The 72089-nt window shown below is 37.5% G+C and overlaps 1 long non-coding RNA gene across 1 annotated transcript; it reads right to left on the reverse strand.

Annotated features, from left to right (window-relative positions):
- Positions 1–14458: 14458 nt before the first annotated feature.
- On the reverse strand, positions 14459–33587 carry LOC140524119 (uncharacterized). Its single transcript, XR_011973570.1, has 3 exons — positions 33167–33587; positions 28927–28975; positions 14459–14959 (listed from the first exon to the last, which is right to left on the reverse strand). It is a non-coding gene; the product is annotated as an uncharacterized lncRNA (long non-coding RNA).
- Positions 33588–72089: the final 38502 nt, after the last annotated feature.

Consider the following 72089-nt stretch of genomic DNA (forward strand, 5'->3'; position numbering starts at 1 on the left):
CCAGACTAAGAGAAGTGTTGGCATAGTTGTAGCTCCCCGCTGCCCTTTCCAGATCCTCCTTCTGTCACCATCACTCAGCATCTTCTCCTCTTTTGAGGTACATTCCATCTGTCTACATAATTTTGCCAAAAACTTGTTACTGGCCAACTTCTCATTCACTCTCATGTTTCCCAAGGACTTCAACCCTTAGCTCATAGTCTTTTTCTCCCTCTTCACCCTTGCTTTCATCCTTGATGAATTCAGTATTCATTCAAATATCCAGGATTCCCAGTTCAACAACCTCCTTTATTGATAAAACTTACATGTCTACTCCACAATCACCTGCTATGGCTGGCTTACCTTAGTCTTCTCCGTCACCCAGAGCCACATCACCTTCTCTCCCTTTACACTGACAAAACACTACTTCTAGACTTCAACACATCTTGCCTAGATTAATGTAATTACCCCTTCTTTGGCCTGCCCTACTCCAGCCTACCCTTCACATAGCTGCTGAAATAAGCTTCCTTAGACACAAGTCTGACATGTTTATGTGGCTTCCCTGCTCATAAACATTGGGAAGTTCTTTATTACTTCCGGGGGAAAATGCAGACTCTTTGTTTTACCATTTAAGGTCCTCCCCAATTTGGATACCACCTACCTTTCCAATTTTCTGTCATAGTCTTCCTTCTATAGTTCCAGCCAACTTGGACTAGATGTTTCTTGAACTTGATATGCCATCTTCCATCTCTACCATTGGTATAACCTGTCCCCAGGCCTAGATTACATCTCTTCTCAATTCTGTCTTTCAATTACTCATCTTCCTTCAAGTCTCAGCTTAGAGACTAGCTATTCCTCAGTCACACTCTCCTGATTCTTCTTGTCATTGCTGTCTTCTCCCTCCTCAAATGTACCCAGAGGAGTTGGTCTAAATTTCTTCTTTAACACTTGCACTCCGTACCATGCATTACATTAAATGTATTATACCCCCCACTCCCATCCCAGTAGAATAAACTCCTTAAGGCAAGATAATTTTCCTTTCTCCTTTTGTCTTCATATTCCCAATGCTTTGCATAAAGAAAGAATTTAATAAATGGCTGTGAATTTGGCAAAGAAATAATAAGGAAAGTCAGTGTATCTGAGAAGAAATACCCACTAGAAGATCTAGTCATGTCTTGGCTATATTTGAAATACTTTTGCTTATAAACACTTCTATAAAAAAAATACCTGAGAACTTTCTGGTAAGTTCATTGAAAATAATTTTTAAAATATTTTTTCATGGTTTAGTATTACTTCCTTTCACCTACCTGGCTGAACTGGACAAGAATGCCTTGTACAATACTTGTGTTGCATATCATATAGAGCCGACTAGATGGCATAGATTTTATTCTATTGCCATCAGTCTTTGTTTCCTTAATGAAGAGTAGATTAACCCACATGTGGAACACTTTGTGTCCATCACTCCGTTAATCTGCAATTGGGAAATGATCACCGAGCTAGAGAAATATCTCTCTGCTTGCCCACTAGAGGCCCTAGCACTGAGAAAAAAAGCCTGAAACATAGTTGGTGCTTAATCATTGCTTACAAACATATAGCTGATTCCCAGTACCTCCAAGCAAAGGCCCACTTGATCATCACCTCTATTTGGCTGATCAATAAGCAAATATTAAGTTATTACTAAGCATCAGGCAGTGTGCTAAGTCCTAGAGATACAATGAAAGACAAAAATAGTTCCTGTCTTCAAAGAATTTACTCCCTAATGGAGAAGATAACATGAAGCAATTGGGTACATACAATATCTATTAAGAGAAGAAGGAAAGTAAACTCAGAGAAGAAGAGCCTAGCAGCAAGGGCACTGGGAAGCCTCTAGCAGAAGGTGAGGTCTCAATCTTGATTTACACTTAGCTGAGTCTTTGTATTTAGTCCTGAAAATAGGAAATTCTGGCTTCTGTTCTGAAGTGAATTCAGGCTACCATAGAGCACGTTTAGACACCACCCTCAACTTTAAGCATTTTCCAGGGTTAATAGGCCAATAGTGACTTGCTGCCTCTGGAAATAGCATCTATACATATACATATTTATATGAGCACTTTTTACAGTAGCAAAGAATTGTAAGGGAAGTGAAAGTTCATTTACTGGTAAATGACTGAAAGTGATTAAAGATCATAACTGTTGAATAGGATTTGGACCTTTGATGGGAAGTCTCAGGTAAGGAAAAACTCTCAAATCTGTTTTTTGCCTTCTCTGGAACTGAGTCTGAGGCTCGCCTAAAACACTGAGGAATTGAAACTTGCCTAAGGGAAAAAAGGCCAAGGTCCTCCACTGTATCCTGGGCCAAGGCCAGTCATCCTGACCCCATGTCTTGCCACTGAACTTTGATGACTTAAGAAATGAGTGAGGCTGATGACTTTGCACAGCTCTGTTTCACTTAAATCCAGTTCACTTGCAAGTCAAGCTATCACCCTTCTGATGTCATTGGTTCTTTACAAGAGGGAAGGATAAATAACAACAACTTGCCTAAGGTCACACAACCAACATGCATCAGGGGTGGCCTTGAATCCAGCTCTTCTCAGCTCTGAATCAAGCTCTTTATTCAGCATGACACATGGTCTCTCGGTACATCATTGCATGGAATATTATCGCACAGAAAAGAATACCAGATAAGAAGAATTCAGAAATACTTGACTGACTTGCAAGAACTGGTACAGAGGAGTAGTTTGTGATGTCATGACCCCTTTATACTCTTACTAATTTTTGAAGATCTTTGTCAAAGGGATTTTGTTTATGTGGGCTATATCTATTGATAGCTACCATCTTAGAACCTAAAATGTCTCTACATTATAAAAATTGTTTTAACTTTAGATTCCCTGAAAGAGTCTTAGGGATTCCCAAGGAATCCCTGACCACATTTTAAGAACTGTAGCTTTGTAGTAATGGAAGTAGAAACAATGATCACAATAACCTAAAGGGAAATAACATCGAAGGACTTCAGAACTCTGATAAGCACAGGGACCAATCAAATTTCAGAGGACTAAAGATGAGGCAGGCAGAGAATTAGTAGATTACAATCATAGAATGAAGATACATTTTCAGACAAAGTCAATATGTTGATTTTATTTTGCTCAGTTGTACTTATTTGTTTCAAAATAAAGATTCTTTGGCAGAGAGATTCACTGGGAAGTGAAAATGACATAGGAGGAAAAAAGAAGGGAAAAAAAAAAAACTTTGCCCAACATGATTTTCAAAGATTGTCCAGACCTGGTCCAATGTCTCTTTTTAACTAAAGAAAGAAGAGTTCATATGCCCAAAGGGCTACAAAAATGTGCATACCCTTTGACCCAGCAATATCGCTACTAGGACTATATCCCCAAGAGATCATAAAAATGGGAAAGGGTCCCACATGTACAAAAATATTTATAGCAGCACTCTATGTAGTTGCCAAAAACTGGAAGTCAGGGGGATGTCCATCAATTGGGGAATGGCTGAATAAATTATGGTATATGAATGTAATGGAGTACTATTGTGCCATAAGAAATGATGAACAAGAAGACTTCAGAGAGGCCTGGAAGGACTTATATGACCTGATGCTGAGTGAAAGGAGCAGAACCAGGAGAACTTTATGCACAGCAACAACCACAGTGTGTGAGAGTTTTTTCTGGTAGACTTAGATTTTTGTAATAACACAAGAACTTCTGAAAAAAAAAAAAAAATCCCAATGGTGGACCTCAAGGCAAAATGCCTTCCACACTCAGAGAGAGAAATATGGAAGTCACTCACATAATGTAGCAGATCATGTTTGTGTATGTGTATGTGTTTGTGTATCATGTTCTGATTTGTTATACGATTTCTTTCATTTATCTTAGTCTGACTACATAGCATGACTATAGTGAAAATATACTCAATAGGAAAGTATATGTAGAATCTATACAGAATTGTATGCAGTCGTGGGGAGGGAGGGAGGTAGTGGGGGGTGGGTGGGGAGGGATAAAATCGCAATTGTATGGCAGTGATTGTTAAACATTAAAAAAATAAAAAATAAAAAAAAAAAAAAAAGAAAGAAGAGTTCAAATTTTGTATTATCCCACTGGGAACCTTTTTTTCCCCTAGATCAAATTTGAGTGCTCCCAAAAAATCCTCAGGCCATATCTTCAAAGGGTGCCAGATGTTGAGATGGAGAAAATCGCAGATACAAAAATTCTCTTCCTCATTTGACCCTAATTATATTCCTAGAACGGACAAGAAGTGAATAGAATAACTTTTTCAGTCTAAAAACAAGAAGAAAGAAAGAAAAGCTATTTCTACTGCAATACTCCTCAATGCACTCAGCTTGGTACAAGCATCCCATAAAACCAAGAGCACCAGATATATCCAGAGCCATTCTCTTTTTCACTCAGGGTCAGAGCTCATATTCAGCCTGATGAACCATAAGAGGTTGGTGTGAATCTCAATCACGATGAGCAAATCTTACCATTTCAGAGAGGGGATGAGGGAGAAAGGGGAGAATAAGGGAGAAAGAACAACTTAACAGACATACCAGTGCTTAGAACAGATGGAAAAGAAATACAGATTAAAGAGAGAAATAGATTTGGAGTCAGCAGCCCTGGGTTCAAATTCTGACTTTGGCACTCACTAATCTATTACCTTGGGAAATTTGCTTAACCTCTCTAAGACTGTTTTCACATCTATAAAATGAAAAGGTTAGAATAGATTCCCTCTAAGGTCTCTTCTGGATCAGAAATGATGATCATATGAACTCTGGCTTTTATGGTTTCCATCATAGGTTTTCTGCATCTGGTCCCCAATAGAGTTGCTACTCCAATAAGATGGTGGCAGGTGTTTAAGGGAGCAATGCATGGGATAGGAGTAGACAGAACACCATTTTCCTAAGAATGGGGACTGCTTCATTTTTTTGTTTTGCAAACCTCAGAGCCTAACACAGTACCTATCCCTGGTTGTTGCTTGCTTGCTTGTTGATTAATTGGTTCTCTGTAGCAGGTCCTTAACTCATGTAATCCAACAGCTGACATCCTCTTCTATGATATCAAACTGTTGTTTTCCCTGCATCCCTATACATGGGTGGGCAGTGGGCAGCACAGCAACAGATAGACAGCACAAACTACCTAACTACATAAGATGGATAAATAGACCAAATGCTTCTTTAAACAAAACAAAAAATTCTCATTGCTAACATTCTTCCTTAATTAACGTGTCTATCACCTTCTCAAGTGACTTATTCTTAATGTACACTTCCTTCAAAATTTAGTTTGGGGATAAACAGGACGAAAACAACTAACCAACCATTGATTTGTGAATTCTTGTTAGAATTCACAGGGTGCAAGCTGTTATTGTGGTGGCTTTTTCCAATAATGGGACCATAGAGGTTACCATCAATAACCAACCTGAGCTCTGCAGAGAAGCTGCAGAGCTTTAATGCAGGGAAAATCTTCCAACCAATCAGCCTTGTCCAAAAGTGGAATGAGTTCTTCTGGAGGTGGTGGGTTTTCCATCTTCCTAAAGGTCTTCATACAGTTTCTATATAATCATTTGTGGGAGGAATGTAATAGAGACCATTCTTATGAAGGTATGATACTAGCTCATAAATAGCTAGCATTTACATATCACTAAAAGGTTTGCAAAGTGCTTTGCTTATGTTAACTCATTTGATCCTCTCAACAACTGTTGGAGCTAGGTTCTATTATTATTCCCATTTTAAAGATGAGGAAATGGAGGCACATAAAGGTTAAGTGATTTATCCAGGGTCATACAACTGGCATGTTTTTGAGTCAAGATTCAGACTCAGGTGTCCTTACTCCAAGTCCCTCACTCCATCCACTACACCACTTAGCTGCAGGTAAGGGTTGAACTATTTTTTCCAACTCCAAGATTCTGTGACTTCTTCCTCTAAGTTACAGATAGAGATAAAAGAAAATATTATGTGAAGCAGAATAAGGATAATTCCAAATCAACAAGGTCACAGCAATAGAGCATAGACTGAATGTCTAAGACCTGATGGGCCATGGAATAAAGTAGCAGTCAGGATGGAGGTAGGACAATTAAAGAAGGCTTATTAGAGGTATATTTTGAATTAACCCTCTTGTCACACTTTGCTGTTTCTCTAAATAGTCCACTCTAATTTTTTCCCCTGCTAGATTCAGTTTCCCCTAGAGACTCTACTAAAACAAAAATAATTCATTATCCTTTTTAAAAAATAAAGAAATAAATACTAGTTTTAGGTAAAATTTTCCCTTCCAAGAATCTGTGACATCTATAGCTCCTTAAGCCATTTCAGGGATAACTCTTCTGTCTCCCAGGTGTATGACTATGACCTAGGTTTACGATTTAAATTCTGGCTCCAGCTCTGTCTCTAATAAACCTGTAACATTTGGCAAGTGATTGTGTTCCTCTGCATCCCTGTTACCTCAGCTGTGAAATGAAGGGAGCTAGAGTGGGCAGGAGCTTTACAGATAACTTCACCCAACAGTCTTTCAATTGACTTTGGAGAGTTAGCCACTGTCATAAGGTATCCTGTGAAGTTGCTGCTTTGGGCCCTTCTCTGACATTCTCCTATGAGTAAATTCCTTTTGGGACTGGGGATGTGACTTTTGGTCTTATCATAGGAAAACATGTATAGGGGTTATTTATTGGCCTTCCTAAAGAACCAAGATACTTCTTAGTATCTTGTAGACAGTATCTATAGGCAGCTGCCCATCAACTTGAGAATGACAAGTCAATAGGTGTGGGTATTTTTCTCCCTAGGCCATTGTGCTTTATTGGACATAACAAAGTCTCTGACCAGCCGGTGTATGGTAGAAAGGTAAGTCACTCAAGAAATCCTCTGTCTTGGCCTATTATGAGTTTCTGAGAAAGGAAACTCAAGCAAAATCAATACATCCTCTGCGTAGATTTCAAATGGCTGTGACGTTGGTCCAGCAGAGCTGTTTTTAGTGAGGATATTCTAGATCTTATGGATTGGACATGAACTTGGCCTGGTGCCCTAACAGAATGCGATGTAGGCATAATTTGGTCTTCCTGTAATTGTCTATTTAACTTGGCAATCCAGACGAATTTTTTCCTGTGAAATGAGCTCAGGACGTCACTAGGACAGTGGTCAGGTTAATTAATAAGGCATAATAATGCTCATAATAAAAGCTTATGATCTGAACCCTCTTCCCTCTCCTTTCCTCTCTCCTTCCCCATGGACAGCTGGTTGCCCCACAGGAATCTGTGAGTCACATTTTGTTAAAGGAGTTTCTTCTCTCCTCGACATAAACAACACTGAAGGAAAAATAATAACTAGAGAACCATCTGTCTGATTGAGTCCTTGACTGTTTTTTTTTTTCACTTCCCCCCATTGCATGTTAAAGGAAGTAAATAGAAAAAGATGGCTAATTATACTGCTGTTTACTGATCACAGAGCCACTTTTATTGTATTTATTTTAAATGCTATTCCGTCCCACACCCAAAGTCTTAGCCATCTTTTTACTCAAAGCTCCCCACCTCCTTTGGAGGCATGTGTGCAGGCTCACTTAGATGAAAATGAACTTGTTCTTATGCTCCTCTAACTTTCATTGCCTAATGTCATCCAGGGATCATTGAATCCTTTGGAATCAATTAGCATATTAGGTAAGAGGGAATCTGTCCTGTTATACTAGTGCCAAAATAATGCCTGAATGAACACCATAATATTCAGGCTGAGTTGACTTAACCCAAATATTCAGGGCAAAATTTTGCTCTAGGTGAATATAGCTTGTTTTAAACAACCCCATCCTCTACTCTCTGTCCCTCCATTCCCCAGACAATGTCCCAGTCACTTTAGACAGCAGATATTTCTACCAATCCTAAGTATCCCTGGATTTGGGAGTTAAGGATTCCTAGAATTTACTATGTTACTGCTACCATCCAGTACATATTTTACATCAGCCTTTTGAAAACTTTGATGTTCCAAGCAGATATTCGTTCTTATCCTAGGTTTGCCATGGACTTTGGGCAAATCTGCTTCACCTATATGCCTTGGAACCTTCATTTGTATGAAGAGGGAGTTGCATGGTAATCTTAGAACTTGAAAGGTAAAAGGTTTCCCTAGAGTCATGTAATCCAACCTCTGCCTAAACAGCAGTCCTCTCTACAACACCACTGACAGGTTGTCATCTAACGAACAATAAATTTCCAGAAATAGGCAACTTACTACCTCCCGAAGCCATGCATTCCACTGTTAGTTCAAATTTATTAGGAAAATGTTCTCCATATGGAGCCAAAATTTTCATCTCCCACTCACTGCCTCTAGTTTTAACCACCAAGGCCAAACTGAACAAATAGAATGCCTCTTTTACATGAAAGGCTTTCATGTATCAGAAGACAGTTATGATGTGTCCCTATATTTCCTAGTGTCTATTCCAGCTCTGAGATACTATGATTCTCTAAAGGGACATAGTGGCCTGTATTAGAAGGCTTGAATGTTCAAAATTCTGTGTAACAAGTGCACTCAGTACTATGATTACCCTGGCAAAAATTGTAATGGGTCAATCTTTGGCTCACACCACTGCCAAGTGTTTGGAAGTTGAGTGGAACAAAAGATTTGGACCGAGATGGTAGATTCCATGTGAGTCACAGGCAGTGAAGTAATATAGCAAGACTTGACTGACTAACAACTTAAGAATTATACATATCAGGAAACACAGTGTCCTATAATATAGGGACGGTTGTGCCTTTCCTGAATTTTGAAACCCCCTTCCCCAGTCTTTTCAATCACACTCATATGCATGGATGGAAGCACTATGGACTCTGCCATCTTTGAAATAATTGATTCTCAATATTCTTGGAGTTGTGATACTCTATTTGTGTCTGTGTGACTACATTATATACTGCCCCCATCAAGGTACAGGATGTAACATGTCATTTTAATTAAAATTAATTGAGAGGAAGCATGGAACAGTGGAAAAAGCAATGGATTTGGTATCAGAGGACCTATGTTCAAATTTTAGCTCTGCCACCTACTACTTTTGTCCTCTTGGGCAAGGTAATACTTTCTCTCCCCCTCTGGGTCTCAGTTTTCTAATGTATAAAAGGAAATGCTTGGATTCAATGACCCCTGAAGTCTCTTTCAGCTCTAGGACTATGTTACTACATCTATGATTGTGCTTCCCTGTGCTTCGATTTCCTCAAATGTGAAATGATGGGATTGAAATAGATGATTTCTGAGGTTTCTTCTAGGTCTAAATCTCTGATCCTGTGATCTCACTTCAAAGGAATTATCTTTCAAGAATCTGTCTGGGAAATGGGGCTATTGACCATACTACTAGCTGTGGAAGACACAACGTTATAAGGTAGGAACTATAACCTAACAATTAGGGCTCAATGGAATGGGCTGCTTTGATAAGTGATAAGTTCTTTCCCCCCACCCTTGGGAGCAAAGTCCTCCCAGAAGTATCTAGAATCAGGGGTGAGGAACCTGCAGCTTCAAAGTCACATGTCGCCTTCCAGGTCTTTGAGTGCAGCCTTTTGACTGAGTCCAAGTTTTAGAGAAGAAATTCTTTTATGGAATGAATTTGTTTTGTGAAGTTTGTATTCAACCAAAGGTTCACACTTGAGGACCTAGAGGGTCATATATGGCCTCTGGTTCCCCACCTCTCACCTAGATGACCACTGATCAAATATATAAGGGCTCTTTGGGGCTATGACTATATTAACTAGCCACTGAAATCCCTTCTAACTTTTAATTCTCTTATTTTGCAAGCCAGAGGTTAAGAATAATTGTTCAAAAAATTAGGATTAATAGATATAAATGCACTAGATATAATCTCACCTTTTTTAGGAACTTAAGTTATTAAACAAAACAAGTATCAGTGTCTTAGCCCAATATTTAGAAGTAACCAACAGGTATGCAAACACTAAAAACACGTGCAGAATTAGTATTGATTTGTGTACAATTGGGGAATTTTCATTTTCAGGAGTCAGGAAGAAATTACTTAGAGGGTCTGGAAATCTCAAGGGGCTGAGAAACCCTTAAGACAGAAGGCCTAGATAGCCCTAGATGTCCCTAACTTTGGCTATCATAGCTCTCACTCAAATGTTCAGACACACTGGTTTGGGAGTAGTAGGTAGCATGTCCAAAGGACACATGAAGTGCCTCAGGGGAAAAAAATGAGCCATTTATCTATGAAATGCCACACATGAAAGATATACTTTGTGGTACCAAATGCTAGAACTGTGTGGTATAGTCATTCCCACAAACTTTATTGGCACCTCCCTCAATGTATCTTCAATAGCTCTCACTGTAGCTAATAGAATATCATAGCCATGTATCTTGAATTCCTTATGGTATGATTACCAGTCTAAAAGTAGAGTTAGTCAGTAATGGAGACCTTCTCAGGGGAGTATCTCTTACTCCCCTTTACTCCCTCACCTCCTTCCCCAGTGGGTGTTCTTCATAACACTAGCATGGGGAAAGCATCCCAAAGTAATCTCCAGTCTGGTGCTACATACAGTCCCACCTGTTCTCTCTTCCATTTTTATATTCTGCTGCTATTTTCATTTTCCCCTAATACAATGACAATGTAGTCATCAATTCATTTATTAATTCCATAAACATATAATGGAGCACCTAAGATATGATAGATGGTACAGGGATAAAAATATAGGGTATTTTGTTGCTCATGCTACATTATTTTGTCTAAATGTGGCTCATGGAGAGCTATGAATAAATATCTCTAGAGTCTCCTCCCCTTTGCTTTGATGCCTACCACTGTAGGAGCAGGACGGTGGGGTCACAAGACAGACCACTCTCCTCTATTCAGAAAGGGGGTACTCATCTAGAATTATATCTGTCTGCCCACTTCTCAAATATTGTTAGTCTAGGGGAAATACTGTTTAGGTTCGAGTCATTCTCCTTTAGGTTAAGCCACTGTCCCTTAAAAGAAAAGGAGTCTCCCAAGCTATATCTGAAAACTTAACTCCCTTCCTACCAAATGCCAGTTACACAAAGACTATCACACATAATGAACAGTAAATACATACACTTGTGCAAGATGATGACAAAAAGAAATAAGAGTAATTAAGCAGATGAGAATATGCTAGACAATATATAGAGAGACTGAGCTTTCCCACCCAGAGCTAGATATTTCAGTGGAGAGTTTCTGATTTCAACTGAGGAGAAATTCCCCAAAGTCTTTGTGTAGCAACTTCTTCCTGGAGTATTTTTCTCCTTCCACAGATTTCTTCTAAAGAAAGACTGGAGCTGTAGATTTTCTCTCCTAAAACCAGAAGATAGAAGACCAGAATCTGTCTTCCTCAAGCTCTTGCTAATTCTACCCATCAGACAGATATGGGGCATTGAGGCATCAAGCACTCACTCTCTCCCTCAATGAGGAGAGTCATGCAAATGTCGGGCTTGAGGCACAGGTTATAGAAAGAAAATATATTGTCCACTCTCTAAAAACATATTCTCTACTCGAACAAATAAGACAAGTATACAAATGATTCTGGGCACTGATAGTGATGTATTAATACATCCATACAAAATGATAAAGAAGAGCAAAGTTGATTCAGGCTGCCCAACAAAGATGTTGTATGTGACGCAAAACTGTGTAGAATGCTTTAACAAAAACCACTGAAGAAGAGGGAGGTACCACGCTTACTTAGGAATGATGAGAATTGTAAAGAGAACAGAGTGATACAGAAAAGAAAATAGAGGATTTCTAGAGAATCCTCTTCAAAATTTTCTACCAGGTCATCACTGATGTGTTTTTTAAAAAAGAGTTCATTTTATGGGCTTTGAGGAAAGCAAGTGGAAAAATGATTAACTAATAGTAAACATGAAGACCTTAAAAAACCAGTAGAGGAGTCAAGAGGAAATTGACCCCTAATTGTTAAAGAAGCTGAAATAATCCAAGAAATATAATGGAGAGGAGAGAGTGTGCAACAGATGGCCAAAACTATCTGCCTTAAAACAGTTACCATTTTTTCAGCTTTTCCCCCAAATAACTTGTTTTTCCCCCAGGATGTTTTGACTCATTCCTTCAAGTTTTCTTCAGCTGTTTTCCATCTCTACACCCTTTTATAAATGTGCATCCACTCTGAGCCCTGAGTGAAGAGGGAGCAGTGATTAGCCAGTAGGGTTAAGGATTACCTCGGAATTGGGGTCTTTTATGACTTTTAGAGTTATTCTTTGTTGTACTAATGCCCCACAGGTCCACATAGGAGCCAGAAGGCTTGAAACCCAGGCCTCTCTCCTCTCCCAGGGCTATCTCCTCTGATGCTGGTCTGTTTTTGTTCTTGACAAAAACAAAGCTTTACTTAATATGGTCATTACTTATTATACATGTCCAGTTGTAGACAGCCACCTGAGAATGTCCTTTTTGTTTGATGTCTGAATAAGCAAAGAGAAAAAGAGGCTTTTCTCAAGCAAAGTCAAACAAGGAAAGGGGGTGGGGGGGAACCTACTGGGAAACAATAAGGTTGTGGATGAGTCAAATTAAAACCATCCCATTGTCCTCGTAACTGATTTAGAAAATGAAATGAAATCGTTACTGCTGCCTTGAACCATGACATGTTCATGCAAAAATTCCGAAGAATAAATGCCAGAACCATAATCAGTCACTGAGGATGAAGAGAGGACATGGAGACTAAGAATCAACTGACTCTGAAAAGAAGCATGGTGTCAGAGAGCCAGTAAGAAGACAGTGAGAGTTCTTCTGGTTTGCCTTGATGCCTCTAAGCCACATGAAGGCTACAAAAGAAAATATCTCTAGTTTGTTATTAGGAAAATATAGAGATATTATTTTCCAATCCAAGGTCTCTGTGGGGAGAAAGTAGGTTGTTGATAGGGAGCTAGAAGACAAGCCAGTATTACAGCTTTAGGCAGTGGTACTAAATAGATTCCATGAGCATATCCCTACCTGAAAGTGGAACCATAACTATGCCTATTTTCATTTGGTGAGGATAAGGTTAAAAGGGATTAGCAGCAGTGCTGAAGACAGTCTGACCAGCGGTCATGCCAGTGTGGTACTGGGGAAAGGAATGATTTGATCTTTGTTATCTTTGGAGATGGTGATGGGTTGGAGTGAGCCCTGTGAGACAGACATCATGTCGGTATGATCCCTGCAGGGAGTGACCTGGGGTGGTTGCGCTACAAGGTAGGATGGGGTGACAGAGGACTTTGAAGGAAGGTACAAAGATGGAAGTCACCAGAGGGAGGAGTATATCTCTGGTTGAAAATCATCTTTCTCATGCTATTAATGGGTCTCTCTTAGTTAAAGACTTATTCACCCCTTGCTAGTTATGCATGTCTCTGACTAGAGAGAGCGTCAACAGAGAAGTTGGAAATGATTGACATGAGAGGAGAAAAAAGGGTTTTTCTAAGAGTCTCATGGGACTCAAAGGATGAGAATCATGTAAAAGAACAAGGGAAAAAAAAGAAAATAAGGGCTATTCTTAAGTTATTTGTCATCATTTTGTTTTCTGTACTTTTTCCTGCTTGTTAGGTCTTAAACAGAGATAATCAGAAGAAATGTGATAAGCAATTTATTCATTGATTCAGAAGTAGCAATAAATCTGATGAAATATCTTTTTATTATTGAGTACAAAGTTAAAGATAATTTCTTCCTTGATTATTTTTGTATTTGTCTTTTTAATTATAAACTCTAAAATGTATACATTACAGAAGCTTAGTTTTGTACACAATCTTTTTTGCTGTTTTCATATATTGAAATGTTCATGTTCGTTTATGTATAGATTGAATTCAAGACAATAGTGACAGAACTATCCTACTTGCCTGACAGAAAATAGTCCCTGATCTCAAGGAGCTCACAGTCAAATTTCACTTCACAATAATCTATGAGGTAGGTACTGCAAGTGTTAACATAACTAGTTTGCAGAAAAGGAATCTAAGACTTGAGAGGTAAAGTGACCTGTCAAACACCTAGTAAGTGTTAGAAGCAAAATGTGACCTGAACCGTATCTGCTCTGTCATTTCTCCTCTTACACACTAGATTCTTCTTCTCCTCTCAAAAAGTAGAATAAATTAGTTTTGCTTGACTCCTGAGGACAGAATAAGGGCTAAAGTCGCAGAGAAGCAGATATCTAGTGATAGTAAAATGCAACTTTTTGCATTCTTCTAGCTACATGTGTGACATATATATGTATGTACAATATATGTTATATGCATATATATGTATATGTGTGTATAAAATATCTGCAGGAATACAGTGTTTGAAGGAACACACCTTCTGATGACATTTTGAGGAGTCAAAAGGGTTCACACGTTGGTCAGAGAAGTCCCACATGTGTTTTGATGACTTGTGTTTACAAAGTGCTATAAAGTATTTTAGGAGGATAACATTAGAACATTAACTAAGGGCTTTTCTTCAGGCCACATGACGAATTAATAGGGAGCTATATTTCTTATAAAGTTACTCAGTAGGATTATACAGTTTGAAATAAAGGATAAAAACTCTTCCCTTTTTCTTATCAGGAAAAAAGCAAGCACTTTCCTCAGGACTTTTTATTCATGTTTGAGAAAACTATACAAAAAAGAAGTGAATATATGTACACTGTCACACATACATGCACATGTATTTATAAATACAAATATTTCAGTTAAAGACTAACAAAAGAATAATCACAGATATTAACTGCAGGATTAGTTACATTTTTAATAAAAATTTTAAAATTCGCTTAGGCTTTAAACACACCTTTAAATTTCTTATGGTAGTTTCCTAATGGATTTTGTAAATTAAGCTGTTCACACCTCAAAGGAAGTAATTTTCTAGTTTTAAGTTTACATGTAATATTACACAGACCATGAGCTAATGTCTGACTTAACTAGATTGTTGAGCGATGATGATGATGATGATGACTTTACTGGTTCTTTGATGTTATCAATATATGCACTTTCCCCACAGGTACAGGTGATTCTAACTCATTCATCTTTCTTATCTTGTGTAATGCATGTCCATATTCTTGCATCCATCATTCACAGAAGCTCTAGCTGGTATCAGATAGATAAAAATAAGGTAATATGAGAAAGAATATATCATTAAGAGATAGAGGAATCAGGGAAAGTATACATATATAAACAAACACAAAATGTAGTGTGATTTTGGGGAGCTGTTAACAATTAAAGAGTTTTGGAAAGACTTTATGAAGCAGATGGCCCTGGAGTTTAGTACTGAATGGAGCTAGGGATTCTAAGAGTTAGAGATAAGGAAGGAAAATGTTCCATGCAAGGAGAATCCAATATTCAAAGGCACAGGGGATAGAGATGGAATATTGTATATGAAAAACAGCAAGTAGACCAGTAATATCAGCCTTACCCCAAAACTAAAGCATGGCTACCACTTAAAGTTGTCACCTACTGTCCCTGGAACAATCCAGTTAGTATGATAGTTTAATCTCAGAATCCCCACACCACTGCTCCTCCAAGTCTAACAAGGATCTCAGAAATAATATATTTTCTTCCCCAAAATAACTTTTTTATTGTCTCCAAAGACTGATTTTTTGAATGGGAAATGGAGATCAGTATTGGGATCATCACTTACATGCATATCCCTCATGGCCTTCTCATTTACAGAGGAAGTAACATCTGAGAGGAGCCTTAGTTTCTAAGAGGCAGAGGTGAGATGGGAGCTCATTATAAGCATTGAAAATATCTGGTGGCAGAAGCTTCAGTTCTGAATTGAGAGACCAGATAGACCATTGGTATGAAGGGAAGTATGGTAAGACTTGAATGGAAGGTGTGCGTGTTCATCCTTTGTTGCTGAAGAAGACCATGCCATCAGAGAAACAATGACATGACTTGCACTTGACTTTGTTTTGGGTGAGGGAGGGCTATGCAGGTTACCATCCTCACTGCTCCTCCAGAGTCATCTGAATCCGGTGACCAGATATTCATCAGGATGACTGGAGATGACCCAGGATGAGGCAATTGGGGTTAAGTGATTTGCCCAAGGTCACACAGCTAGTGGGTGTCAAGTGCCTGAGGTGAAATTTGAACTCAGGTCCTCCTGATTCCTGCACTGGTGCTTTGCACCATCTAGCTGCCCAAGACTTGAATAGGATTTTAAGAAATACTCTATTTTGTCTTAAAAGCAATAAGGGACTACTAAAGGCTTTCAAACAAGGAAATAGAAAGATTATACCTATATCTTAGAAAATTATTTTGGTAGCTCTACAGGAGATGGATTGGATAGGGGAGAACTATGTAAATAAAAAGATCAATTAGTAGGTTATTCTAATAGTCCAGGTGAGAGGGGCTAATGGCCTGACTGTTAACGTAGCTATGTGAATGGAAAGAAAGATAAAGAGTGGAAGATATGATGTGAATAAATACCACAGATTTATAAACAGCTTAAAATATGGCAAGGAAAGAGAAAGAAGAATTAAGAATGATTTATAAGATATGAACCTTGGTACTTGGGAAGAGGTAGTAGCCTCAATATAAATAGGGATGTCCATTTGGACGTAATGAATTTGAGATGCCAATGGGATATGACATCTATTTAAACTGCTCAGAAGGCAGTTGGAGATGTATAACTGGGAGTCAGAGGAGGTTTTAGGGACAGATATTTAGGTTTTAAAATCATCTATGTGGAAATGATAAATGAATCACTGGGAACAAAAGAGACTCAAAAGGCAATGGCTAGAAAAGTATAAAGAAGATCAAGGAGAGAGTAGAGACAAAGAAGCCAAGGTTGGAGAGAGTATCTAGAAAAGGTGATTGTCAACAGTGAATAAAACTACAGAAATGCCAAGGAGCAGCAGAAGTGAGAAAAGGTATTGGATTTCATAAGAAAGTTTTTAGAAGACTGGTAGGTTTGGAAGCCTGATTTCAAGGGGTTACAAACTGAGTAGTTATACTGTAATATTGTATAAATATTATATATTTTAAAAGAATAGTAAGGTATGCATGAAAGATTTGCAGTTTCAAGTACAATCATATTTTTCTATTCTTTTATGGTATGGAATTTCTTGTTTTATTTCTTAAGTTTAGAATAAAATAAGTAAAAAATTTTTAAAAGAAGTAAATAAGTAGAAAGGGAGTAAAAGCAAGGGTTGGTAGATAGCTCATTCTTGAAGCCTGGAAATGAAAGAGTGGAGAGTTTTAGGTCAACAGATTGAGGAAGTGACAGTCAACTGAAGGGTTTTTTAAAGGATTTAAAAAATGATTTTATCATATTTTGGGCAGTAGTGCAAAAGCCAGTAGATAGGGAGAGATTGAAATGAACCAGAGGGAATGGATATTTACTAAGGAAAGCTCCCAGAGGAGTCAAGAAGGGATGAAGTAAAATATATCTTAGCAAAAGGAAAGGCCACTTCTTTCTTAGAAACAAAAGGAAATTAAGACACCACCCTCATAATGTCATTGGTCCTCTTTGAGAACGAGTGATGAACAACAAAGTTGATGTACAAACTTTCGAATGAGAAGTGGTAAGAGACAAAGGTATTTGTAAGTGATGGTTTCATGTTGTCAGAAAAGCAGAAGTCTTCAATTGAGACATTTAATTCAATGCCTTCTAAGTGACTCTAGATTATGTTGAGGAAGTCCTTTTTTGTGTTCTGAAGCTTGATGTAATTAACACAATCATCATAATTCTAACTTAATATAATGAGATGAGAAGATTGAGATAATTTCATATGTATGTAGCTAAGGTTATGGATGCTTTCCTTATAATAACCATGTAAAGTGGGTAGCACAAGCATTACTATCCCATTTTATAGATAAGTAACTTGAGTCTGAGGTTCAGTGACTTGGCCAAGAATACACCTTTCCAGACAGATCTGGAACTGAAACCTCAGTTTTTTGATGCCAAGTCCAGTGTCACAACTTTCATTTTTTTCCCAAAGCACTTCCACATATACTGGCTCATTTGATCCTCACAATAATCCTGTGAAATATGCACAGAAGTACTATTGTCTCCATTTTATAGATGACAAAAAGGAGGTTAAGTGATTTGCCCAAGATCACACAAGTAACTAATGGAAAAACTGGAACTCTCACCTATCTCTTCTCACTCCAAATCCAGAGTTCTTTCCACCATGCAACATTGAATTCTCTGTCAACATGGTCCCCCCTGTCCCTGCATAGCATATAAGTCACCAAGAATCCATAGATAATAACTGGACAGCCACAAGGGACTATTATATGGCTGGTGAAACCCATTGAAAGTCCTACTAAGAAACATCCCCCTTTTCCATTGTATTGATTGACCTTGACTCCCTCAATTCTTCCCACTCCATTCTCCTCTTCCTGTCCCAAATGCAGCAGGTACAAATGTTTTATCCTCTGGCTTTTCACTGAGTCAGGACTTACAAGAAATAGCCTGTGCATTGGTTGTTGGAGTCTAAGCAAGCTGTCTTCCTGATTTAGAAGGCTCAAGGGGGAAACAAAACCATCTATAAAGATCTTTTTAATTTCTAACATAAGCTTGAGCTTTCATTGTAAAATGTATCTCATTTGGTCATCTTGGATCCAAACTCTGGCCATTCCCTAAATTCATCACCGTGTTACTGCTGCAGCTGCTGAGCATTTGGCACCTGTAGGGTACCCCAGAGAGGGCCCAGACTAACAGAGGATTTTATAGGCGGTGAGGCTAATGGCAAAACTTTCAAGATTTGTTTTTCAAATAAATGCATTTAAAGAAAAAAAACTTTACAATTTCAATGAGCCACGAGAAAGGTACATTGGTTAAAAAGACTCTTCTGAGAAATCCACCATAAGGCCTTCTAATTAAGAAATGTAAAGAGAAACAGATTGACCTGAATTTACAAAGGATAAGGAGGGGAAAAGCAAAGAAAAGACCAAAATCTTTAACGAGCGTCATACCTGTTTTCACATCAAGGATTCTTTGTAGCTGCAAATGTTTGTTTCTAATGAAGGAACATTTCTTTTTTTAGAGAATAATCCCCTGACCTGTTTTAGATGCCAGAAAAACTACTTGGTTCTGGGTATTCTTTCAGTTCAAGTAAATTTTTTATTTCAGACAGCAATTAAATTTAGAAAAGGTTGGTCTGGAATACACTAGAGTAGAAAAATCAGTAGAGCTGGATTCTGGTTATGGCTATACAATGACTTACTTTAGGATCCTAAAAAATGTCCTGGGATCTCTGCTGTTGACTCATTTGTCATCACACCATCATGCGTCCCATTTTACAGATGGGCACATGGACATGAAGAGTCAGAGAAGCTGTCCACAAGCAGATGGACTAAATCTCTGTATTTCATTACTGCTTTCTGAGTTCTATGGAAGAAAGGGTATCCACATAAGTCTGGTTGGCTTCCAGCACAGTGGGGAAAGCAGGGGAGGTAAAAGCCTGAAACTTATAAGTATTTATGCATGTGAAGGTATCTACGGAAGCCACTGAAAAGTGAGGTTATTAGGGATCGACCACCTTCTCAGAGCAGTCAGCCAAAAGCCAAAACTAGGATGAAGGATGTAGAAGAGGAAAGGAAGGCAATGTTGGGAATAGTGGGTCACCACTGCTTTTTCCCTTTACCCAGCTATAAGTGTAGAAGTAGGAATCACTCCACATCAGTCAAGTACTTAATTATCTCACTCTAGATATGGTAAGGATTTCCAAGGTCAATCATTTCTGTATCCACTCCTGAAAAGGCATCTTACAATCTTTGAATTACATACAGTGTATGGGAGTTTTTTCCACCAATGTTGACCTGTGACCTTGTCTAAACTATAGCCTTAGCATTGCCAGAGGTTCAGGGGTCAATTGACTGAGAGATCTGACTTATCTTGACTACATTCAGCCTTATCCTGAGTCTGAGCCTAGAACTCTGTCCACTGAGCTAACCATGTCAATTAAATCAGTAGTTTTATAGATTTAAAACTTAAAGGGTCCTTGTGGTTCATCTAGTCCTACTCCCATATTTTTAAGATGAGAAAATTGAGGTCAAGAGACCATGACCACTAAGGCCATACTTTTGAGTTTAAGTGGCAGAAGTGGCATCTGAAGACATCTCTCAGTGTAACTGATTCTACCTTTATAAACTTGGAAACATGAACCTAGAAGGAATTTTAGATATTATCTAGCTCCATTTTTCATTTTATAGGTGAAGAAATCAAAGCCCAGAAGGATGCAATCACACCCCCTGCCTCAAGGCTGGAACCACCTTCTCTCTTGTTGTAGAAGGTAGAGGAAGGACATCAGACTAGAGTTTCTGCTTAATGAGAGTACCCAGGGCAGCCACCTGATCACTTTCCATGATCTCCATTTCTTTGCAATCTTAGAAACTCATCATGTTGTAGGATGACATCATCTGAAACTCATATCTTCTCTGTACCCCTTACCTCACTGGAGAAAACAGAAGTTGACCTTGGAGAATTCCTCTCTGATCCCCCATTTAAGGGCAGCCATCTCATCATTTACCACCTGTGTGCAGAACTTCATCATACCCTCATGCCATGCATTCTTCCCAACACCTCCCTCCACTTTCTTTTAAGCTTCTTTTTATGTGTTACCTTCTCCCATTAAATTGTGAGCTCCTTGAGGGCAAAGTCTATCTTTTGCCTGTATTCCCTGGACTTAGCACAGTATCTAGCACATAGTAGGTGCTTTAAAAATATTTTTTGACTGTCTGACAACAACCATAGCTGGGATTCAAATTTTGTATTTAATCTGTGTTGCCATGCTTAATACTACCCCATAGATTATCGAATCATAGGTTTAGAAGTAGGAGAAATCTGAGAAAGATTATATTATATTTTAGTTTACTCAAATTATAATAAAAATCATTAATAAAATACTTTAAATCATAAAGGAAAACAAAAAAGTAGAGAAAGACATGAAAAAGATTTTAAAAATTTGCTACTACCTTGTTAAATTGTATGTAATGTGTATCTGTAGAGGGAGGATGATAGATTTCTTAAACCATATGCAACTGGTTGACAATTTCTTATACAATTTTCTTTGCTATTTGCATATTGGAATTTTGTTTATTGATGATTATTAAATTCACAATAAGAATTTTAAAATTGAAAGGAAAGGCAAAGAGATAGAAGGAGGGGAGAAGAAAAGGGAAAGGGTGGAAAAGGGGGAGGTAGAGATTACAGTCCAGAAACTATAAATCCGTGAAATTACCCCCATATTCTCTGGATACTTTTATAGTGAACCTTTTTTTTAGACAGGCAAAAAGGTATATTTTATTTGTTTCTGAATTTTATTTCAGTCAAATTCCTATCTTTGATTGTCTCTCTCCCCTACCTCTCTTTCTTCTTAGCTGTAGGCTATTTCTTCAGTTTCCACTATTTCTTTTTCCCCAAAGCACTTCCATGTACGCTGCCCCATTTGACCTTCACAACAAGCCCTCCCTGACTCCAAACAAAGTTGAGCGCAAGTCATGTCATCATTTTTCCAATGGCATGGTCTTCTTCAGCAATGGACAAACATAATCCTGTGAGTAGATGCAGCTGGCTGAATGGGGTTCCAACTAGTTGGGTAACTCAACTCCTCCTCTCCTGTCTGCCTCCCCCTCCCCTTCCTTCTCCTCTCCAAAGGATGGTAAATTTGGATGGACAAAATATGCCCAGTTGACCTGGGTCTTACTGGCTCCTTTCCTTTTCCTTTTCCTTTACCCTGTCCTGTCCTCTCCCCAAACCTTAAACCTACTGCAACTCTGAAACTGGAATACCAATACGCCCCTGCCTAAGCGTTCCTCTGGACCCTCCTAGGTTTAGAGTAATTATCAATAGTAACTGTTGCTGTTTCCCACCCAACCTGATGTCTTTCTTTTTCTTGGCCCTATTAAAAGGGCCATGCCCTGTCTACTTCTTAAACAGCCTGTTTAATGTTTAAACAGCCTACACCCTAAGTGAGTACCTGCAAAGACCTTGGTCTAAAGGGCCCATCTCCCAGTGCATCCTGGGTCATCTCCAGTCATCCTGATGAATATCTATCTGGTCACTGGATTCAGATGGCTCTGGAGGAGAAGCGAGGCTGGTGACCTGCATAGCCCTCCCTCACTCAAAACAAAGTCAAGTGCAAGTCATGTCACCATTTCTTTTATGGCATGGTCTTTAGCAATGAAGAACGAACACAAATCCCCAACCTCAATCTTGGATTCCTTCTTATAAGTCTCTAATGACCAGGAGAGGTCAGAGGAGGGGACACCAGCAGATATTGTTCCCATTCTACCTAACAGAAAGAGGAAAATGGATGAAGTGGGAGCATTTGAGGTCATCTTCCCCCTAGAGTTACAACTGCATACAGAACTCCAGTTTTTATATATCTGGACTGATAGGATATGCAGTATTATATATCCACAGTCCTTCACCCCTCTGTAGGATATGCAGTATTATATATCCACAGTCCTTCACCCCTCTGCAAAGAAAGAAAGTACATTGGTCATCATAATTACAGTCAATCCTCAACTAATTCTTGTTAAAGCAAACTTATAAAGAAGGTGTAAATTGATAGTTTATGAAAGAGCACCTCTATGGCATTCTCATTTTAAAATCTGGGTCTATGGGGCTAGAAATACAGAGAGAGAGGTAGAAATTATGTTTTGAAGGGAAAGTTCATTTCCTCTTTCTCCCGGGACACTTCTGAAAGTCTCAGCTGAAGTACTTTACCTAACATAGAGTCATCTGTAGACAATTGCCATTCTGACCTTCGGTTTATAGAGAGTGAATAAATGAAGCCTATGTTCATTTGTGCTTAGAATCAGCCTCTATGGTTGCAAAGGATGGTGGTGATAGCAGGAGCTGTCCAGCTGAGGGACAGAAGCACACAGTGACCCCACAGATCCTTAATTGAGGCATATTGAGAGGACTGACAAGCTCAGTCTCTTGTTGTTCCCTTAATGCCAGTCCTCACCTCTGTCACCCCCCTCAAACTTGGTTTTGATCCAATTTCAGTTTTGATTCCACTTTTTAATTTTAACATTACATATTATTCTTTTCCATTAACAAAAATCTATTTTCCCTCCTCCAACTCCCACCCTCTACCACTGGACAAAGAAAGTACTTGTGACAAATATTCAGTCAAGCAAAATGAACTCCCACATTGGCCATCTCTCTGTTTCCATCTGTCTTTGTGTCTTTCTGTGTGTCTGTCTCTTCTCTCTCTGTCTCTCTGTTTCTCACTGTCTCTCCATGTATATGTATATGTATATGTATATGTATATGTGTGTGTATGGATGGATGTATATAAATACATGTGTGTATGTATGTTTGTGTATGTATGCACATATATGTATGTATATATAAATGGATATATCTTTATATACATGTACACATACATATATACACATACATTAACATACTTCTGCACCTTGAGTCCATCGCTCATCACTTCTCTGTTAGAAGGGTAGAAGATAAATAACATATCTCATCATTAGTTCTCCAGAACTGTGGCTGGTCATTGTGCTGGTGAGAATTTTTAGTTTTTCCAAAGTTGTTTGCTTCTCTTCTAAATATTGCTTCTGTTCTATAATCTATATGCTAGTTACTGACACTGACTTTTCACAGGATGTCTGACCTATACCTTGGCAATAACTTCCTAGCAGTGACTTCTTCTGCTCCCCAAATGGAGAAAGCATCCATTCATACCATAGAACTCTCTCAGACTTGAGTGAGACAGTACAATCATGGCCCATTTCTTTTGAAAAGCTGTCAACCCCTAAGTTGGAAGACTCTAAGGAATCTAAGAAATGGTCTAGTCCAGCTTTTCAATCAATACGAGAATCTCACTCTACAAAATTTTTGGCTAGTTAGTGAAGCCAAGCTCAGAGGCTAAATCCTCCCATGAGCCAATTAGCTTTGTACAAGAGAAAAAAACTGTTTTCTAGCAGTGAACTACATCCCCTCACTTCTGCCAATCATTTCACACATGTGCTTTGTTGTTCAGAAGGGAACACTTGGTTAAAAATCAGGAATAACTAAACACAATTCATTCAACCATTAGTAAAGAAAAGAGTCTGCAGTACAGGTACTACCAACAGTGGATTATCAGTATCTTCTTCATGAACAAAACACAGCATATGTTCACTGTAAAGGTAAAGGCTCCCTTTTCCATTGAATATATTCCAGAGCAGAGCCTGCCTGCACAATCCATCTCCAGAGAATCAGGGGGTTTACGTGAAGTATAAAGAGTAACAGCTGAAAGACAGAGTCACAATTGCAAATGGCTCTTAACCAACACCAGGCCTCGTTCATCCTCTGGTCCTGTTTGATGTCTGTAGACAGTGTTCTGTGCTATTCTCCCCCCTAATTTGGCTTCCTGGAGCTCATCAGCAAGGGAATGAAGAGAGACTAAGTCTCTGGCAAAGGAGCTTACAGAAATTAACCAAAGCCAGGTCAATGGGATGGGGTGAAGGTATGTGCTACATGGTGACCCCAACTCTCTACCACATGCTGACAGAGATTAGGCCTAAAGTGTCTATAGGATATCATGCCAGGAAAAAGAAGGCTTAAACCTGCCTCTTTTTAAATGGGTCATGATTGGCCCATTGGCAGGATTTAGACATAGGGGGATGTGGGCTGGGAGGTCTAATGAGGAAACCATCCAGCAGGAATTGGGAAATAATCACAGACCTGTGGAAGATGGACAACTAGTGTCTATGAGCTCTTCATGCTTGTACATGTTCATCATTGCAGAGATAAAGGAACCACTGAAATTAACATTCTGAGTCACTAGAAATACTGGAAAGTCACAAGAACATTTTCTTTCCAAATGAGGCTACATTCCTTGCTTTTTGTCCCTGAGAAGGAGCTCTTTGGTAAGACAAAGACAAACCTATCCCTGCCCAGGCCCATCTGCTGCCCTTTCCTACAACACTGAATTAGGACTGAGCCACTGGCTGTTCTGATTTTGTAGTGGGACCTAGCACTAATTCTAGCAAACCTGATGTTACTGGTAATGAAAATGAACTTTCCTTAGTTCTTCTACAGGAAGGCAACATAGTGTAGCAAGATAAAATGATAGATTTAAAGTCAGGAAAATTTGGGTTCATATTTTACCTCAGACTACTGGGGAAATCACAGTCTTTGAACCTGTGGGGTTTTTTTTGTATTTAAAATGATAATGATAATGGTACTTACCCCATAGGGCTGTTGCAAGTCAATCAAGCAATAAAGATTTATTAAGGGTCTACTATGTGCCAGGCACATGCTAATCACTGAATATGTGAAGTAAGTTGAAAACCTTAATACAGGGAAGGAGTTTTAAAATGCAAACTATGGAGACAAGGAGAGGATTGATAATTGGGGTCTCTGAGAACATATTTGGGCCACAGGGATAAAACATTTTTCCAGGAAACTCCCCCTAGAAAGTGCAGAAAAGAGGTGGCAGAAGAGGAGAGGAGGAGAAGGAAGAGTAGGGAATCAGAGGGGAAGAGACAGAGGAGCAATAGGATTGAGAAGGGATCACCATGGAATGGACTAAAATAGTTATGGTTTTTGTATCAAAATGAAAAGCTAATAAACAATATACATATGTATATGTGTTATATACATATATTACATATATATATACATATACATGTCCTTTCCAGTAGGCAAATGAGAGAACACTTTGACAAAACTTTATTTAAAAACTAAGAGAATGGATATATTTTGAAAATAATTTCTATTTCTTTGTAAAGTGTATAGGACATTTAATCTTTCATGATGAATAAATAACAAAAATGTAATATAAATGCTTTATCATAATAAAATGTTTTATCTCAAATTCCCAAATTTCAATTTATTTATAAAAGTTTCAATTATAAAATACTTGTGATCACACATAGTAAGATGAGACTGCCTTACTATACTGTCAAGGCACAAAAGTGAATGTTAATAAGGAGTTGGCAATACATGGAAATATCTGACTCATAGTACAAGCTCGGAAGTCATTATTCAGAATAATGTATTCATTGAACATTATAAATATATATAATATGTGTTCCGCCTTATTCTCCTAGAATGAGGCTGGCTACATCTTTTCTCAGGGTTCTACAAATAATCTGAGGGATATTGGATGTCTCTTTCTAATACTATTTTGTTTCCTTGATTGTTCTCTGCCATTAGATGCCAGTGACCAGAACCCCAATTCCAATTAACCACTTAACATCAGTTAACTTTTACAAAGGGGTATCTACTTCCAAGATAAGATAATAACAAAAGTACAAACAGTTCCCTTTCAACAACTGAAGGTCATACTCTCATTTACTACATTGGTCTCCGAGCATAATGGGCTCACTCTTAACACAGTTTGGTCCCACCAAGGTAAGGTTCACATATGGCATTGCTGTCTGATGAGTCTTAGTCTCAGTGATCACTGGGTTGCATACCTAAGGCCCTTACTCCTCAGGGGCAATTAATGATTGATTGACTACTAAATATGGCATGGAGTCTGATTTCTGGACTCTTGCACTTCAGGAGGACTCCTAGAGGCCCTCTCTCCTGACCTTTTGAAACTCATAAGGTTGGAATCTTCATATTAATCTCCTTCATCTAAAAGAAAAAAAACAGATGATGACTCCATTTTCATGGGGCCATATGTTAGCCTCTGAAGCCTTCCCCCTTACTACATTCTCACTGAACACCATCAGTGAGGGAATCAAAGCAAAAACAGAAATCTACAGAGGCAACAACTGGAGAGAAGGTTAGTGTCTTTTGAAAGCACTCCCATTTTCAGCTACATAGGCAATTATAAAGGTTTCTCCTACTAGAGTTGTGTTGGAGCCAGATATAAATGACACAGAAAAGCAAATTATTAAATTACTCCTTGGAAATCCACGAGTGCTACAAATCAGGGCTTGATTTATTGTTTTGCTGATTGTCTAAACTTAAGAGTGATGAAAAAATGTTAATCGTACAGATGAGATTTGAAAGTGTGCCATGCATACTCTCCCCAACCTCCCTCCCAGAGAATGAGTTCTTTAACATTTATCAACACAACCTTATTCCTCATCATATGGTTAGCAACTGGAACCAGTTACTGAATATCTATGGATGTTCCAAAGTCTCTTCAAGGCACTTCCACTGGATGTCATGACAACTGTTCCAGAATTCTCCACATTGAGAATAGCATCAGAAATGCTATGGTAATGTTCCAACCTTCCCCCCACCCCCATTTTATGTGTAAATACAGATATACCTCTTGACATATATTAAACTGTGTATAACCCATGCAGGGATAGAGCTATCCTGAGACCCTGATAAAGAAGAAAAAGCTTGTCCAATACACACAATGTCATTTCATATTTAGTGGTAGTCATTGCATGTTTCTTCTAACCTGGTAGCTAGAGATTATGAAAGTATGTTCCATATTTACATACAGTAGGAAAATCAGAGTTTCAAAATTGGAAGGGATCTTACTGTCCATTCTTGATATATGGTCATCTGATTTCTGCTTAACCTCTTCCAATGAGATATAGCCCTCTAATAAATTTGACAGGAGAGCTTATTTATTTGAAAACTAAGAGAAAGTATGGTGAGAAATATTATAAATGATTTCTATCAATGAATCACTAATTCCAAATAATTAATTCTTAATCAATAATGTCTAAATATTTTCTTGTCTTTCATCCTTTTTTTTTTTGAAGACCAACAGCATCACAGGTGATGTTTTAGTTTGAGTGTGAATTGGATTTAAGGCAGAGTTCTGCAAATTTGTCAACTTTATTCCTTCTTCCTAAGTCATCTAAGTCTAAGTAATTTATTTTGCAAAGCAAGACCATTCCTTTTTTGGCTGGCACTTAGTATATTTTCTTCTATTGAACAGGCAGTTCTACCACTGGTCATATTTCTGCCACCTGTGGCCAAACAAAATAAGTGTAGGGACAGCATAGCACAGATAAGGAACTGGACTTGGCAAGATTTGAACCCAGTCTTCCTGCCTCTGATACTTGAAAGTTTTGTGACCCTGAGAAAAGTACAATCTCTTTGTACTTTAATTTCCTCACTTGTGAAATGAAGTGATTGAGTTTTATAGCTTCTAAGGTCCCTTCCAGCTCTAAGTTCAAGATTCTATCATCCTATCATTGGAACATTAGCTACTTGTGGGTAAATCTTAAAGTGCTACAGAAACACAATCTATTACTAGTATTGGCCCATTGGAAATGCTCAGTTCTGATGATAGTACATTCGTATTTGTATCCTTAGCACTTAACATAATGTATAACACATAGTAAACACTAAACATAATTGTTTTTCATTTATTCATTCATTTCCCTGACAATAGTGTGTTGGCTTTTTTATAGCAGACATTTCCTAGATGATTAATGGACTACCACAAATTACTCACCTTTCAAGAGAAATTTATCATGCAAATAACCAGTAAGTACATGCTGCCTGTAAAATGAAGCGAACTCATCCATCAGCTTGGTTAAGATGAGAGAAAAGGAAAATGAGAAATGCTGGAGAGGATGTAGAAAAATAGGTACAGCAATGTACTATTGGTAAAGTTGTGAACTGGCCCATCCTCTGTGGAGAACAATTTGGAACTAAGACCAAATGACCATATATCCTTTGATCTATCACTACTAGGTCTATACCCCCAACAAGACTTAAAAAAGGGAAAAGACCTATATATACAAAAATATTAATAGTGGTGGCAAAGAATTTGAAACTGAGGGTATGCCCATCAACTGGGGAATGGCAGAACAAATTATGGTATATTAATTTTAAGGCATACTATTGTGCTGTAAGAAATGATAAATATGATGGTTTCAGAAAAACCTAGGAATACTTATGTGAATTAATGCAACATGAAGAGCAGAACCAGGGCAATAATTTAAACAGTTAACAATCATATTGTAAAGATGATAAACTGTGAAAGACAATAACTCTAATCAATACAATGATCTACCATAATTCCAAAGGCTATTTACTTCCAGATAGAGAACTGATTGGCTCAGATTGAAGCATATTCTTCTCTCTTTCTTGTTTTTTTTTAAATATAGCTAATGCAGAAATATGTTTTGTATGATTTCTTGTGTGTAATGGGCATTGTATTTCTTACCTTCTCAATGGACAGGACAGCAGGGTGGAAGGAAGGAGTAATTTTGGAACTAGAAAGGAAATAAAATTGAATGTTTTTTTTAAATGAAATGAATTACCATCAAGAAAACAGAGCTCAGTGGCTCCATTCCTTGGAACTGTCTCCCTAAACCATACAATGAGAACGACACAAGAAGCCCATCAGTATCTTTGCTACAGATTACCATTATCATGTTTTATATAGACCTAAACAGGAAGTATACATACATGGTTCCTCTTGTTCATTTGTTTCAGTCATGTCCAACTCTTCATGACCCCTTTTGGGGTTTTCTTGGCAAAGATACTAGAGTGGTTTTCTACTTCCTTCTTCAGTTAATTTTACAGATGAGTAAACTGAGGCAAAAAGGGTTAAAGGACTTGCCCAAAGTCACACAACTAGTTAGTGTCTGGAGCCGGATTTCAATTCAGGAAGATAAGTCTTTTGATTCCAGGCCCAGAACTATACACTGCACCACCTAGCTTCCCTAATGGAGAGACAACTGGCCTTTGAGTTAGGAAGACCTATACTTTCAAGTCCTATCTCTAACACATACTGGCTATGGAATCCTGGATAAGTCATGTAAACTTCAGTGCCACCCAGGAAATTCTCTAAGCTTGTAGAGCTCTCTAAGTTACAACAGATTTCTATTAGTAGAATGAGTTTCCTCACCAGAACTTCCTCCACAGTAAAGAAATGATAGGCCTAGATTTTTAATAATTGAAGAAACAAATAGATGATAGATACTATGAAATTTGAGTTAATATCTCATAGAAAGAAGTCTTTAAGGTGAGAGCATTTTAGGTCTACAACTGTGATTTAAGAGTGAACAACAAAATTTATGTGTGTATTTATGGATCTATGGGAAGATGGAAGTTAGGTTTGGATGTTAGTTGAGATGTTAGTTTTGGGGGCAGAGATTATAGGAGATATTTATAAAGGTAAGGAACCCAACAGAGGAGTGGTGTGTGCATATGAGGGGGTATTGTGACAAACATATATAGGATATATACAAAATAAGTGCATAGTTATTGGGAGAAGGGACTTAACAGCTGTTGATATAAGGACATGCTTTTTGAACAAGGTGTCAATTAAACTGAGCCTTGAATGGAGATAAGTGTTCTAAAAGGTAGAAGTAAAGAAGATACATTCTAGACATATTCTCAATAGCTCTTCTTGTTAAGTAGTGCAAGTATGAGTATCTCTATTTTACAAGTAAGGAGACTGAGGCTCAGAGTATGTCAATTTCCTGATTCTAGCACACAATACCTCTGACTGTATTGCCTTCATTCATTTTTAGCCTTTTGTCATTTATTACAATTCTTTTTTAGATGTCCTTGTTTTATCATCAAAATCTCTTTTGAGTCTTAAAAAAGTGTAATGTATTCCTATGAAAAAGGATGTAGGATAAGTTGAAGGATAAATATTAGGGGTTCTAGGATAGAGGGAAGGCTTATTAGCAAGAAATCTAAAATGGTGGGGGGAACTGCCTTAATTCAAGACTGCCTTGCACTTAGTCTGTCCCTCCTTTTCCAATCTCAAATAGCTCAGTGCCAATGTAGAGAATGACATCAGACTGTGACCTGCTCTCTGCCTGGGTCTCCTCTAGCTGGTCATAGGTAGAACTAGCTGAATGTGATAGGATAGCTTTGCTCCTCGCTAAGAAAAAGGCAGTCGAAGGGACTTTGAACAGAGCCTGCTGTTAGAATAGGCCAGTAGTGAAAATGATTACCCAGTCACCAAACACTAATCCAGGAGGAATTAAAAGCAGATTCAACTGTGACAATTTACAAGTGGAATCAAGAAACCCTGACATTATGGGTTGTTAAAATACACACACGTCCACACACACATTCACATCCACACACGGAACTCTTCAGAGGAACATGAGGAATTGATTTCTTTTTATGAAAACAAAGGGATAAAATTTTATATCCACTGCATTGTGAAAGAGATCTCACCACAGGAGTCATGTGGGCTCTGTACCTCGTGCCAAATGTTAACCCTTAACCACATTCTCTATGAACTGAATCCTATTTTTTTTAATTTTCTGAGGTAGGAAAGGCACTGTGGGTGGAACCCAGGCAAGGTACAGTTCTTTAGGAACTGTGTTCTCCTTTTTTAAAAATCATAAGCTAGAAAACAAGAAAAGCATAATACAATGGGAGAAGATTTTACAAGCAAACTTCTAACAGAACCACATCCTTTAATCAGAAAGTCAAGTTTTCCATTGCACACCACAATCATTCCTTACAAGCAATAGCATGTTCTGGGCCAGCCCTGTATAAACCTCTGAAGAAGGCAAAAACTTCCCTCCCATCTATCTTTGTAGTACTACTGCCATGATACCAATAGAAATATAGAATTACATAGCACTTTAAGGTTGGCAAATTTTCTCACAACCCAGACAAAGTAGGGAACATGAGGGTTAAGATCCCCATTTTTAAAAAGGTGCAAACTGAGGATGGTTCCATTTAAGAAAAATCTCTTCCTAATAGTTAGAGCAATCCCCAAATAAATGGGCTGCCTAGGGGGGGCAGTAGGTTTCCCCTCATTGTAGAGGTCATCAAGCGAATACTGCATGAACACATAGTAGATGTTGTAGAGGAAAACCTTTTTCAGATACAGGCTGGACAAGTTGGCCACTAAGGTCCTTTCCAACTCTGATATTCTGTGTTTCTGAGAGGCTACAAGACTTATCCATAGTCCAGAAGTATCTGAGCAAGTCCTCAAAACCCACATCTTCTGAGGGAAATTAGGACTCTTTCTTTAGGCATCTCTTCTTGATTTATTTTATAATGAGAAAATCAAGGACACTATGAAAACCTAACAACCACTAAGATATTAGGAACTTAATGTAGAATCTTTCTGAGGAATATTGGTATTTTAAAAGTGGATGTCTAGAGAACATAACACTTTTACCCAAAGGAATAAGTCTTTAATAATGGAATGGTGGGCACCTGAGTGAGGAGATAGTTTTTGGGTAAGAAGTCTCTACATGAAAATGTGTAGGCAACCACTCACTTGAGTTATTTCAATCATGTCTAACTCTTCATGACCCCATTTTGAGTTTTCTTGGCAAAGATACTGGAGTGGCTTGACATTTCCTTCCTCAGCTTATTTTACAGATGAGGAAACTGAGGAAAACAGGGGTAAGTGACTTGCCCAGGGTCACACCACTAGTAAGTGTCTGAAGCCAGATTTGAACTCAGGAAGATGAGGCTTTTCCACTCCAGGACCAGCACTCTATCCACTGAACCACGTAGTTGCATCTAACTACTCATTTTCCTTAAGTATGACATAGAGTGGTTGAGGTATAGTGCTATCCGGGGGCAGGAAACAGTACTCCATGATCCTTTTAGAGTCTTTCTAGGTCTACAAGATCACTTTTCATTATAAGTCAATGGCTAACAATGATGGTGTTCTTACGTTGCAGTCTCTGTATCTGAGAGACAGTCAAAGGTTTATTGAAATGCAAGGTCTTTTGATCAGAAAGCCTTCCTCTCCATAAAACCATTCCTCTCTATCTTTCATTACAGAGTCTGCCATCCATCACTTTTTATATTATGATCTTTATTCTTTTCTTCTTGGGAGAGAGGTAAAGGAAGAAGAGGAGGGCTGAGTTTCAGCTAAAGGGAATATTATTATATTCTTTGTAACTGTATCCCCAGTGCCCTGGACAGTGCGTGACACATAATAGGTATTTAATGAATGCTTGTTGATTGATCAATTGATATTTTAGCTTGTCACTTGCACTGAGTATGGATGAAATACTGATGACCTATTAACATTAGATACTTGATACCCATGTACAGACAGGGCTTAACTCATAATACACTATAAAATGGGGATCAAATAGCCCCTACTTCACAGTTGTTATGAGGATCAAATGTAATATTTGTAACATGCTTATTACGGCTCCTGGCCCATAGTGGGTGCTTAATACTTATTGCCCTCTCTTCCCTCTTTCCCCTTGTTCCCCATGATAGCCAACATAAACCTTTCTCTCCATGACTGAATCATGCCAGTCTATCTATAGTTCCATAGAAATGACATTTGGTGTAATACTATGTATCCCAGGCTCTGTTAAATATATTTCAAAAGCTAAAGGAATCCAGTTTCAATAGCAACATGGAAATGGAACTGGAAATTATTGTTTTGGTGTTTGGAACTCACTACACACCCTGCAACACTTGAGTCAATTTACTCCCCTTCAATTACTTACTTGAAAATGACAAAATTGATGGTAGGGAAGGCCTCCAAATTAGATCCGAGTCCCCAAAGGATTTTTGGATGACAAATTGAGGTTGAAACACCATATTTTGGTGATTTAAGTGTAAATGAGCAGAAACATGTGGATTGCATTTCCTTCCAATTACATACAGGTTTAACAATTAAGCACAAGATGGTGCTTGAGGAAAAATATTGGAGCATGAGTTTGAGAGTGTCTGAATTTGAGGGACATTCGATTGCTGTCCTTAGCATCTGAAATGGAACTTTGCCCCTTATTCTTCATGGTTCTTTCTCTAGATCTATTTTTGTGTTGCATCTAGAATCAGGGTCCTCCCTGCCATCTTGAGAACAGATTTGCCAGCTATCCTAAAAAGTAATAGCCATCTTCTGCTGCTTAGAGAATTCCACTCAGCATTTCCAATTTGAGGGGAGGTGAGGGGGTAGGGGAGGAAGGGAATCAGCAACAGGTGTGGTACCTCTTGAGGGAAAGAGTGTTGTTTATTATGGGTATTCTCTAAAGAAATCTTGGAAAGTTTACACCACATTGGATAATATATTGCTTAATATAGTTTCCCCTCTCAGCCCCTCCTTTTCCTTCTCACTTCCCCCAACCCTCACCCTTCACCCCAACTCCCCACTTAGAACCTGATTGGGTAAGCATGATATGAAAGAATTAAAGCTATTTTCCATTTGTTGCTAAGCATGACTGAGGAATGTGCTCATAATTCAGTAAAAATGTTGCCTGATGACAGATATTACATAATACGACAAGTCTAATGATCTCCGAGTGAAGAAGAATAAGCTGCAGGCGTAGTGGAATGCATGTGTTCCAAAGGATTGAATTAAAGCAAGGGGTTGCTGGGGGGAGAGAAAGGGAGACAAAGGAAAGAGTAAAGCAACAAGAGATGGAAATAGCAATGCTTGATGCCATACTCCTTTGGAAATGGAGAGGGGGACGGGACAGATGCTGACAAATATAGAGCAATGGATTAGTGTCTCTTTCCTTTGAACTCTTTAAAAAGTAGGAACAGCACAATGTTACCACCAAGGTTGAGTGTACCTCATTTTCTCAATTTAAATCATTCCCAACTTGATCCAAGAAATTCTAAGGGAATGTTGGTATGCTCTAGCTATACCATTTGGGATCTATTTGGGGCTTCCATGAATGGATGCTTTTGATTAACAAGACTGTAGTCTTGGTATAATATCACTAGCATTGGCTTTGTTGCTAGTAGACCTGCTCTGACCCCCTACTAGCTGTGTGATCATAAGCAAACCACTTCATCACTCTATGACATGCCTCCTTGCTAATAAAATGGAAGTAAGGATACTGCAACCACTTTCTAGCTCTGTGTACCTAGGAAAGTCCATGTTTGCGTCAGTTTCCTTACCTGTAAAATGGGAATAACTCAGGTTTATCGTGAAGGTGAATTGTGCAAAGCAAACTGCTCTGAAAATATGAGCTATCATTATAAGTTAGGTGCAACTATGTCTAGAATTGAGTGGGCTAGGAGAGAGACAAGATTGGACTCTGTAATAAGGTGGAAGTTCTTACCCAGTCCTTGGACATTATTTTTGACTCAATAGAATAGGTGAGTTTAATAACAAGACTATCATCATAGTCTAATACTGTAAGGGCTATCCTAGATGTCAAAAACCTATTCTGACCTGTTACTAGTTGTATGATCATGGGGAAATCAAATTCATCATTCCATGTCATGTTTCCTCTCTTACATAATGGGGTTAATAATATTCAGTAATAATATTTGAGATTTGTTCTGTGTGATCAACTAACCTGTTGATTTTATGCAACTAAGCAAAGTGTTCATTATTCACAGAGGCATAGTAAGTAAAGCTTTGGACTTGAAGTCAAGTAGGCCTGGGTTCAAATCCAGTTTCTAACACTTAGTAGTTTTATGACCCTGGACAATTTCTATAACCTTTGTCTCAGTTTTTTCCTCTGTAAGATGAGAATGATAGCCCCAAATTTCCAAGGTTACATCCAGGATAAAAGTGCTTTGTAAATGCTAGCTATTTTAATCTGCTTTTTAAAAAGCTGACTTGATACATCCTCTGCAAGAGGCTTTCTCCCCTACCTGGAATGCACTGCTTTCTCACCTTCACCTGTTAGAACCTTTGACTTCCTTCAAGGATTAGTTCAACTTCCACCTTCTGCAGACCTTACCTGATTTGTGTAGTTGCTAGTGGTTGCCCTAGCCCAAATTGATTTGTATTCACTTTTATATATTTTGCGTCTGCTTTTTTGTATACATGCTATTTCCTCCTAAGAGACTGCTTGAGGCCAGGCAGGCAGGATTTAATTTTGATCCTTATACCCGTGTATACCTGTATTTAGCACAGTGACTAGAACTTAGTAGATACTTAGTATTTGTTGAATGAGTGGTTGTATATCATGTTTTTTTTCTATATTTAATCTCATTATTATTGATGATTTGAATCTATATTTTCTGAACTTATTTATTCATTGTAATTGCTTCCAAGCTATTCATATAGTCCTCTGTACTCTTAGAGAAGCCAAGGTGCTCTTATTTATAAGGTTGACCTATGTTAACATTTTGTATGGAGAGACTATGGAGAAGCCAATTGTATTTTCATAGTACAGCTGGTCTGCAATTTCAGGGCATAACCCAGGCAAAGTAAATAAACCCCAAATACTTCTCCATAAATAGTCATCCATGCCAGTGAAGTTGGTGATGACCTACATGGTCTGACTCAAGCATCACTGAGAAGACCTCCACTGGCCCCATCCAATACCATCTTTTCCTTGGGCATGAGTCTCTACCTGATATGAAAAATTTCATTATTACAGCTTCATTGTATTGACTATTTTAACAAGGGGCTATCCTGTGTTGAAATGTAAACACTCATAATGCATTAAACTGTTGTAAGTCATCAACAACTTCCTGATAATGAGTTATATTATTTCCAGCCTACTCCTAGCTGATTATGAGTTTTAGAATAAAGAAGGAAAGAATTACAGCACAAATTAGACAGGCACAATAGGAATGTATGGGACATCTAAGTGAGGAGTTCTTGGAGGTCAGGAGACTAAAAGACTGAAGAGAAGGTATTGTTCATCTTTCATACTCAAAGAGAACCAATGGTAATCATGATGCTGGGGTCAAAATACAGTGTGTTTGACTGTGGCTGATCAGTTCAACATAAGCTCAGAAGACTCTACTACAGATTGGGCACAAATAATCCATTTGAACATCTGGGATGGAGAGGTCTCTAGATTTTCACACCTCATATTTCCTTTGTGGTTCTGCTTTTTTCATAGAGCAAAATACCTTCTTTGATGCCAGGACACCACATTGGGCTGCCCTGTGCCAGCATTTCCCATGTCTCACAATTGATACTAAAGTTTTTCAAAGATACCTTGAGAGTGTCCTTGTACCACTTCTTCTGACTTTGATGTGAGCTGTTGCTTTATATGTCTGAGTATATAATAGTCTTTTAGGTAAAAGTGCATTTGGCATTAGGGCCACACGGCTAGTCCATCAGAGTTGCTCTCTCTGCAGTAGAGAGTAAATGTGTGGAAGTTTAGCTTGGGAGGACTTCAGGTTCTGGTACCTAATTTTGGCAGATAATCTTCAGAATCTTCCTGAGATAATTCAAAGGAAAGTGCTTCGATTTTCTGGCATGACACTGGCAGACTGTCCAAGTTTCACAGGCATACAACAATAAAGTCAGCACAATGGCTCTGTAGACCTTTAATTGAGTATGAAGCCCAATGCCTCTTCTCTTCCACACTTTCTTTCGGAGCCTCCCAAATGCTGAGCTACTTCTGACAATGTATGTGTCATCCTCATCATCTTTGTGGACTAACCAGTGGTATGATGGTGAATATAGCCTCCTATGTGAGAGAAAAAAATATGCCTCCTTGGCACACTTTTAATATGCATTTTTAGCATTTGCTCTACCACTTCTCAATTCTAAGCAATTTTATAGCAATAAAATCCAAGGACCATCCCATCTCTGCTCTGTGGTACCTACTACCACAAATAACAAACAACAATCAAGTTCTTTTTTATAATGCTTACCAATTTCTGACATGCAAATACTCAGATGAAAAGGATATGCTGGTTCTTCTAAGAAGAGAGCTTCTCAAAGGCTATGTGAAGGATGCTAAATACATGTGTGTATGTATATGTGTATTTATATGTATATATATGGGTGTGTATGCATATATAAACACACATATGTATATATATTTAACATTTTAATTGTAACAATATATGTGTAATTTTATTTTATTATATAAGTACATAACATGATACCTTGAACTTAATAAGTACTTAATAGATACATAAGCTGGTTTTTTTTAACGTGTCAGAAACAGTCAAGTATTGGTTCCCCAAATAGATTATCAACTCCTCCAGGACAGAGACAACACCTTAATTTATATACATCATCTCTCCCTGCCTGTCTCCTTTTTGGTCTTTTTTTTTTTTTTTATTTTGTAATGTTTAACAATCACTGCCATACAATTGCGATTTTATCCCTCCCCACCTACTCCCCACTACCCCCCTCCCTCCCCACGACTGCATACAATTCTGTATAGATTCTACATATACTTTCCTATTGAGTATATTTTCACTATAGTCATGCTATGTAGTCAGACTAAGATAAATGAAAGAAATCGTATAACAAATCAGAACATGATACACAAACACATACACATACACAAACATGATCTGCTACAATATGTGAGTGACTTCCATATTTCTCTCTCTGAGTGTGGCAGGCATTTTGCCTTGAGATCCTCCATTGGGATTTTTTTTTTTTTTTTTTGGTAAGAAGTTCTTGTGTTATTACAAAAATCTAAGTCTACCAGAAAAAACTCTCACACACTGTGGTTGTTGCTGTGCATAAAGTTCTCCTGGTTCTGCTCCTTTCACTCAGCATCAGGTCATATAAGTCCTTCCAGGCCTCTCCTTTTTGGTCTTAATGGAGCTTTGTGAACTCAGTAGCTCAGGGGTGGCCAAGCCACATTAGGTCCTAAAGCCACATCTGGCTTCTTCTGAGTTTTACATGCAAACAGGATGAAAAAAAAGGATGCCAATAAGATAAAAGTATTATTCACAAACAAAACCAGATTTCACCTACAATTTAACAAATGCATGAATAATGTAAACATATGTCTGTTGTATTCAACATAATAAAGAAATTAAGTACCAGTGTCCTTTTTTTTAAAGGTAGGATAATCCTTGGCTGATAAAGGGGTAAATAATGGTTCCTCCCTATGACCACCCATCATTTTACAGTACAATTTGTAAAATTTGGATTCAATCAAAAGGTTGAATTTAAGGACATAGAAGGCCACATGTGATTTGAAGGCGGCAGGTTCCCCACCCCTGATCTAACCCATCTTGATCTAGTGTTGGTGAATTGACTCTCTCCTGGGTCAGACCGTTCCATTTTGACATCTCTGTTTGCTATAAGAATCATAACAATGAGCATAGCTTATATTTTCACAGCATTTAATGCTTGTAAAGTGCTAAAATTACATATATTCTCTCATTTGAGCCTCACAGCAACCCCTGAAATAGATTGTAGGAAATTCTCTCTTACATTGAGTCTTTGAGTGAAGCAACAAGCATTTGATAAGCAGCCATTCGATTTAATTCACTTTCTGATATCTATCCTGGTCCTGATTCCAAACGTTAAGATGGAATTTGTGGCTTGAATCTATACCTATTTATCTACACATTGTCTTGTCATTAGTAGTAAGCTTCTTGAAAGCAGGGACCGATTTATATATACATATACATATATATATACACACATACATATATATACACATAATACACATATACATATATATATATACACATACATATATATATATACACATATATTTGTATCCCTAATAATTAGCATAATGACACATAGTAAGTACTTAATGAATGCTTGTAGATTGGTCGATTCTAACCTTTCACTGTTAAATAATATTACAAACTCCTTGAGAGCAGAGACGATGTGTTATTCCTTAAGATTATACAATGATCTGTTACTGTTCTCTGTAAAGAGAGATAAGACTGACAATGCAGGGAGGCAGAGTAGAATAGTGGCTAGAGTACAGACTTGGAGTTGGAAAAACCTGAGTTCAAATCCAGACCAGCTGTGTGACCCTAAATAATAAACTTAAACTCTCAGTAGGCCTCCAAATTTAGGGTTAATTAATAAATATTTATTAAGCAGCTACTGCATGCCAGCAACTGTGCTAAACACTGGAAAAACAAAGAAAGACGAAAATCAATTGCCCTCAAAGAACTTATGTCTAATGAGAAAGACAACCTTCAAAGAACAGTGTACAAACAAGATATAGATAGATGATAAATACCTACACATCTATGTGTATATATATATATATATATATATATTCTGAGATAAAAGGAACAAGGGCAGGGGAAGAGGGAAGAAAAATTTACATGAAAATTTTGTTGTATATTTTAAAGGAATAGCAAGGTAGGCATAGTAGATTTGCAGTTTAATGTATCTTTTTATTATACTAATGGAAATGCTTATATTATTCCATAAATTAAAAATAAAAATTTTTAGAAAGCCCTATGGTAGATTGGGAAAGGATTTTTGCAGAAAGTGGAGTTTTTAGCTGTGATAGAAATGAAGTGAATGGAATCCAAGTCATGAAGATGAGGAGGAAGAGAATTTTAATCATAGGGAACAGCTAGAGAAAAAGCCCAGAGTCAAGAGATACAGTGTTTATGTAAGAAAAAGGAATCAGGCCAATGTCTCTGGATAAATGAATATGAAGTGGGGAAGAAGGAGTAAAATGACTGGAAAATTAGAAAAGGGCAGGTTGTGAAGTACTTTGAAAGTCAAACAGAGACTTGACTTGCTAGAGCAAAGATAAAAATTAATACAAAGTCGAAGGGGTAAAAATGAAGATAAATGACATGTTATACAATTAAAACAATTCTAAATTTAATCAAGTTCCTGATTCAAAAAAATGGGAAATTGGTGGAAAAAAAAACATCAACACTTATTACAACAATTTCTTACAGAATCATAGCTTCCATAAATCAACCACAGTAACAAGGAGATCAAAAGAGGCAAAAGCCTTCTTAATCAGCAAACATTTGGTATACTTGTCAAGAGGACAGATGAAGATAAGCAAGGGCAATACCATTTAGAACACAATCTTGATTTTAAAATCTTATGGAGAAAGATGGCAGGTTATTATAAGCGGTATCACCTCATAAAAGAGAGAGAAACAGGACAGAAAGAGCAAATTTAAAGAAAGCTTCTCAAGACACTCAACTAAACAAAATCATCTGAGTAGGATTGGATGAGATTAGATGAAAGACAACAGATAGGGGGAAAATGGTAGTGAAAGGCATGGTGCCAGATGGCAAAGTGAAAATAGAAACAATCCATTAATCACAGTCTGAAAGAAACTCACTCTATCAGCTACTTTTGTAGTGCCAAAAAAATGGAAATGAACGTGGTGCCTATCAATTAGGGAATGGATGAACAAATTATAGTACATAAATTTATGGAAGATTATTGTGAAGCAAAACATAAGGAAAGAAATGGTTTCAGAAAAAACCAGGAAGACTTGCATGAAATAAAGCAGGGTGAAATAAACAGAACTTGAAGAATCATTTATGTAACAACATTATAAAGACAAACTACTTTGAAAAACTAAGAACTATGATTTTAATTTAACAAACATTTATTTTCTCTTCCACAATCCTACCCCTACCTCTTAATGAAACATATATATGTAAATATATGCAAAGTATGTAAAATATATGGAAACGTAATTATATGCATAGTCAGCCAAAACAAATTCAGTTATTAACTGTAATTCTAAAGAACTATAAAGAATTTCTACCCATTTCCTGAGTAGTAATAAACAATAATGATGACAATAACAATAATACCAAGTATTTATATATAGTGTTTCAAGGTTTGCAAAGTATAAAAATATCTCCTGTGATTCTCACAACATGTCTGTGAGGAAGACACAGTTATCAACCCCATTTTTTCAGAAAGGGAAACTGAAGCTTTAGGAAATTAAATGACTTGTTTTGGGTCACCCAGCTAGTTGAGTGTCTGAGGCAAAATTAGAACTCAAGTCTTTCTGACTCCATATCAGCAACTCTGACTAGTAAACTACCTACATGCCACTAGGAGACTGAGTCAAAATGAAGAATGTTTGGATATGACCAATGTCAGAATCCATTTTGTTTCACTATAGATATTTTTACAGCAGTTTTATTTTTTGTTATGTTTGTTTTTCTATTGAGGGTAGGAAGGGAAAAGGGGAAGGAAGGGAAAATAAATATTTGTTAATTTTTTAAAAGTGATACCTCTACTTCTTGACCTCCCAAAACACTATACCCATCAATAAGTTAATGATTAAAGTCATTGAAATTTGTTGCACATTCTCTGAAGTGAATTCACAATCTTGAGATGTTTCTTAAATTCATATTGCATGATTACTGTTAAGAATTAAGAAAAATTATTCAGGAATTAACTTAAATCTGGACACAAGAATGAATCAATGGACAGGATGATAGAACTGTTCCTGAGTGAACAAGAGGATAGCAGGATTCAGATGCCAAACTGTATTCAAAAAAATTCAGGAGACAATATTTGAAGAAAAGTAAGTATTAATAAGTAGGTCTATAATTTAAAAGATGGAAAGAGTTGAAAACAAAAACTCAGACTCATAAAATCAGGCAGCATTAGTGGAGTCAATAAGTGACTTGGGATCCTCACTAAAATGAATTTCAAAATAATGTTTATAAAAATAAAATGTTAGTCCATCCACCTTGAGAAAGAATTCATGGATTTGATTTTGTCCTATGTGTAGAGTGATAAAAGTTCACTAGTGGACTCAGTCAAAGTAATAGGTATAGAGTACCCTTTACTTAGAATCCTTTCTTTTCTTTAAAGTAGTCAGGTTTGGGGAGGAATTCTAATACCTAGGAAGGCTACTTGCTTTGGGATAGTAAATTAAATTTCAGTAAGTCAGTCAATAAAGACACAAAAGATTGAAGAGATAATGGATGGTTTCAGAGATGGAAGGGTCAAGTGAAGGTTTTTAAAGGATTTGAGAAGGGTTAAGTCTATCAGAAACAGTTGTCACATACTTTGGTTGTTACTGTGTACAATGTTCTCCTGGTTCTGCTCATTTCACTCAGCATCAGTTCATGTAAGTCCTTCCAGGCCTCTCTAAAGTCCTCCTGTTCATCATTTCTTATAGCACAATAGTATTCCATTACATTCATAAACTATATCTTATTCAGCCTTTCCCCAATTGAAGGGCATCCCCTCGATTTCCAGTTCTTGGCCACCACAAATAAATATTTTTGTACATGTGAGAACTTTCCCCATTTTTATGATCTCTTTGGGACACAGTCCTAGAAGCAATATTGCTGGGTCAAAGGGAATGCACATTTTTGTAGCCCTTTGGGCATAGTTTCAAATTGCTGTGCAGAATGGTTGGATCAGCTCATAGCTCCACCAACAATGAATTAGTGTTCCAACTCTCTTACATCTTCTCCACCATGTATCATCTTCCTGTTTTGTCATGTTAGCCAATCTGATAGGTGTGATATGGTACCTCAGAATTGTTTTGATTTGCATCTCTCTAATCAGTAGTGATTTAGAGCATTTTTTCATATGATTATAGATAACTAATTTCTTCCTCTGAAAACTGACTGTTCATATCCTTTGACCATTTATCAGCTGGGAAATGACTTGTATTCTTGTAAATTTGACTCAGTTCTCTATATCTTTTAGGACCTAAATGCAAGGACCTAAAACATTTCCAAAGCACTCTTGAGGCAAAATACCATCCATACCCAGAGAAAGAGCTATGGAATCGGAACACAGAATGAATCAGACTATTTTCTCTTGTGTTATGTTTTGGTTTGGCTTGGTTTTTCTCATCGTTTCTACCATTCATTTTTTCTATGCAAGATGAAAATGTGTTTAATAAGAATGTATGTGTACAACCCATATAAGATTGCAGGCTGTCTCAGGGAGGGGGGGGGGGGGAAGGGAGGGGGAAAAATGTAAGACTTATAGAAGTAATTGTTAAAAATTGAAAACAAATAAATTAATTTAAAAAATAAAATAAAATAAAAAGGATGTGAGAGAAACAGCCATGTCTATAGATTGTAGGAAGGACCCAATTCTGGGGGAGATTGAAAATAAATGGTAAAGTGGAGATGGCAGAAGAGAAAATTTATTGAAGGAAGCTGGGAGGAAAAGGCATCACTTGAGCAGCTACAGGGTTAGCTTTGGTAAGGAATAAAACCACCTCATTATGTGAGACAGGGGAGAAAAGAGAGAGAGCAGCAGGAGACATTTGAGTAATATGAAATATTATCAGTAAAATATAATAGGATTGTCAAGTAATGAACTTTTAACTCCTTAGAAAACCTTTCATTTTTAAATGAAGAAACTAACTCTGCTGGCTCTAACTTGACAAGTGAGTGCAAATCAGAGATCATGGGAAAGAACAAAGTATTCCTTATCTCAGGATAAAGAAAACAAGATATGGGCAACTAAACTCAGGTATACTTGAGGCACACATTCCAATTTGGGTTCAGAAAAATGATGGGCACTCCAATAGGATGGTGGTAACCTTCATTTAGGAAGCATCTCCAGGGCAGTTTTTGAAAGAGGCTGCATTTGGATAATTAGACATTCAATTTAACTGAACATCAAGTCAGGTCAGCAAGTCTCAGACTCTAGAGAAGCACCTGAAGATATTCTATATTTGGATACATGGTAGGCCTTAGTATAAGACATGGGATGAATGCCTGTGCCCTAATGTCCACCTTGTGATAGGGAGGGGTGAGGGCCAGATGGTGTTCTTCTAAACAAAAGCTAGGGAACCAGAAGGCCAGCCTCGAGGAAGGTGAACATATCCCTTAGGCTATCAGAAGGTGCAGGTTCCAAGGCCCTTGTTCAGATTCATGAGGTCAATATCTGGGCTTGATTTGGGAATAATCTTGACCATTTTAGAGGACTATTGAGGTGTCATTAGCAGTCTGCATTCTGGTCATCAAGCAAGCTTTTATATAGGATGAAAGACTCTCAAAGAAGGAAATCCCAGTGGAGTTGAGACTGAGGAGATTGATTTTTATTTTCTCTTTGCCCTTCTCTTAGCCACAACTAGCTGCCATTTTTAATCACCTTTATTGACATATTTGTTTTTACATCAACTTCATTTTCAAATATATTCCTTCCTTCCCTCCTATTCAGAATGCCTTTATTTATAACATGGAGAGAAAGAGAGAGAGAGAGAGAGAGATAGAGAGAGAGAGAGAGAGAGAGAGAGAGAGAGAGAGAGAGAGAGAGAGGAGTTGCACATTTGCAAAATTCTGCAAAAAAAAAGGAGAGCATTTTCTCTTTTCTTTGTTATCCAACTTGATCATTAAAATCACATTCAGTTTCACTGTGCCATTGTTCTTCCCATTTCCATTGTCACTGTCACTGTGAATTTTGTTTTTGTGGTTCTGCTTCACTTTGTATCTGTTCATAAAGTATGTCTTTCCATGATTCTTTGTATTCTTGACATTCATTATTTCATAAGACAGAGTAATATTTCAATGTATTAATATAACCCAACTTATTTAGGTGTACCCCAGTCCATTTTGGTATCAGCTTTTGCTTCCGGCTTTTTGCTTTCTAACTCTGATCTTATTGGGTTATATATCTAGCAGTAAAAACTCTATTACCAGCTGCTATTTCTGAATATGAGGGAGGACAGCCCTAAAATGAACTTTCTAATCTATGGAGCTCTTACAGGACAGTAAACCTGGACAACACATACGGAAAGGACGAGGGAGTTGGAGATCGGGAAAATAACACAACAGCCTGTAAGTTATAAGAGACAGGAAAAAATGAAGCTCTTTTTGACAAAAGGACAAATCAAAGAGGCAGTCATATAGAATGATGGTGACTAAAGCTACAAATCAAAGACACACATTCATCCCTCAACTGTGTGAGAAGGGTTATTGACTATACGTTCATCTCACCCTGCACTCTTGAACCTACCTAGCAATTATCACTTATAATTCTAAAGGACAAAAGGACAAACTGGAACAAATCCAAAGGTGAACAAGTTGAATGAAAAAGATCAGAGAGAATATACAGAAATCATATGAAGGAATTGAAAATGTTTAGTCTAGATATAAGAAGACTAAGGAGGTACATACCACATTCTCCAGGTACTAGAAGGTCTCTCATCTAGAAGAGGGATTAAATATATTCATCATGACCCAAATCAACAGAACTAGAATCCATGGATGAAAGTGTAAGAAAATATAATTTGGGTCTAATGGAAGGATGAACTTCCAAACAATTAGCCCTTTCACAAAATTGAATGAGAAGTAATGACTTAGCCTTCATTGGACATCTTCAAACATAAATTGGATAACTTTAGATGGAATTCTTCATTAGACAAGGTTGGATGAAAAAGGTTTAGAAGTGCTGTGATTCTATATTTCATGTGAGGCTTGAGGAGACAAAATGTTGGGCACAAGAGATCAGGAGCAGCACCTGAGGAGTCTAGAGGTTAAGTTGCATGGAAAGAAACTATCAAAAATCATTGCAAAATACCAGTTCCTATCAAGCCATGAAGGATCTCAGAATTACTAGTCATCTATTTCCAGGTGTCTTGGATTTCTCCACAAATTTGGAAAAATAATTAAAGCAATGATGCTATTGTTGCTGCTGCTGAAAATATACTGGCTGACTTAAAAGATTTCCTTGAAATTTGCCTTTATTAAATTCACATGGGCAACAAAGCAATGAGATCCCCTCCCCCTATCAGTTACAACATGTGGATTTAGGAAAGTGGTAGTATTACCAAAAAAATGTCTTTAATTGTAAATATGCTTTAAAAACAGCCCTGAATTGTCAAGGGGGAACCCTTTACCCACAATCCACAATCAAAACTTTGGCAATTTCTTCTTAAAGGGAAAGGATCAAAGACATTTAGGGGAGGGGTGGGTCATTTCAAAGAGGGTCCCTCATCCCCCCAAAGCATGATCAGCTAGCAAAATGAAAATAGCATGACTTTTCCCAAATACATCATTACCTTTCATGATGCACTGTTTACTTTCAAATTGTCATCAGAAACGTCATTTTGCTGTCATTGATTCCACTTTGACTTCCCGCTCATGTTTTTGTTTGTTTTGTACCAGATAGATATCTGTGAGCAATGATATTTTAAATGTGGTTAGCATTGTTCATTGGTAGTACTGAAAAGAGAAGGTAGCTTAAATCCAATATTTTAATAAGATATGGATTTGAGTGATTTCTAGCATGGTACTTCTAAGAGCAAAGAATTTTTTTCCTTTAAGTAGTATTTTGGTGTTGAGGTTCTGGCAGAAGTCACCTACGGAGCTAAGAGAGAGGCAAGGGTAGAATTTCACTTTTAGCCATGACTAAAAAACCCACACTCTCCCCTATTCCCTAAGAATAAATGTCCATTCCTCATTAGGCTCGAATGCCTTTAATTTTCCTCATCATACTTGAAAGCTGCAACATTTAGTCAACCTCCATAAAACACTAAATATAATCCTATTCACTCTAGACAGTTCTGCAAAAGCAAAGTCTGAGCAAGTAGCAAAGTTAAAATAGAATTTTCTCCAAGAAATCAAAAGATTCAATAAATCTTATTCCTTAACTCCAGAAAGTAAAATTTTCCTAATGCAATATCTCATTGATATTGACTGATCTTGTGAGGGGAAGTGAGGGGAGAGGAGCCAAAGTGGCAGAGTAAAATGAATATTTTCCCTAGTTCTCTCAACATTCTTCTCTAAATAACTTGTTAAAAATCCTGTCAATTTGAATTCTAAGTGGCACAACCAACAAAAAGCCAAATTAATCACTTTTTCCAGCCTAGGACCACTTAAAAAGACACCGAGGGCTGTAAATACTAGGGTAGGGGCTGGCCAGTAATGCAGTGAAACAGAAGTGGCATGATCTGTAGGTCTTGGAGGAAGCAGGAGCACTCAGTACCCAGAGAGAGTAAGGGGATGGAACACTTGGTCAAAAGGAGAATATAGGGTTTTCCTGTGCTAGTATTACATACAAAACCAGGCATTATTTGAGTGGATAATTGCCCATTATCCAGTTGCAGATTACAATCCAAAGGCAGGGAATTCTTGGTCTACTGGGATAAGACTAAAATGTCAACCAGGAAAGCAATGACCATACTTCTCTCCAGATCACACCATGTTGGAAGCACCAAAAATTTACAGGCCCTCAAAACTAGCTGTGAAGAGTAGCAGGGCATAAAAGTCTGAAGAATCATCACCAAAAGTAACATTTTCAAGAGGTGTAGCTAAGGTCCTATCATAGATTTAGAATGGGAAGTTTTAGAAGTCATCTAGTATAACCACCAATCATTTTACAGGTAAAGAACTGAGGCCCACAGAGATTGACTTGCACTTAAACTTACAGTAATAACCAATGGAGTCAAGATTCAGAGATCCTTGAATTCCAAATTCAATACTTTTTCCACTGTACCATACTGCCTCTGCTGTGACTATGGACAAGATGACTCTAAATGGCTCAAACAAGCAGAACCTTCCATTTGACCCTTGGCAGCATCTATAGGTAGGACTGATATGACCTAGTTATAGGTGAGGAAGGAGAGACATGGGGTATCAAGTAGTGATAGTATTGACTGCTTGTCAAATAACTGACTGATTTTTATTGTGCTTTAAGATTTACAAAGCCCTTTGCCCGTAATTCCCCCAAACAGGTAGCTCAGGTATTATTACTCCCTTTTTATAAATGAAGAGACAGAGACTTGGTTAGATTAAATGACCTGCTCAAGGTCACAGCTGGCATAAGAGAGATGATAATGGATAACACTTATATAGCACTTATGTGCTAAGGACTTTGTATTATTTTATTTCATCTTCATAGCAACACTGTGTACTAGATGCAATCATTCTCCTCATTTTACAGATGAGGAAACAGACAAAAAGAAGTTAAATGATTTGCCTAAGGACACACAACTAATATCAGTTAAATTTGAACTCAGGTCTTCCTGACTTCAGAACCCATACTTTATCCACTGATGCACTTAGTTGCCCATAAATGGACTCGGATCCACATCTAATTCCACCACTATATCATACTGTGGCTCTCTGTTGTACACTGAGTTGGGGTTGCTCCTAAAATAACCCCCAGGCCTCCTAACTCCCCACAGATTAGGTAACTTTAGTCTGCTCCTCTAAGACACAAGTCAGTTCTAAAAATAAAGGGAAGAATACTTGAAGGGAAACATATTTGGTGTTTTAAAATAGTTTCAGATGTTAACTGGACTCAGATCTGGAGTGGGGGATAGGGAAGCATGGTGATAAGTTCTGCCATCCTGACATGGTCTTCTGGCATCAAGTATGTCTGGTACCAGACCTTAGTTTACTTCTGATTTTAATCATGGGGGCTGGGTGGGAGCATTGGTAAGCAACAGGAAAAAAGGGGCAGTTAAATGGTGGGGAGGGAGAAGGGTCATAGAACCCTAAGGCTAGAAAAAGACCCTCGAGACCTTCTGGTTCAACTTCCTTATGTCACAAATGAGAAAACAGAGAGAGAGAGGTTATCTGAATTATCCCAAATTACATGGCTATCTATCTATTGGTTTTAACTAAAGCTAAAACTAAACTGAAACCTAGGTCTCCTGATTCCCAGTGCAAAGCTCTTTCTGCCACTCCATACTACCCCAGAGGACCTGTCATTAGGGAAGAAAAGCCAAAAAAGATTTATACATACATTCTTCTCAATAAGTGATATAAAGTGCACTCTCAGAGCGCTGGAGCCAATGCCCACAGACATGTACTTGGCATGAAGCATTTATTTCTATCCACAGCAGAATACACCAACAGGTGGGGACCTCTGAGCCTGAAATTTGAGCGTTTCCTGGGCTGCCAAAAATCTAACCTATTCTGCAAGGGTAGGACTGGTCAAAAATGAGAATTTATGCCACTTAGCTTTAAGGAATAGAATTTCCCCCATTAAACAGGGTAGGGGGCAAACCCTCTTAGGTTTTCCTTGATTAGATTAAGGTTTATCAGTTATATTTTAAAGATAGTACCATAGTCCTTGGTGAAGGTTGTTGCTGTCCAGTCATTTCAGTCATGTCTGACTCTTCATTAGACCATTTGGGGTTCTTAGCAAAGATACTGTTGCCATTTTCTTCTCCAGCTCATTTTATAGATAAGGAAAGTAAGACAAAAGGGTTAAGTGACTTGTCCAGGGTCACATAGTAAGTGACTGAGACCATATTTGAATTCACGAGATGAGTCTTCCTGACTCCAGGTTTGGCTTTCTATCTACTGGGTCATCTAGCTGCCCTGCTTAAGAGGTTGATCCCCTGCCTAGTTAAAATTCTTTCTAACCTCAGCTAAGAGAGTGATCGCCAAGACAGCCAGAATCACAATGGGGGCCAAGTTTGTTCTTTATAATTTCTCAGCTTTCAGTTTTGATTGTTTTGTGGTGGGTGTTCTGTTTACATTTTTGTACATATTTTGTACAAATAAGTTTGTATTGCTTCCCTGATTCTCCTTACTTTACCTTACAGGGTTGATCAGAATCTAGGCCACGTTCAGGAGGCATTTCTCTAGACCTCCAAAGGAAAGCTCATCCATTTCTGTACTAGATGAAGAATGATGAAAGTCTGACTGACATTTTTACCAGCCTCTATGATGTGCAAAACCATATATAACACATTGACTTCCCCTACTCTCTGTGACATTTAAAATTTCCCCATTTCACCAAGCTGATTTTCAGTGGCCTGGAGGCTGGGTGCTTCTACTGTGCATCCCTCTCTACCAATCCCGAGAGTTACTATCTTGCTTGGAACATGGTCTGCTGTAAAAAGAAGGAACAAGGAAACCAAATAGATGGCTGTTTATAAGTTGATAGGGAAGGCCCACAGAAGATAAGACTAGACTTCTATTTTAAGACTTTATTTTTGCAACTTCCTTATAAACAAGAATCTTGGAACCAAAATACATAACCCAGAGACTGTCCTTTATTGTTCCAGTATCTAGGGTGAAAGTTGGGATAGGTCATTCACTGGAGTATATTTCAGTAAAGGAATGAAGACTGATAGATAAATTGATTTCACGAAGGCATTTGACTATGACTGTCTTTGTAGCCTTATGGACAAAGTCAGAAATGTGACCTGACTGTATAATTTAGGTAGTTTCAAAGTTGACTGAAGATTTTTATCTAAAGAGTGTTGATTAATGCATTGTTAGCCACTCAAAGGTTTGGCCTCTAGTGGTAACACAAAGAACTGTTCTCCGTCCTTTTCTGTTTCTCATTTTTATCAATGAATTGCATGATAACACATTTGGCCTCCTTATTAAACTCATGATTGAACAAATCTGGAAAGGATAGTTAATGTGTTGAATGACAGAATCAAGATTAGAAAAAGACCTTGAAGGTTTAGAATAACTGAGCAAATCTAATGCTACAGAAATGCTTGTCAAGACCTGATCAACTACAAAATGATAAGATGGGGGAGACCTGGCTTAATAGCAGTCAATGTGACAAAGAGTGGCTTTAAAACTAACTAAAAACTGACTAAAAACAGAATGAATCAGAGGTGTGATGCATCTGGTTGTAGTCTTAAGTTGCATTAATAAAGCTAGCATGTTGAAGACCATTGTAACTGCTCTGGTTAGATCACATCTGGAGTGTTGTGTTTCCTTATTTTAAGTGGGACATTGACAAACTGGAGCTTATCTTTGAAGATGTCAACCAGGATGGTGAGAGAATTTGAAACCATGCCATGTGAGAAATAGTTGAAAGAGCTGAAAGCATTTAACCTTAAAAAAGATAAAATGGTAGACGTGAGAGGGGGGAGGTTGATAAATGTCTTCAAATATAAAAGGCTGCCATAGAGTAACAGAAAATGACTAGATGAATTCTACTGGATTTTGGAGGAAAAAACTAACAGATGTGGGGGTGTTATAATTTTTGTATAAAGTGATAAATTATAAGATTAGAGCTGCCCCAAAGTGGAATTGATCATCTCCTTAGGTAGTTAGATCCCCATCACTGAGTAATTACGAGGAGATGTTCGATAACCACTTGTCAGATAGCTGTGGTTCAGACATTTTAATTGTGTCTGACTCTTTGGGACCCATTTGGGGCTTTTTTGGCAAAGATATTGGAATAGTTTGACTTTCCTTCTCCGGATCATTCACAGATGAGAAAACTGAGGCAACAGGGTAAAGTGACTTACCCAGGGTCATATAGCTAATAAGTGTCAGAGGCCAGATTTTAACTCAGATCTTCTTGATTCCAGGCCCAGCACTCTACATACTACCTAGCTGCCCCACTTGTCACAAAGGAGCTTCATGCACTGAATAGGTGATTGGGTTAGATGAGTAAATTCACTCCCAATTTTTATAATCTTTTGCTTTTGTGCTCTAGAAACAAAGAAAAACAAAAAAACAAAGAACTCCTTACAATTGTCCACTCTCAAGCCAAGATTCTTCACTTGAAGAGTGAATATCATTTCTTCTTCCTACTTGATTGGGTGAACTGAGTTGCTTCCTAAGCCTGTCTTCCTCATTAGACCTTTAGTCCTGAAGGTTGCTCTGTAGTGACACAGGAAAGTCACAGCAAAGCTAGGTAATTGTTTCTTCTTTGTGGGAATCTATCTTGAAATCATAGCTGGGTACCTCTAGGAAGGTTTGTGTAGGGAGGAAAATGTCTCTGTTGCTATTTTTAATCTTATTCCTCTGAAAACATACACACACACACACACACACACACACACACACACACACACACACACTCTCTTGAAGATCTCCATAAAATATGTAGCTAAATTCCCATGATGCTGAGCAGATTTTTTTGTAGAGCAGATTTTTATTAAAGAATGAGGTTAACAAAATGGTTTCTGAGGTTCCTTCCTACCCTGAAATTTTGGAATTCTGTGTGAAACTCCAGCGGCACCCTTATCTGTTCCTTTATTTTTGCAGCTCCTTGGATTTCCTTCACTAGTCTCCCTTTCCTCCCAACACCACCCACATTTCAAAGCACTCAAAACCATAGCTCACAAGTCCCCACAGATCTATTTCTTTTACTATCCAACCAGGGGGCACATTAATTCAAACCAAAAGGCATTTAAACAGCATAGCAGAGTAAATGATAAGAGGATTCCTCATATACCCATGGGTATGTCTAACCTCCTACAGATTACCATGTCAGTGGGGGCGAGAACCTGGGTAGAGAACATATGTGGCCAGAGAATATACATGAAAGGACATATCTATAAAGTATACACGTGACTACAGCAACTCATACATCTGATACTGCAAAGCCACTCAGCCTTCTGCTGAGTTATGGTCTTTTGCCACTCCTCTCCATGCTCAATTTATCCCCTGCTGCACATATCGGATGCTCTCTGCTACTATCTCCTCATCATTAGCTAATAGGCAGCATTTTCTCCCATAAAAAAGAGGTATCTTCAATCTTTTCAGCCTGATAGTTCAAGGAACCATTTTTAGTTTTTTGTTTTTTTTTCATGATGTAAATCTCATCCAGCTACATCCAGTCAAGCAAGCCAATATAACCCTTGGCATTTTAAAGTTTTTCTTTTGACCTTCTTTTTTCCTTCTGGAGCAGGGAGTGTCCTTAAATTTAAACCCTCAATTGAATTGTGTCTTGAAATTCCTTTTAACTGCTGACCTATTTCTGGCCAATAGTCTGCATTCTATTAATCATTACAAGGGCTCTTTTTAGCAAATCCCCAAAGGAATTATGTGGGGGTGAGGTCGTCCTTTCCAATCTCCTATCGTTCCCTAGTTGCCAAGTGAATTAACTTGGGGAATAACTAGGGTAAAAATGGCACCTATAAACCCTGTGACTTGAGCCTTAGATCCCTGTGTTGTAGATCTCTGTATATGTTAGGAATTTCTGACAGCAACAAAATCAATGGTTTCTCTACATTGCTTTTACATGCCTCACTCTTTCACTCCACCACCCCCACCTGGCTTCCTTGGTATCCTGGAACCACAGTGGTTAAATTCTAGACTTCGTTAAGTAGGTGACATGGACATGGAAGGCACATCCAATTTGTTTTGCCCCTTCTCCTTGGAAAGAAAGTTAATAGGGCTGAGACAAGACATAGGTTAGTCATTAGTGATTTTGTTACAAAAGGGGCTTGAATCAATGGAAAGGCCTTGGTGGCTTAAATATTCCTGGCTCAATAGAAGCCCAGTGAAGGTTCAGATTACTTAGGCTGAGGTCAAGCTGGCATGTGAAGTTGGAGATAATTCTGCAGTTGGGGTTTAACAGTTGATTTGGAAATATTTGTGCTTTAAGTCATATTCTTTCTTTTAATTGTTCCATTTTCCAGATGTTTATACTCAGATGACATTTCACAGAAGACTGACAGTAACAACCAACCTTTGAAGGCCTGGACAGCTCAGACCTACTGGGCCAGAAGTTTCGGAGAGAACTAAGTAAAAACAGGAGAGGGAAAGAAAGGTGCTCCCAGCATGTTAGAAGATTTTCAAGAAATCCTCTGCACCAAAACAACAAAGGAGGGGACCAGGAAACAAAGTATTAATGTCATGTTTCACCATTAGCTTACCACCTGTTCTCCACCATCATTACTCAGCATCGAGGGGCGAAAGGCTAATCTGTAGCACATTTATATCAACAAACTTGAACAAAACCCTGCCTAATTATCCCATTGAACCTGAGTCCGCTTGAAATCCAGTGTAGTTTCCCAGCCTGGCTGGGCGCCAGCTTCAGCAAGCTGGTGTCCATAAGTACTGGTTAATGACAATGTCCTTTCATTCCAGGGGTAACATAATTGCCAAAAACAGTTTACAGGTTCATTATTTTTATGACCATACTTCAGAAAGAGGTTGGCAGAGAGGGATTCCTGGTTCATTTGAGAGTAGAGATCGCATCCTGGTGATAACATGATTAGGCTTCTACCCTCTAAAAATAGCTCCTTTTTAATTTAAAAAAAAATTTTCTAGTTCTTGCCAAAATGAAAAGGCTAGCACAATGCAATACAGGGAAAATAGGGCCTCTGTGCTGGGTTCTACATGCCGGAGACCTGGGTTCTGGTCCTTCCACCCTTCATTGGCTGATTTACCTATCAATTCAACAACCATTTATTTCTTAAATTTTTATTGCCTGCTTAATGCTGGGGGAGCTACAAATACGGTACATAAAGATCCATGAGAGTCCTTGCCTTCATAGAATTGATGATCTGGTCGCATGACATTAGGAAAAATCACTTCATCTAGTTAATCCTAGTTTATGCAAATAATGACCATATCATCGCCTGATTCACAGGGTTATTATAATAATCATAATAGTAAATGAAATATGGAATAGTTTATATGAGATATTAATAGTATATATATAGCATATATAATAGTAAATAGTAATATATGTAATAGTATGTAACATATAATAGTAAATGAGATATAAAGATATAAATGAGATATAGATATAAAGGCATTTTTTTCAATGGTAGCACACTATATAAAGGCAAAGGATGATTATTAAGGCATTCTTGATGTTTTTTCTGTAATAATCTCATACCAATCAGAGTCGCTATGAGCACTAAAACCTGATTGCTGTCTCTACACAAAGCTGAAGTATCCCAGTATAGACCTATCCCCTACATGGTTTTCTTGCACATAGTTAGCAAAACTTCCAGGAAGGTGAAGAAGGAAAGAAGTTATAGCTACGATGATGTTCTTGGCTACCTAGAACTGGGAATTAGACAGATGTGGAAACTTCTTACTAACTGATTAAAAGAAGATTTATTACTAACTGGGGCATATTTAAAGGAGGGTCTGCTCTGTGTACAATGGCATAGCTATGTGCTGGAGTAGGCCATTGGCAAAGTTCTCTCATTCCAGGGGCATTATTTTTATGACTATATTTCAGATGCTAGTTGGCTAAGAGTAATTCCTGGTTCATTTTAAGGGGAACTGGCAGAGTAAATCAAGGAGCTTACAATCTATTAGGTAAATACGTACAACCAGAAATGGTGGGTTGTGGTGAGGGAGTCCAAGAAGAACCATTAACTGTTGATATGGAAAGAAAGGGAAAGATGGGAGAAATGTTGTAGAAAGACCATCAACAAAGCTTGGCCACTGATTAGATATAAGAGAGGAGGGAGTGTCAATGAAAATGGAACAGTCAAGGGTGACTGGAACTATGATCATTCCTTCAACAGAAGTGGGAAATTTGGCGAAGGGATTGATTTAAGGTGAAATATGCTGAATTCCACTTTCAGCACATTGAGTTCAAGAAGTCTAGGGAGTAGAAATTGTCTTTCTGGATCATCCCTCTGCACTTTTGTTTACCTTTCCCCATTGGTGAGTTCCTTCTGAGTTTTCCCTTTCAGGGAGAGGCTCACACTAGCCATCCCATCTCTGTTTCTGACTCTCTGGACTTTGCTGCCATGAACCGACTGGAGCTTCACCCAATACCCATAGTCTTTTCATTCTGGGTGATCCCTCCACCTCTTTGGCTCTCTTGTTACTGTTCTCCTCCCTAGGGCCTCCATTTCAGGGAAAGGCCCCAGGCTGGCCCTCCTTTACCATAGTGTTCCCACACAGATACCTTCCTCCTGGCTCTCTTTATGTGTTGTCTTCGTCCATTAAAATGTAGGCTCGTTGAGGCCAAGGACTATCTTGCTTTTTCCTTTGTGCCTAACACAGTGCCTGACATTAATAAATCTTTGTTTACTGACTAACTTCCTGGAGAGAAATGAATGATTGCACTATAGGCATTATAGAGAGGTTGAGTCCAGAATGATATTAGTTATAGCTGCCCTCTAAGAGAAGAGCTGATGCCTCCTAGAATGTCTACTATTATACCTGTATCTGTGCATGTGTATATTATGTGTATTATGTATCATGTGTTTTATGTGTATGTGTTATGTGAAAAATACCAAAAAGAGGATGGAAGAAGCAGTAGAGATAGGAAAATACACATATGTTTCACATTCATGGAATCACATTGTAGAGTTTGAAGTGATCTAAGAGGCTCTGTTTTTCACCCCATAGCTGAACAATTATCCTCTCTGCCATGTAGCTGACAAATGATCATCCTGGACATAGAACTGGAGCTGGAAAAAACTTGTTCTTTGCTCCAGGGTGGGCAGCTGCCTACATTCAAGAATTTTGCCCAGGGAGACAAGTATATAGAGGGGCTGTTGATTAGGGCAGCCTCTGACCAATGGGACGAATTTCTTAGTCAGCCTAAAGATATTACCCTGGCACGTTGCTGAGGAGAAGCAGGAAACTATACTGATTGGTTTTTAGTGACTAAGGTTGTCTGTAATGACAGACTAAAGAAGGCTGTTCTCATTGGATTTTCCTCCCTGGCTTATAAAATCAGGCTGGTTGTGCTTTTTCTTTTCCCAATGGAACTCAGCAGAGTATACCTTTATTCTGGGGGAAAGGAGATGGGGAAGAAGACTGGGCTCATGGGGAAGATTTCTTTTTTTTTGTCTCCTCTTTTCCAGTAATTATTAGAAACTTGCTGCAGTAACATATACTGAATGCTATGTGGCATAAGACTTTGAGTCTTTAAAAGCTTCCAGAGTCATCTGCCTTAGTATTTCCTTTTCTGAGCACAGGTCAAAGAGAAGAGCTCCAAAGAATGAATCTTCCTTGTATGAGCAGCTAAGGAATTGTTAGAACTCCTAAAAAGTATGATATTACAGAGAGGAAGGATTCTGACAGAGGGTTTTCTCAGCCTTGGGGATTAGCTTGTGGGGGTAATCTTAAGTTTGAGAGTACTTGAGTCCAAGTATTTAAATACCAGACTGAACTGGTAGGGGGAGAAAATCTTCTCATCAGCATGCTTAATCCAAAAGGAAGACATTCTCCAAAAATAGATTTCTTCTCTACCTGAAGCATTAAAACTACACCTTGCAAGGTTAGGAAGTCTGGACCCTGCCAGTCTTCCTAACCTTGCAAGGTGTAGTTTTAATGCTGTAGTTTTAATGCTTTTTGCTTTTATGCTTTAAGGCTTTAATGTTTTTAATGTTTTTTGAGAGTGAAGATCCAAGATGAAGGGTAGAACCTCTCGCTCAACAAAATATGTTTACCTTCCAGAAAAAAAGCAACGGTCTAATGGGTTATGTGACTGTATCTGTTCATGGGCTTTGGTGATTTTTTAAACGTCATATGAATTTTCTGTGGAGGTGAAGTCTGCTCCATGCCACATATACCATATTGTACAGATTGAGTAACTTGGGTTAAAACTAGATGTTTTAAAATATAAAAAGCATATTTTAAGATTTTTTTGGAGTATTCTGATTGGGGAGGGGAAGGAGAATGGGATGAATGAAAGAGACAAGACAACCCTCTGGAGGCAAGCTCCAATAGACTCAATGCCTGTGAACCCAGATTTCTTGGGAAGGAGGTCACCCTTGACCACTGATTATATAATCATTACCTACCTATAGAAGATGTTACTTTTGACCTCTGAATCCCCAGCATTTTATTTCCCTTGGCTGGTGACAGCTTGATTATCCTCTATACCCACTCCAGTAGGTTAAGGTACTTCTCTAGAGGGTCAGCCATGTGGATAAAATTCATTCTAAAGATCCTAAGGGTAATCATTGTATGGAAGGAAACTTGTGTCTACTACTAACTGTGATTCCTGAACTCCCACTGGTATGGGTCTAATTTAAACAAATTATCCATTATGACACTACTAACTCTTAAATATGAAACATTTACTAAATAAGAAGGCAAAAAGCCCAACCCAATCATAATCATAGCTGTGTTGTAACTCTTCCACAAATGCACATGGTGTCTTTGAGGGAGAATGGGCACAAACTTACAGAAGCCCAACAGTAAGCCAAATGAGCAGGGAAACTCAGGGGCAGCTTAAACGTCTAAACCATGTGCCTTGATGTCCTTGGCCTTTTTTGGGAATAGTCTACACTATAAATCACCTCCTAGGTGGAACCATTTAACTTCTAGGCCTTCAACTCTCCTGCTGAACAAAACTACTTTCCTGTTACTATTGGCCCATTAAAAGTGTTAAGCTTTTTAAACTCAGTCTTAAGCCTGGTATTTGCAAAACTTCCCAGATTGGCTCCCTTGGCCGAATAATTAATGAGGCAGTTTTCTCTCTTTTAATGAAAAACAGTTGGTTCCCTTAAGCCTTGCATCTACAAACCTATTCAGGTGTGCACTCTGGTTTTGAGTGATAAACCCCTCACTGGCTATAGAGGGCAGTAAAGGGCAGCGTAGGCAAGGCTTTGAGGCATTTCCAGCTCTCTCAAGCTGTAGACGGCACTAGAGAGCAAGACACAACCTTACCCCAGTCAACTCTTCACATAGAGGATTCTGGTTTTGCCAATCAGCTCCCAACCTCAGAGATTCCCTCTAATTAGATCAGGTCCCTGCAATTTTTTTCCTTTCTTAGCTCCTTTATTGTATGTGTTCTGTGTTTTGGTTTCTGGCTTCTAACATCTCAGTTCCCTAAGCAGCTTCTCTGATTGACTTCTTTGCCTTCTCTTTTCTATTTCTCAGTTGGCTTCTGTTGTGAATTCTCATTGACCTGAAATCAGGGTTTCCTCATGTGTGGAGAAAGCTATCTACATTTCTGTCAGATGACACAAATACCCATATATAATCATCCTGAAGTCCCCAAACCATCCTTTGATTCAGTTTCCCAATACTTAACTTCAATAAACTTTGGGGGAAAAAAAGCGTACTAAAATTAGCCACTGGGAAACAATGCATGGTAACTCTCTTTACATCAGTCAGTACAGCTGCATCTGAGAAGCTGCTGTTTTTCTCAGGATCCCTTTTATCTTAGAGGTTGCTGTTTCACAGTTCCTCAGAATTGTCTTTATTTCTCCTCCAGCTGTCTTTCTCCATATTTCTCATTGAAATGTCTTTCTTTCTGTACGATATAATAAATAAAATATCCACATAAGAAAGGGACATTATGTAATCATTCCTTTTAATCCAATAACTCCATTGTTGGGAACATAAATTATGTTTTATATATGTATGTATGTATATAAATATATACATATGTATATATAAACATATACATATGTATATAAATATATACATACATACACATGTATATACATACGTGTGTATATACATATATATCCTTTAAAAGGAGCTAATTTTCAAAGATGTTTATAGCAGCAATATAGGTAATTGCAAATAATAGTAATCAGAAGCTATCTAAATGTTCAATAATAAAGGAATGATTAGATTATGGTATATTGCTACGTTACTCTAATGGAAACACTTTAATGCAGTTAAGACTGACTAACATGAAGAATTCAAGGAAATCTGGAAAGTTCATTATGAAATAACAAGAAGTGAAAAATAAATAAAGAAAAATCAAATATATTCAAAGTATTAGGGGATCTGGGTTCAAATTCTGACTCCACTACTTACTGCCTACCTCCTGGCAAACCACACGAACTCTGTGGGTCTCAATTTCTTTAGCTATAAAATGAGCTTAGACTAAATGATATCTGAGGTCTCTTTCAACTCTAACTGGGCATCCTCTAATTTTATGTGCCTCTCTGAAATATGCAAATGTCTGGGCCCATCAGCCTATTGGGTTACAAAGTGGTGTTAATGAAGCCCGAATCAGGGGTCAATCCCTGTATTAACCAGTGAGTTTTTCTTTTAAAAGAGAAGAGAATAACTGTGCCAGATAGGGCTTATGCTCTGTCAACTAACCCTTTGCATTCTTTCCCTGCCCTCTCCCATATCAGATCTTTGTTCATTTTGTCCCTTATGAATGAAATTTAGAATAAGTTCTAATGCCCCCCTCTTCTGGACAGTGACAGCTTCTAGAAGCAATAACCAGAAGAAATGGCTTCTTGTGCTGAGGGATGAATTACTGACAACAAGATCCTTTTCTCTTGGGATCAAGAGATACTGCTCAGATGTTGAAAAGATCTGCTTCCCTCCCCCATTCTTAATTTTTTTTTTCTAATTAAATCACATTTCTCCAAGTGTCATTATTCTTTAGCATTTATTAGAAGGAATTCAGCTGCAGGGGGTTATTCTAGTGATACAGGCCATGAGGAAAAGCTTCCAGTTGGGGAGGGTGACATCTGTTTTCTCCTTTTTGCTTTCTTCTCCCATTCCTTCTATATTCTCAGAAAAATGGGAAAGGAAAAATGTAAGTAAAACCAACAGATTTGTCACTGGGCAAATGTTCAGTGGGAGTTTGACCTTTTAAAGAGGCAGCCCTCAAAAGACTCTGTCAACCCCACTAGGGACAGTCAGTCAACAAAATATTCATTGGACACATAATGAATACATATTCTTGTGCAAAGTGCTGTGAATGGAAAAAATGAAGTAATAGTAATTACATTAGCTATCTCTCAGAGCTATTGTAGGGAAAGCATTTTGGAAACATTAAGACAATTAAATTTATATAACATAGGGAGGACATACCTCACTTATTCTGTGGTTGCAGACAAGAGAGCCCCATGTGACAAAGGTACGCGCGCGCGCACACACACACACACACACACACACACCTATCCATTATCTGTATCTCCTGACTTCTGGCATCATATGAATTTTTATGCAACTTTCAAACTAAAAATGAGTAATATCCTTAGTACTTAGTTGTAATATTTGTACAAAGTCCACTTTAATGAGGAGACACTAGCCATGAGCCAAACCCAAGCTTTGTTTTTAGGCATTTCCTCCCAGAGTTCCATTATGAAGTGGTATAATGAATCAAAAAGTACAAGAAAAGCTTAGTAATATCCTCTTATTAGGAGTCAGTTTCTGCCAGAACTGAACCCACGTTCAGGGCATGAGCATAGACTTGGGGCACCTTGATGATATTTTCCCTGTGTCAGATAGTGTGTACCTATAAGCTTACATATGCAGGAGTCTCCTTTCTTATTAGGTAAGCTTCTTGATAACAGGTTTGTTGCTGGCATTGTATCTTCATTGGTTGATATATATTAATAACATTGATTGTTTCTGCCTCTTCTATAAACACAACTGGAATGGTGATGTTAGAGTCCAGGTACCATTATCCTAGGTGGTAAAAAGATTTTGTTATGAAGATCTTTGCAGATTTTATTCATGTTTTACCTTCTTGTTGTCCTCTTCCAGCTTCATTCTAAAATATACCTGTGTTGGTTTTACTCATTCAAGTCTCTTTTTTTAAGTTCTTTTAAACTGCTTTTCCCCTCCACTGCTTTTCTCTGCTTTATAAGGTGATACTGTTCATTATCTTTCTCCCGTTTTCTCCGAAAGATTTCACAAATTTATATTCTAAAATGGAACTGCTCTTGGCTGTTGTATCTTTCTTCTTGGAAAATCATGTGTTTTCTGATTGGAGGCAGGGTGGCTTAGATTCCTTTCATTTCAGTGATTTCCTATTAGTTTATGTAGGTTAAACTTTTACATAAAATTGTTACAATATGTCAATGTCTTCTGTCCACCTATATTGACTTTTTCAGACCAATAACTTCCCTAAGCAGAAGGTTCGAGTTGTTTTCATTGCATGCATATATATTTTCTCAGTTTCATTCTTTTCTATGACTTTGAAATTTTATTTTTGTTCAAAACAAATTGGTAGTCTGGTTACATACAGATAGTTGATTCAGAGAGGACTCCAATACTAATTACAAGTCATTCTTGTCTTTTAAAATATAATCAACTTAATTTTTTTCTAATGTTATTTTGTGCTTGACATAGTCAGCTCCTCCCAATTCCTTTTCTGAAGACGACATTTGTGATCTCTAGGCATGAATCTTCTGTATTATCTACAGTCTCTGGCCCCTTTCATTTCCTAAGGCTGGTCCATTTATCATCATCATCATCATCATCATCATCATCATCATCATCATCAATGCCTTGCTTTGAAGTCATCTAATATTAAAATTTATGTCTTCCAAATTTGGAAGGTCTTATGATCTTGGTATACTAGCTCTACTTCTTTATCCCCGGTAACAGATTGTGCAACTTGAAGAATTTGCAAATATTTTCATGACAGCTTTTTTTTGTGAAGCTTACTATGAGTATTATTATATGGGATACTCAAATGTTCCATGAAATGGTTTGTCTGACTGCCTTTGCACCAGTGATAAAAACCAGGTTTAACAATTCTTTTATTCATTTTTCCAACCTGTAAACCACCTTTCTATTTCAATGCACTTTTCTTCAGGCATCCCTTTTCATTGCTATTATTACAGAGTTTATTAATATATTAAATTTAATGTATCAGTTTCAATAATGCTCTGCTTCACAGTATCCCCTTCAGAATTTCCTTTTCCTTCCTTCTGTGTATTTTTAATGGTTCATTTATGCTATTCTTTGGGTCCCCTTATTTTTTGCATTATTATTACTAATTCTCCAATCTCCCTCCCCGCCCCCCCCCCCTTTCTTAAAGTCTGCCTTTATAACAAATATCTAATAGTCACGCAAAGGAAATTCAAATATTGGTTTTGTCTGAAAATTCAGGCTTCCTTCTTTGCCTTTTAGTTCATCATTTCCCATCAAGAGATGGGAAGCATGACTCATCATCAGTATTCTGGGGCCATATTGACTGCCTTCATTGATGTGAGTTTTTAAGTGATTCAAAGTTAATTTTTTCACATTATGGTAGTGATTGTATAAATCATTGTACTCCTCCCTTTGCTCTGCATTAATTCATACAGGTCCTTCCAAGGTTTCTCCAAAGCTCTTCTTTTTGTCATTTCTTATGGCTCAGTGATGATCTATTACATTTGCATGCTTTAATTTGTTCAGTCATTACCCAACTAATGAGCCGTTCATTGTGAAATGTGCTGGGGAAACAAAGTCAAAAATAAAACAAGTAGTTCCTTTCTTCAAAGACTTTAATCTAAGAAGGGGTGACAACATGTGTACATCTAAGTATACATTTTTTAAAAAGTCATTTTAGGGCAGAATGCACTAGCAGGTGGGGTTATCAGGTAAAGCTTTATATAGAACATGCTGCATAGATATAAAAGTGCTACATATGGGAGACAGTAAGAAGGCCAGTTTGACTGGATAAAGGAAGAAAATCAGCATTTGTTAAATTAAGCTGATTTGTTAATCAGCATTTGTACTATGTACAAAACACTATGCTAAGCACTTTACCAATATTATCACATTTGCTTCTTACAACAATTCTGCTATTATTGTTCTCATTTTACGTTTGAGGAAACTGAGGCAGACAGCATTTAAGTGACTTGTGCAAAGTTGGACAGCTAGTGATTATCTGAGGCTGGATTTGAACTCAAGTCTTCTTGACTCTAGATGCAGAACTCTATCTATGTACCACCTAAAAGGTCATTTAAACCAGTGGCATCAAACTCAGATTAAAACCAGATCCCTGCAGGCCACATATTGATGAGCTTGGAACCAATGAGCCATGAATTCTGATACCTTCACCTTCATTTGACAGATGCCAAACTATGACCCCAAAATGGAAAGTGATTTGCCCAATGTTACATAGCTGCTAAGTACAAGAATCTACATCTTAAATCACATAATCTGAATTTGAAATGCTACTACTACTGTCTAATGAAAAAAGTGTTTTTCTTTCTGTTTTGGTGTCAGAAGACTGATTTTGAATTCAAACTCTGCTATGGGCTAACTATGTGACCTTAGGTTAGTCATCTCACCTTCCAGGCCTCAATCAGAAACATAACTAGGAATTCTGTTGCCTGGGGAAAATTCACTTGAGATTAGGGGAGGGAGAATTCATCAGAGGTACAGGAAAGACTTGTATTTCTCTTCAGGCGATTAATACCCATATCACTGGCACTTCTAGTGCAAGATTTTGGGTGGGTCCTCAGGCCCAGGGGTGTAAAATGATCTTGGTCATTTCATGCAGCTGCTCCACGAAAGGAAGCCTTCCCTTGCAGGGGTAGTCCTGCCTATAGCCCTTTGGCACAGTGACAATTGATAATCCCTCCAATCTTAGAAACAGGCATAAGTGTGGGGGAAGGTGGGCTTTAGTTGACAAATGAATGATAGCAATGCAACTCTGGTAGTGACAATATGGTTAAATGAGGTAGATGAGTTCATATGAAACCTTGAGGTCCATGAAGGAATTCCAATCCACCCCCCCCCCCCACCCCTAGTACCCCACCCCCAATATTGAGGCAAAGCTCCACTTGCCTCACCCACTCTATTTATGGCTCTTGTCTTACTTTCTTCCTCTGTAAAATGCAGGGCTTGAATTAAATAATCTCTCAGGTTCTTTTCAATTCTAAATTCAATGATTCTATGATCATGGAATCAATTCAAAGCATTTGCGGAGTTTAAAACAAAATTCGATCAGTTCCAATTAAGCAGAAACAGAATCACTTACATGAGTCAAGCCAAGAAAACCAAATACTAGCTTTGTCTTGTCTAACAAGTGTCAGACACTCAGATAAAAAAAAAAAAACCTAGAGCTTAATTCAGCTTTTAAAGTGTTTAAGGAGAATCTGCAAAATCCATCAAGACCTCAAAGGTCTTCCAAGTTTTTTCCTCCTTACTAATTTTTTTTTTTGGCCAACGTTTCTGCAATAGGTTAGGGATTTTTTAAAGGGTGTCACTTTTCCTCACAGTCTATCTTTTCCCCTTGCTTCACTCGACACTGATTCTGCTGAATTCATAATCATTTTAGTATAAGTATGCTGGGATACCAAATCCTGGCCTCCATCGTGATGAAACCATCTCAGTGAGAATTCTGAAGCTAAGCAGTACTCTCATTTAAACATGGAATTCATGAAATGTGCCTTTTATTTTGTTATTAAACAAAATTAGGTTACTACTTGGTGAAAAACAATTTTTAAACAAAAAAAGATTTTTTTTAACTTCAAAAATGACCAATGATGCAAAAGCTTCTCTATCTTTAGTATAGTTAGGTTATGGTAACTACAGTAAAACTCCAGGAGTTATGTACTCTACATAATAAAATATTGATAGCTTATTAAGTTAAATAGTAAAACTTTAGGCAAAAAAGAGTCTAGCATATTAAGTCGGTAAACCATGCTGACCTAAACTATGAGTTTATGGGTTGGGTTTTTTCTCCTTTTTTAGCATCTGCATTTAGTTATGCTAAATTTTATTATACTAGTTCAATATAGTTTTGTGATTAAAAACCTATTCACTACTTATCTGGTTATTCTTTTTACTAGCTTTTCAGTCAGCATGTGCCTCAGAATGTAATTTAGTCAAACACCTTGCCCAGGACCAGAGGGGAAGTATGCTTTGAAAGGATGCACATTTTTTTTAAACTATAATTGAAAATTACAAATAAAAAATTGAGAAGCCAAAGGGAGCCATGATTCTTATCCTTTCATTCTGGTTCGCAGAAATGTCCTTATGTATGCCTTATTCAGTGTCATGTGATTCTATTTTCCTTCCTCCTCTCTGCTGTTCAGTTTTGACCTCAGCCACCTATAGTAATGTAGCAGCAAAGAAATATGGATAGTACAAAATGCCAGATAATCCAAATACAACCAATAACTGTGATTGACCCCAGAGTCTAGCTGATTTGCCTTTAGTGCATGACTTCAGTGAACCCCGCTGGGCGATGAGGAGCAGAGTAAGAAGTCCAGCAAAATTTATGAAGTCATTACATCATATGTGGATAATCAATATACAATAGTATCATACAAAAAAAAAAACCCAGCAGTTGGTGAGAGGATCAGAGAGGAACAGGAGATGGAGCTATTAAAATTTCTACAATAAAGATTTTTTTTCCTTTGTTTCATTTTGTCTTGTTTTTAAGGTGGACCAGAATGCTAATCGATGAAAGAATGAAGCAGTTAAAATAAAATGGCTCAATTATTCCAGTCATATTTAAATATTCCATTTCAAAGGACCATAGAAGGAACCTAAAGAGGTTATTTGGGCATGATAGTAATGTATCATCTAGACAATTCATGTAATGCATGTAACCCACAAGAATTCATGTATACAGAGTATAGTAAAGAAATATTTCTATTAAATAAATAATAATAGTGATATGGGGGCATTGTGAACTATGTTTCTGTTATTATGAAAATGGAATCAGTAAATGCTTTTGAAGACTGAATTACAATCTGCATTATTTGCCAGCTCCTCCAAAAACTTTCCTTGTTTGCATAGTTTGTTCAAGGAGTATTTAAGGCAAATTAAGAGAACTTTCAACAAGATGACTAATAGAGTTGGCTTACCTTTACCACCTCCTAATAGCAAGAAATGTATCAAATAGAGTAATAAAAGCAAGGCAAAGAGAAGACAACATTTCCTTCAAGGTAATTCATACTAACCCCTATCATTACCAGCACCATCAACAACCAACTTGGTTGTAGCTCAACCAAGCTCTACTCTCTACTCTCCATGCTAGACCCTAGGCTCTAAGATGCAGGAAGATGCAGTAGAATTTATAAGATTTACCCTTAGAATTAATCGAACCAGACCCATAAGATCTCCTTCTTGGGTCAAGTTTGTGATTTTAACTATTTCCAGAAGTCTAGATGAGAGACAGAGATACAGATACACAACACACACACACACACACACACACACACACACACACACACACACACGCTGAGAGAGAGAGAGAGAGAGAGAGAGAGAGAGAGAGAGAGAGAGAGAGAGAGAGAGAGAGAGATTGAGATTAGGTGGCCATGGATGGGACAGTAGCCTAGCAATATTAAATAAGAGATTAGCCCTAATTCCAACCTTCTCTCAGCACTCTAAGAAAGCTAGAAAATCACTTAATAAATTTATTAAAAAGCAACTAAAAGAGAGGAGGACTTTGAGGAAGATAGCTGAATAAGATATGTAATAATTATACTAAGTTCTAACACACAGTACTTTAAAATTTCAAAGTAGCAAACTTCGATATATATATATATATACATATATATACATGTGTGTATATGCACATAAATAATTAATACATAAATATCTTTATAAATAAAATATAATAAATCAAATATATAAATATCTCATTTCTTACCAATACCAACACTGGGGGATGGGTTCTATCACTATCCCCATTTTATAGATGAGAAAACTAAAGGTAAGACCTGCCTAGGGTCATGAATTATTAAATGTTTGATATGAGATTCAAACTCAAATCTTCCAGGCTGCTTGCCTCCTAACTCCCCTTTTATTATTTCCAAGTAGTGCAAAATGTGACATGGCAAATAATCATCAACAACAAACAATACAAATTTAAATATAAAGCAGTTATTAAGAAATAACTAAGTTGTGAAATCAATATTCCCAAGGTTTTTTTAAGAGAGGTGGTGTCTAGATTAGTAATTTCATTACTAAGGAGAATTCCCTAACGGGTGTAAATCATCTACTTGTCTGTGACTTATAGTCTTATGAAGTTGTCTGGGAATCCTAATAGATTAAGTGATTTGTCCATGAAAATGCAGGCAGTAAATTTTAGAGGCAAAACTTGAACTTGGATTTTCCTGATTCCACATCCAGATCTCTATCCATCTGCTATACTGATTGTCTAGAGAAGACTGTTAAAAAATTTATTCTTTGAGCATCTTTGAGTCAACAAAGAGAACATTTATGGAAAACTTTGATGGGAGCGAAGTGTTAAAAGAATTGGGAGAGGATGGAAAAGTTAAATGACTATTTCTTGGACTAAAACTCATATTCCTTCATGAGTAAATCAATCTTTTTGAGGAAAAGCAAAAAGTAAGAACCTTAACTAGGGGAGACTTTAGGCAGGAGAGATCCAGAGATACACACTGATCATTGCCCTGGGGTTTAAATGAGAGAGAATTCTGGGGTTTTTTTTGTTCTCTTGCCCCATATGGTTGTGCTTTGGGATGGTGGAAAATATCACATGTAGATAACTGAAGCGGAGAAATATCAGTCAGATCCTACACACAAAAGTGGAACATTTTGGACAACATTGCATGACATTTCCCTGGATTTTGGATGGTCTGGAGGATGTGGGGGGTTGGCAAGGATTAATCTGGTTTTATCTAGGAAAATCTGAAACTGCAAGTGGCCTTTTTCCCAAAAAGACTGTGTTTCTTAGAACCACCTCCCCTTCCCAGGGATGGTCAATGTTAAAGAGCAGGAGAATAAGAAAACACTTCTAAGGGATGAGCCACTAGTTTCAGTATAGGCAAGTGGTAAATAAAAGAGCTTGGAATAAGACTGTTCCCACTAACTCTGGAGGTAAAGGTCCACGCTGCCTTCATTCACGAATGAGCATATCTGAAAATAAGAATTCTCAGAAGATTAAAAAAAAGACTAGGAAAAGAGGCAGAAGATACTAAAGCAATAAGCCAGAGACAAAAGAAAGGGGAGAAAGATTCATACATACATACACATACATATAGTTATATACATTTTTTGATAAAATGATGGAAACTAAGGGGGAGTACCCATTGTTTGGAGGATGGCTTAAGAAATTATAGTATATTAAAATAATAGAACATGATTGAGCTATAAGTAAAGACAAAAGAGACAGAATCCTGGGAAGACTTGTATGAACTGATGCAGAGTGAAATCAGCAGAAACATGAGAACAATTTATATAATAATGACATCATAAAGGCAAACAGGAAAGCAGAAAGGGAGGAAATTAAGTAAAGGTGTAGGGGGGGAGACTGAAAGAAGAGAGGACAGATGGGGGAGGCAGTATATAGAAGCAAAACATGGTCAAGAAGGAAAAGGGTGAAAGGAGAGATGACAAAAAGGAGAAAAAAATAGGATGGAGGGAAATACACTGTTAGTAATCATAACTGGGAATGTGAATGGGATGAACTTTCTCATAAAATAGAAGCAGATAGCAGAGTAGATCCAAAACGGAATTCTACAACATATTATTTACAAGAAATGTGCTTGAAGCAGAGAGATACACATAGAGAAAAGCTAAAGGACTGGAGCAGAGTCTATTTTGCTTTAGCTAAAATGAAAAACAAAACAAAACAAGGGTAGCAATCCACATCTCACACCAAGCAAAAGCAAAAATAGACTTAATTTTAAAAGATAAGAAAGGAAAGTACATCTTGCTGAAAAGTACCACAGACAATGAAGTAATCTCAATACTAAACATTTATGCACCAAGGGGTATAGCATACAAATTCTTAAAGGAGAAGTTAAGTGAGTTACAGGAAGAAATGGACAGCACAAGATAGTAGTAAATGACCACAGTAACCTAGGGCCTGATAAACCTAAAGACCTCAACTTTTGGGATAATAACCTACTATTTGACAAAAACTGCTAGGAAAACAGGAAAACAAAGGGACACAAACTGGGTATAGACCAACATTTCACAACATATAGCAAGATAAGTTCAAAATGAGTACATGACTTAGATATAAAGAGTGATACCATAAGCAAATTTGAAGAGCCAAGAATAGTCTACCTGTCAGGTCTATGAAGAAAGGAAGAACTCATGACTAAAAAAGAGAGAGAGAGCACTATCAGATGTAAAATAAATAATTATTATGGTATGAAATTTAAAAGGTTTTGCACAAACAAAACCAACATGACCAAGATTAGAAGGAAAACAGAAAATTGGGAAACAATCTTTCTAGTGAGTACCTCAGATAAAAACCTTTTTTTTCAAATACATAGAAAACAAAGTCAAATTTATAAGAATACAAATCATTCCCTAATTGACAAATGGTCAAAGGATATGAATAAGCAATTGTCAGATGAAAAAATTAAAGCTATTTACAGGCATATGAAGAAGTGCTCTAAATCACTCTTGATTAGAGAAATGTAAATTAAAACAACTCAGAGGTACCACCCCAGACCTATCAGATTGGCCATTATTACAAAAAAGGAAAACGATAAATGTTGGAGAGGAAATGGGAAAATTGGAACACTAATGCACTGTTGGTGGAGTTCTGAATAGATCCAACTATTCCAGGGAGCAATTTCAAACTTAGCCCAAAGGGCAACCAAACTGTGCATACCATTTGATCCAGCAAAACCACTACAAGGTCTGTATCTCAAGAAAAATCATAAAAGGCAATAGGATCTACACGTGCAAAAATATTTATAGCAACCCTTTTCATTGTGGCAAAATATTAGAAATTGACGGGATGCCCATCAACTGGGGAATGGCTGAATAAGCTGTGACATATCAATGTAATGACATAGTATTGTTTGATAAGAAAAGATGAATAGGCAGATTTCAGAAAAACCTGGAAAGATTTATATGAACTGATGCAAAGTAAAATGAGCAGAACCAGGAAAACATTGTACACAGTATCAGAAATATTGTGTAATGATCAACTATGAATGACTCAACTCTTCTCAGCAACACAATGATCCAAGATAAATACAAAGGACTTACAAAGGAAAATACTGTCCACATCCACATAAAGAAGTGATGGGCTCTGAATGAAAATTGAAGCATACTTTTTCACTTACTTTATTCTTTTTTGTGCATTATTTCTTTTGGTCTGTTTCTTAATTCACAGTGTTTTACATGATAGTACATGTATAACCGATATCAAATTGCCCACCAATTTAGGAAAAGGGGAGAGGACAGAGGGAGAAAAATGTGGAACTCAAAGTCTTGTAAAAAATGAATGCTAAAAATTGTTTTGACATACAATTAGGGGAAAAATAAAATACAATTAAAATATTGACAACATGCAAATCTGTTGGATTATGCAGATTTGGCAAGGTGTTTCTTTCTTTTTTAAGGGATGGAAAAGGGAAAACAAAATAAATGTTTGTAAATATGGAAAATGAAATTTTAAAATAAGAGTGAGGCATAGGAGAGATCTATAAAGTGATCTAATACTTGGGAATATAGAAAAGGGAGCAAGGCTTTTGTCTACCAGAAGTTCTACCTCATATAAAGAACTAAAAGAGAAGAAAGACAGCTCATGAATGGGAGATTCAATCCTAGAGCATCCAAAAAGGGAAAGGAGTAATGAAGGAATGGAAGAAATTTAACATTGTCTAGCAAAGTGTGATATCAATGAATGAATTCATACTAAGGCAGGGGTGTCAAACATACTCCCTAAAATACTCCCAAGTGCTTTACTAACCAGACAAAAATGTAATTGAAAAATATTTAACACTATAAATGAAAATATAATAAAATACTGATAGTACTACATTTTAAAGCTAAGCTAATGTGCTGCCTGCATGGATCCTTACTTACAGATTAATGGCCTCATTTCTATTGGAGTTGGAAGCTTCTGATAACTGAGAGACTAGCTGCTAGTGGGGAGGGGATGTTACACAGGGAGGATTCTGTACTGCATTCATAATGTCTAGGAAATCCAAGTATTATAAAGAGAAGAAAATGAGGTTTTAAAGAATAAAAATGCACAAATTTTAACTGAGACAGAGTAACATGGTAGAGGAAAGGAGATTATGCATGTAGAGTGTGATCAGATTAGTGCAGATAAAACAAACTTGTTGGTAACAAACTGAGGGTATGATATAGACACAAGTGATGATATATGTAGTCAAGGAGGGAAAAATTAATATGACAATTTAGCGGAAGAAAACACAGACTGAACAATTATAATAGTAAATATAAATGAATTAAACCTGATAGCAGAATGAAATAGGATGGCCAGCTGAATAAATAAATAAAATTAAATAAATTGCCAATGATAAGAAATTCATTTAAAGCATAAAGGAACAAATACAGTAAAAACGATGGGCTAAACAAAATGTATAATGTCTAAGTCAATTTAAAAAACAGTAATGAGTTGGTAATCATAACTTCAGATAAAGAAATACTAAAAACACAATGTTAAGGAGAACAAATAGGGAGACTGCTATGTTATAATTTGTTATACTCATGGCATACACCTAGCATTTTAATGTTTTCAAAACTCTTTGCATATGTCTTACAGGGAAACAAAACCATTATAAGCATCAAATTGTCTAGCATACAAGCTCTTCAAAG

Source organism: Notamacropus eugenii, chromosome 2 (assembly GCF_028372415.1).
Source record: "Notamacropus eugenii isolate mMacEug1 chromosome 2, mMacEug1.pri_v2, whole genome shotgun sequence".
NCBI classification, from domain to species: domain Eukaryota; kingdom Metazoa; phylum Chordata; class Mammalia; order Diprotodontia; family Macropodidae; genus Notamacropus; species Notamacropus eugenii.